Source organism: Nannobrachium achirus, assembly GCF_963921795.1.
Source record: "Nannobrachium achirus genome assembly, chromosome: 6".
Lineage (NCBI taxonomy): Eukaryota > Metazoa > Chordata > Actinopteri > Myctophiformes > Myctophidae > Nannobrachium > Nannobrachium achirus.
The window spans coordinates 57,156,418-57,228,506 of record NC_137815.1 but is presented as its reverse complement, the minus strand read 5'-3'; the positions used below and the strand labels follow the sequence as shown (position 1 = coordinate 57,228,506).

At 42.6% G+C, this 72,089-nt stretch overlaps 2 protein-coding genes across 2 annotated transcripts in view; one reads left to right on the top strand and one right to left on the bottom strand.

The window, feature by feature from the left end:
- The window catches only part of etnk2 (ethanolamine kinase 2), a gene marked incomplete at both ends in the record, with an annotated part of 19,097 nt that extends 6,503 nt beyond the window's left edge, over nt 1–12,594 (top strand). Inside the window, 7 exons of the mRNA XM_080727886.1 lie at nt 1,355–1,476; nt 2,030–2,170; nt 6,978–7,120; nt 8,381–8,464; nt 9,364–9,524; nt 11,330–11,403; nt 12,522–12,594. Coding sequence (XP_080584012.1) covers nt 1,355–1,476; nt 2,030–2,170; nt 6,978–7,120; nt 8,381–8,464; nt 9,364–9,524; nt 11,330–11,403; nt 12,522–12,594 — 798 coding nt within the window. The remainder of the gene's footprint in view (nt 1–1,354; nt 1,477–2,029; nt 2,171–6,977; nt 7,121–8,380; nt 8,465–9,363; nt 9,525–11,329; nt 11,404–12,521) is intronic.
- A 10,899-nt stretch (nt 12,595–23,493) lies between these two features.
- sox13 (SRY-box transcription factor 13) lies at nt 23,494–69,645 on the bottom strand (the record flags this gene model as incomplete). The annotated part of the gene is made up of 14 exons (XM_080727444.1): nt 69,550–69,645; nt 52,592–52,802; nt 51,769–51,871; nt 47,247–47,333; nt 45,328–45,500; nt 42,292–42,360; nt 39,305–39,416; nt 35,282–35,355; nt 33,305–33,467; nt 32,626–32,744; nt 29,703–29,808; nt 28,955–29,125; nt 25,934–26,150; nt 23,494–23,764 (listed from the first exon to the last, which is right to left on the bottom strand). Exons 2-14 carry the CDS (start codon nt 52,799–52,801, stop codon nt 23,494–23,496), a joined length of 1,875 nt encoding a protein of 624 aa, XP_080583570.1. The 5' UTR covers nt 52,802; nt 69,550–69,645.
- Between the last annotated feature and the right edge of the window lie 2,444 nt (nt 69,646–72,089).

The window sequence follows — 72,089 nt, the reverse complement described above, 5'->3', positions numbered from 1 at the left end:
GCTGCCTCAAACTTGTTACTAATAGCTATTAATTAGGGGTGTAACGATATAGACTGTAGTAACTTGTAAAGTAATTAGCAATGGTCTACTATATTGTTATGCAAAAGAAAAATAATGTACCATTTGGCGTTGTATTGCATCGTTTTACAATGCAGATAATCGGAATCGAATCGTTTTGCAATGCAAACAATCGATTGTATGGAAACTAAGTATTTGTGCCTTGTATTTAGCAATTTTAAGAGGGAAAATTAAAAAGAGGGGTTTCCATTCTATATAGCTTCTCTTGGTCTATCGATAAATGTGTGTAATCTCTGAGTTCATGTCAAGGTGCAGGTTTGTCCATATGTGTTGAAATATAATGTCCATATATTTGCTATAGTCAGAGCGTTTCAGGCAAAGATCGTGCACTTTATGAAAGAAGCATGAAATTTGGCACACAGTTAGAACATGCCATAATGAACATTTTTGGCTATAGGGCCATCGCAGATTTGTCTTGGGAAATTTGTGGGAGCCAATCAAAGTTGGGCTCTCATAGACTTTACTATACAGTAGAATGATACAAAAAATAAATATGCTTTCATGTGAGGGGTCTAACTAGGTGTTCTTTGGGATTCTGAATCCAATGCAAGCATTAGTTTTGCACGAAAAACATTCCTTTCAGAGAAACGGCCCCCACAAAACTGTGAAAGTGATGACTCATCACTAAACCATGGTTTTATGGGTGCCATTTTTACCCCAAGGAATGTTTTTCATGCAAAACAAATGCTTGCATTGGATTCAGAATCCCGATAAACACCTAGTTTGACCCCTCACATGCTACTTAAAGCATATTTATTTTTTGTATTATTTTACTGTATAGTAAAGTCTATGAGAGCCCAACTTTGATTGGCTCCCACAATTCTCCCAAGACAAATCTGCGATGCCCCTATAGCCAAAAATGTTCATTATGGCATGTTCTAACTGTGTGCCAAATTTCATGCTTCTTTCATAAAGTGCACGATTCCATCAAAATACTGCGCGAAACGCCTTGACTACTAGAGAATCACAGTGTTTACTTATTTATATCCATAATAATACTTTTTCACCTTAAAAAAGCTGAACTATTGACACGTTTCACAGAATTTTTGCTAAATAGTTACTATATCGATTTTAAATCATTGAATCGTATCGCCATGAATGAACCAATATCGTCCATGTACCGTATCGTCAACCATGTATACGTATCTTATCGCTATTAACTGTATCGTTACATCCCTACTATTAATGTATCTTTGGTTTTGCCCTCACCATGTATGGCCTTTTCTTTTGCTCTTTCTATGGACATAACGTAACTTGCGGGTATGTGTGGTCCTAGGTGTTGCACGCCAATGGTTGTGCTCCCCGCCTGTACTGCACCTTTCAGAATGGCATCTGCTACGAGTTCATGCAGGGCGACGCCCTGGGGCCGCAGGATGTCAGGGACCCCACGCTGCTCAGGTCAGAATATGATACAGTCCTGGGCTGGTGGCACAGTACAGTCATGGGGGGGTTATATAAAGAAGGGGTAAAAATCCCAAGCTATCTGAAAGCTTTTGCTTGAATGTATATACAACACATACAGTATACACACTCCTTACAGTGGAAACACCCTGTGACTCTGTTTGAAGTTTATTTAAGATCCACTTACTTGAGGATTCCTCTGACTCTTTCCAGGAAATCTGTAAGACATAATTTATTTCCCACATCTTACCTTGGAGATAAGTGTCAAGAAAGATCTTGTATCAGGGCTCCTCAGTGGACCTAACCTTAACCCTAACCCTAACCTCAGTGTGGGTATTTCTGAATGGGGATGTTTCTGAGTGGGGGTGTTTCTGAATGGAGGTCTGCCCCCGATAGGAATGGGTAGAAATGTTATATGCACAGACAATGAGACCATGGTGGTAACTTTATTTAGACACTGTTGTTAGCTGTGAATGAACCCCATAGACTGACATTGTTGTTGGGAATGAGACAACCGATTGTGTGCCTGTTCCTGTCTGTCTCTTTGCAGACTTATCGCCAGAGAGATGGCTCGGATCCATGCCATTCATGCACACAACGGCTGCATCCCCAAACCCAACCTATGGATCAAGATGCGTAAATACTTCTCCCTGGTGGCCACTGAGTTCACTGAGCAGGCCTCCAATGCCAGGTAAGATGTAGGCTTTTCACACACAAAACCTCATGAAACATGCCTGACGCAGTTTACAGGAAATTAACTATGTTGGACCATGATATCACCGTACAATGCTTTGTCAAGTGGCATTGTTGATTTGATTTCCCTTTAATTCATAATAAAAAGTTCCAGATGTTAAATTTGTATCCAAACCAATAAATTGTGAGGTTATTATAGTGTAATGAACTTAATAAGTCAGGCAAATACTTCTTATATTCTGTTTCTATTTCCCATCAGTGTCAGCTAAAATATATACTTTATACATCAAGTTAAGTCACTGTTAAATATACTTCCCAACTATATATAAATTACCTAAAGACATCTTGGTCAGATTTCATAGATAGTTAGTCTTTGTTACACCAGCTTTGTTCCTGTGAAGTAGTCTTGTACTTATTGTGGATTTATTGGATTGCTATGTCTATTTACAGACAAGCCTACTATAAAGTGAACACTGCCGTGTGTTAAATACCTCTAGAAATACTTAAATAACCTAACCTAAATAACCTTAAATATAAACAGATTCTCAAGTACAGTGTTGTGGTAAGAATAAAGCCTAGTTCAGAACAAAGATTTGCCTAGCTGAAATTGCAAATTGAATCACAATAGAACTCCCAAAACTGTGCTTTGCAAAGTTATAAACCTGGACAGCCCACATCAAGTGACACACTGATATGTACAACCTCCAGCACCTAACAGCAAAACCTTTCCTCCTATCTCTATATGTAGATATTCCAGAGTTGACTCACTCTCTTTTGCTCTCTCTGTCTCACTCTCTCTCTGTCTCACTCTCTCACACAACTTGAGATGACAGCTGTGGGTAGATTTGATACATTTACAACAATAGCTTACAGATTAACTTCACAAAATACAAACAAACTCAAACCATTTATGTACTACTGTTTAGTTAGACTTGGTCTATTCATTTACGTTGGTGAATCTTTTACATCTGGTCGGGTGGGTGAGGTTAAATGAAAGGAAAAGAAAAAACAGACAGACCCACGCATCACAACTCTGTGTGTCCCTATGTACTGTACGTATATTTGCCTAGACAGAAAGAGGAAAGGTGTGTATTGTCGAGCGAGAGAGGCCACAAGCTTTCTTTCTATTGTTTAATTGCATTAACCGTATGTTCGGGAACACACTGCATGTGAGGGAGTGCAGGATAAAGTTGACACATACGTTATAACTAAACGTTTGTATTAGCAACGTGTTTGTGTTCAAATCATTGCAACCTTTTGGAATGTATTCCGACGGAGAAGTTCTTTCCTAAAAAATAATATTGACAACTTACTCATCTACCTAAAAGTAAGACCAAATCTGCATTACTCTGAGACTGTTCATTAACGTAGGACTGATTTCATTGAGTCGTTTTATAAAGGCAGGCCCTGATATTAATTTGTTTTCTTTTATCCTTTTGTCCCAAAGTCTCTCTTGGCTAGTGCTTTGTAGGCGTTATATGACATATAATTTGAGAGGAGCCAATGGCTTTTTGTCTATCAAGGTTATCATGTCTTATATACCATACAACTATTAACATCATATAATAATTTGCCTTCAAAGATCACCACAGTATCATAAAATAAGCAAAATACTGTAGGTCCTCAAACACTGACCATTTTCTTCCTGACCTGAAATGGCTGCTAGAGACAGCAGACATCTTTATTTGGCCGGATGTTAGGTGAAGTCCAGCGTGAGCATTATATAACCATCACCACCATCAACAGCAGACCAGATTAGGGAGGCTGAGCTATGTGGCAGGCTGGCAGATGTTTGCATAGCCAGGTATATCAGGTCAACCTCCCTGGTAACACAGACAGCTAGAAGGCTGAAACTGAACACCTGTTGGACATTGGTTCTAGGGATGTGACGATAATCGATATTATCGTTTATCGTGATAAAAAACACTCACGATAATCGTATTGTGGAGATTTCATTTATTGTGATATCGTCCTCCGTCATGCACTGGGATCAATTCACCTTTTATTTGCCAAGCTGCATATCCGGTACCATTTATCCATCCATCCATCCATCTTCAACCGCTTATCCGGAATCGGGTCGCGGGGGTAACAGTTCCAACTGAGATCTCCAGATTTCCTTATCCCGAGCAACTTCCTCCACTCCCTCAGGGAGTATACCGAGGCGTTCCCAAGCCAGTTTGGAGATATAATCCCTCCATCTGGTCTTTGGTCTGCCACGGGGTCTCCTCCCAGTGGGACGTGCATCGAGGACCTTCCTAGGAAGGCGCTCGGGAGGCATCCGTACTAGATGCCCGAACCACCTAAGCTGACTCCTTTCCAAGTGTAGGAGCAGCGGTTCTACTCCAAGTCTCTCTCTATAATATTGGTAAAAGGTACGTATAATATACGTACATGATACAGTATTCTTTTCCACTCTCTATCAAATGTCTTTGCCAAAAGATTGCAGATCTACAAGCTCACAACAGGATCATGGATTTTGATTATTATGATAATATCGTAAATCGCAATTTATTTTGTCACAATAACCGTGATATGAAATGTTCATATCGTCCCATCCCTAATTGGTTCTATACACACTCGAAGAGGCCGGGGAACTGAAGACTTTAGCTAATATGATAACCGTGAATCATCCCAAAAATGCTAACCCAGTCATTGTGCACTCTCATGTTCATTCTAGTAACAGGCACTTATTAGTTCTGTTAATACTAAGTATATAGCTGTCAGAGATGGAAGACATGACAGCCAGGCAGTCAGTGAGCCGAAAGGGAAGGCAGCAGGTGAAAGAGAGTCAGCAAGGTGTAAATAACAGAGACTCTAGGGAAACGGGTGCATTGAAATCCCTTGGCGTATCCCTCCCCGTCTCCCTCTCCCTCCCTCGCCTCTGGTCAGGCTCATTCTGGATTAGTTCCATAAGCCCATTACCTGTAGGAGAGTGGCCCCTGCTCATCGGTGTGTGTGCCCTCCTACCAGTCTGATTGGTTGAGACACTCCACAAGAGACTTGACCCTTTCCCCACTGCCAGTGAGTATACTGTAGCAACCAGGGGAAGAACAGCGCCTAGAGTAGTGTAACTAGCACTGTCAGCCTCTCCACTGAGCCGCTGTTTCTCTGTGCCTCTGCTCCCCAGTGTCTCGGTCCCGCTGAGCCTGTGAGCTGTCTGTGCATGTTGGAGCTCAGTTGTTTTCACAAAATCACATGTCTTCAAGCACAATATGTGTGAACTGTACATTGGGCGGTGCTAACACAATGTAACAAAGAAGTAAAGAAGAACACACATCAGGTCACAGGTGTGGACTTTCACTGTTTTAGGGTGGCCGATAGGCCAAAAGTCAAATGCCCAGGCATTGGGCATGTCATGAAAGAAATAACAAAAACAAATGATTTTAAGTTCACAAAATAATGACTTGTACTACATTTGTAATAAATAATAATATGTAATAATAATAAATACAAGTGCTATTTATTTCATAAAATAGGCCAATGGCCTCCATGAAATCTCTGTGCTGGTACATGCTATTTCCATTTTTCATATTTATATATTTTTTTACACAAACCTCAAGCGCAAACCTCATTATGTTCTTCTTTCCTCTTGATTTTACTGTTTAAAGTCCACAGATCATATATTGCCAGCATCTGCTTTGTTTGCATTCGTTTAAGTGCTAAAATATTGACTTTGAGACCAGTTTTACTGTGCAATGTAAGTCAATGACGAGAGTTTCTAATTGAGCAAATTAGTAAAAGTTATAATAGTTACAATATCTTTCCAGTAGGTCATTGCAAGGTTATCAAAAAGCAACTCAAACCTCTACCAAAGTGACATTGTGCTTTAATGGTTAAGGAGGATTTTAATTTCATTACATAGTATGGAATAAATAAAATGAGCTGTCATTATCATAAAATAGGGTCACACTGAGGCACGTTGGCCTTGGCCTCCATAACATTACATTTTCACATATTGAAACAATGTACACTACATATTGTGTACAATACAGTATGTGTGAAAAGAAAAGTACTACATCTCGGAGGTGTGCAGTTTGTTCAGTGTCTTGCTCAAGGACACCTCGACATTAAGTGAGGAGGAGCCAGCCCAGGGATTAAACCTGGAACTTTACAGTTCAGAGAACTTGACTGTTCCAAGAAAGCCTCACCTCTGGAGCCAATACTTCCCCTATGTAGCGCAGAATGCTCGCCATGTTTTATTGGTGGGGATGGTCTTTTGGAAATATTCCCTCATAAAATGTTCTGTTGATACTCAAAACCAGAGACGGTTGTTCTCTTATAGCCCAAAACACAAGTAGTAAAACCATCCCAGCTGTTCCACTCCTGCTACAAAGAGAGCCAAAGCCTTATTTAAACACACACACACACACACACACACACACACACACACACACACACACACACACACACACACACACACACACACACACACACACAATATGCTCATAGTTGTCACAACATCCAGGAGATGAACAACTGACACATAATGGGGCGGCATAGCTCAGGGGTAGAGAAACCGTTGTTAGAGCACGAAGGGTTCCCGAAGGGTTCTCAGTTGGAATCCGGGCTCCCCCTGATTTAATGTCGAAGGGTCCTTGGGCAAGACTCTGAACCCCTAATTGCTCCCGGTGAGTAGGTTGGTGCCTTGCATGGTTTCCTCCGCCACCGGTGTATGAATGTGTGCGTGAATGGGTGAATGTAATGCACAATCTCTGTAAAGCGCTTTGGATAAAAGCGCTATATAAATGCACCATTTACCATTTACATAAGCCTATTTTTCCATCTCACGTGACGTTCCTGTCCAGGATTCAGCAGGAGGTGCCGAGCAAGGCGGTGCTGGAGCAGGAGATGGTGTGGATGAAGGAGCACTTGTCCACGCTGGGCTCCCCTGTGGTGCTCTGTCACAATGACCTGCTCTGCAAGAACATCATCCACAACAGCAAGGAGGGTAGGTACTGGTACAACTCCCCTCCCAAAAGAACATCATCCACAACAGCAAGGAGGGTAGGTACTGGTACAACTCCCCTCCCAAAAGAACATCATCCACAACAGCAAGGAGGGTAGGTACTGGTACAACTCCCCTCCCAAAAGAACATCATCCACAACAGCAAGGAGGGTAGGTACTGGTACAACTCCCCTCCCAAAAGAACATCATCCACAACAGCAAGGAGGGTAGGTACTGGTACAACTCCCCTCCCAAAAGAACATCATCCACAACAACAAGGAGGGTAGGTACTGGTACAACTCCCCTCCCAAAAGAACATCATCCACAACAGCAAGGAGGGTAGGTACTGGTACAACTCCCCTCCCAAAAGAACATCATCCACAACAGCAAGGAGGGTAGGTACTGGTACAACTCCCCTCCCAAAAGAACATCATCCACAACAGCAAGGAGGGTAGGTACTGGTACAACTCCCCTCCCAAAAGAACATCATCCACAACAGCAAGGAGGGTAGGTACTGGTACAACTCCCCTCCCAAAAGAACATCATCCACAACAGCAAGGAGGGTAGGTACTGGTACAACTCCCCTCCCAAAAGAACATCATCCACAACAGCAAGGAGGGTAGGTACTGGTACAACTCCCCTCCGTAAAAGAACATCATCCACAACATCAAGGAGGGTAGGTACTGGTACAACTCCCCTCCCAAAAGAACATCATCCACAACATCAAGGAGGGTAGGTACTGGTACAACTCCCCTCCCAAAAGAACATCATCCACAACAGCAAGGAGGGTAGGTACTGGTACAACTCCCCTCCCAAAGGGCTTGTTGGAGAAGTGTGCTCCAGCACTGGTTCCCAAGCACTGGGTCGGGAACACGTTTTTATGGGTCCCTTTGTTTTGTTTTTTAATTATTATTATTTAAAAACATTTTCAAAAAAAGAATCCCCAAAAAGCGTTTATTTTGGATGAATTCAAAAGATTCTTTCAGTAATTTCATGAAGAAATCAAAGAAAAATAGAAGAAATTCCATAAATTAGAAAACAAATTTTTAAGAAGTAGTGAAAATAGCCGATCTACAAGCGCAAAGTAAATACTGTCTAGGAACCCATGAGTATGGCAGCCGACCAAACCCATTCGCTCCAATACAGCCTGCCATGGAGGCCTCTAAATAGTTCTACTGGCTAGCTGCCTGATGGCGCAAGCATGTTCTATTACTTTATTTATCTCCCTAGGTGTCTTACTCTGTCCTCTTGCTGTCTTCCCAGGTCACGTTCGGTTCATAGACTATGAGTACTCCAGCTACAACTACCAGGCGTTTGACATTGGCAACCACTTCAACGAGTTTGCAGGTTTGTGGAGTCATTGGGGCAAGAATCAAGAAGGGTTTATTTGGCACTCACTCATTCAAGCAGTGAAATGTTGGTGTGACACGGTTCTGCCAGAATGTGCAACAACAGCAATATAATATTCACAAGAGGATAATAAGAAATAAGAATGGCACTGGACTGTAATGAAATGTAATACAATAAAATAAGAACTAAGAAAAACAAGAAATTAAAAATATGGTAAAAAAAAAATGCAATAATAAAGTTGTTGCTGCAGAGTACTACTTTGTGTGTGGGGTTAGGAGGATGAGTTATTAGGTTAAGGTAGGTGAGGTTTAGAGGTGACATGTATCATATTTCCAACAGGAGTGTACATACATTAGGGCATTCACGAATAGTGATTTTTAGTATTCGAATTATTCGACCTCAAGGTATTCGAATAGTCGAATATTCGACAGGACTGGCCAAACTGTCAAATATTAAGTAAGCAAGAGGCAAACATTGTGAAAATAGCCGATCTACATGCTCACAACGCCTCGCATTGCGAGGCGTTGAGAGCATGTAGATCTGCTATTTTCACAATATTTATCTGTGGAACCGAGTCACATTAAATGTAATACCTACAATTCCAAGTGCTTGTCAGGGTGGGGGTCCCCAGTTCAAATATGTTTATTTTGGGGGTCACGGCCTAAAAAGGTTTGAGAACCCCTGGTATAGAGCATTAATAAATTCATCCACCAGGGGCATTGATAACTCATTCTTATGACTTCCTATCTAGCCAAGCTTTATAAACTATATAGAGAAAAATACGCGAATATTCGACTTCGGTGAACAACGTCGAATAGCGACTTTGATATTCGAATATTTGGTGAATGCCCTAACATACATACGTTGTACATACATATGTTTGTGTGTTTGTCTAGGTATGAGTGAGTTAGACTACGGGCTGTTACCCAGCCGTGAGATGCAGATGGAGTGGCTGCGAGTGTACCTGCAGGCCTACAAGCTGTTCACCAAGAAGAACGATGAGGTCAGCCCCCGGGAGCTGGAGACACTCTACGTACAGGTCAACAAGTTTGCCCTGGTGAGTGATGGGGCTTACGCCATCATGAAATCTTAATAGACGCTTAATTGACATAGAAGTAGTTATATATACATTGGAACACATTATTAAAAAAATTACAAAATACATTTCTGTTCGCCTTTTAGTCTTTGTAAGTAAGAGATTCACAGGGCAGATATGACAAATAACTTATACCAGGCCTGGACATTTGTAATTTTAGGGACAAGACCACTTGGCCTTTGGTGTTGTCCATTTTTTTATTTTAGTCAATTGAAAGAATTTGTTGAATAAAGGGATAATCCACTTTCAACAGGGAAACACCTTATGGGCTTTTCTCCACATACACACCCATTGTAACTTCAAACTTCATTTTAACCATGATAGATTCATTAAAAACACCCATTATTTTTCTGGTGACTCATACTACCCTCCTAATACATGAGCAGGCCGTGTTTTTACGATAACGTTTTTCATGTATTTTTTATAATTATTTGAGGGGTCAAATTGTCACGTATTAGGAGGGTAATATGAGTCACCAGAAAAAATAATGGGTGTTTTTAATGAATCTATCATGGTTAAAATGAAGTTTGAAGTTACAATGGGTGTGTGTGGGGAGAGGCCTGGGCCTGGAGGGCCTGGTAACATTTACATCAAATATCTAAATATTGAATCAAGCAAATTAAAAACTGTTCAGGGTGTTCATAAAAGCCTAATTAGATGATAAAATTACCAAAATATTTTGAAAGTGAAATATCCCTTTAAGGGTTAGGGATGATAACCTAATCTGCAGTGAAATAGATACATGATGGTATTTACAATCTGATCCATGCTCAGCCCTGCACCAATCAAAGTCACTGGATTGATTTTAAGATGGGGACTCGGGGTAGTTAATATTTCAGAATCTCAACAAAAGACACCGGTGTCTACATGACAAGAAAGAGACACCGGTGTCTACTGTCTACATATTGACCAGTAAGAGACAGAGGAGAAGTGGTACAGTCAGCTGGGGCATTAAGGCCACTGTGACCTCAGGTCATGCCATTTCTTTGAGGTGCACAAGGCCAAACTGAGGGGCAACGGCGGCCATGGCCTCCATGAAATTCCTGCCCTGGTATATACTGTAAAGCCTATTACTGAAACATGCAAGGAAATTACATTGTACTATGGCTAAAACAGGCCATATCCTTAATAATTGTATACTTTAAAAAATAAAATTACAAAATAGCTAAAGTAGCTGATCAAGGCTACTCATCATGCATTGTGAGCTTGTAGGTCGGCTAATTTCTGTATTTTGGAAAATGTATGAACATTTTTGAGAGTTTTTGCCCTAAATGCCAAAAATAGGGATACCAGTTTCGATGTGGTAAAGAATAATGACAGAAATATCTGTTCATTTCCTCAAGCGTTTTTTATACAGATGAATGGAAACAATTCTAATATCTATGTAAAATAATTATGATATGATCGGGGCGCCCGCTAGCCTACTGGTCCAGGCGCATACCACTTAGGCATTGCCACATAGGCATGGATGCCTATATCGCTGGTTTGATTCCCGATCCGGACGACCTTTGCCGCATGTCGCTCCCCATCTCTCCCCCATTTCCTGTCAGTCTACTGTCCTATCAATAAAGCCCCAAAACAAATCTTAAAAAAAAAAAAAAAAAAATTGTGATCAGGCGATTATGTACTAATTGTGACAGGCCTAGTGAGCAGAAGTGTGTGCGCACGCAGACGCGTGGGCGCACACACGTGCACACACACACACACAATGCAGTACACGTCAGTGGTCAACGTCATGCAGTCTAATCTTTTATTGGTCTCCTCAGGCTTCCCACTTCTTCTGGGGCTTCTGGGCTCTCATCCAGGCCAAGTACTCCACCATTGACTTTGACTTCCTGGGGTAAGTTTGGCGCGCGTGTTTGCATTTCATACTGTAGGTGAACTGTGCATGGTTCTGCCTGACCCCCTCTTGGCAGAGCATTACATAAGGGATAGATAATACTGTTACCTCAAGATGATCCATCAGCAATCAGCATGGGTTAAATAGGGTGCGATGAGAGAGTGAAACTCATAGCCAACGTATCTCCCTGTGAATGTCCATCCCGACACGCACGCGCACACACACACACACACACACACACACACACACACACACACACACACACACACACACACACACACACACACACCCTCTCTCTCTCACACATTGTTAACTATTTTACTTGGTGTGTGTGTGTGTGTGTGTGTGTGTGTGTGTGTGTGTGTGTGTGTGTGTGTGTGTGTGTGTGTGTGTGTGTGTGTGTGTGTGTGTGTGTGTGTGTATGTGTGTTTGTGCTTGGTGGTGACTGACATAGGCTTTAATGCTTTTCTGTGTGGACAACTGATACTGACTGCTGCCTTCCCCCATGTAGCCCCCCTACCTGTCCGCTCCATTGTTTGACTTCCTACTGGAAATAGAAAGGCTCATTTTAATTTATTTGAGCACAATCATTATGCTTGCAACACTCTTTTCCTCCTCACCTAAATCAGTGGTTCTCAACCTGTAAGTGGGGACCCCCAGGGGCGTCCCCAAATTATTTTGGGGGGGGGGTCCCCAGATAAAACATTGTTTTCTCACTCAAAAGTGAACAAACCAACATAAAGTTTAAGTGAATAGAGGGTATCTGCACATTTCTAAAGTGACAATTTAAGGACTTTTTAATGGATCTAAAATGACAAATTATATTGGTCAAATTGTCAAATATTAGAGGCTGAAATTGTGAAAATAGACGATCTACATGCTCACAACGCCTCGCGTTGCGAGGTGTTGTGAGCGTCTAGATCTGCTATTTTCAAATAGAACCGTGTTATACAAAATGTAATGCCTCAACTCTTAGTGCTCGTCAGTGTGGGGGGGGGGGGGGGGGTCCCCAGTTAAAATATGATTATTATGGGGGTCGCGGCCTGAAAAGGTTGAGAACCACTGACCTAAATCACGGCTTCCTGTCTGTCTGTTCTCTCTCTGTCATTTCCGAACAGGTATGCTGTGCTGCGTTTTAACCAGTACTTCAAGACCAAGCCGGCGGTGATGGCCCTACAGATCCCAGAATGAAGATTAAGGGAGGAAGAGGGACTAATTAAGGAGGTCTCCCATCACCTGCAGCTGACAGCAGGAGCAGAAGCACTTTGAGCTGAGGAGCCGGGGAGGCTGGGGGGTTTGTGGGAGGGAGGGAGAGACGTTATAGTTTATATCAGTGTTTCTCAAACTTTTACTTTTCAAGGTCTCCCCTTAACTCTGACAGTGTACAAATGGAACCAAATGAACCCTTCAGGGTTCCATTTGTACACTGTCCATTTGTTACATACTTGTATGGGTCTATTCAGACCCCCCCTAAAGGAACCCACAGAGTCCCTGGAAACCACTTTGAGAAACACTGGTTTATGTGATAGGGCTTTATTACGGGGCATTTCTTTAGGGGTGCAAGAAGGACTGAACCATTTACATGGTTGATTCCTTCAGAGTCCCCTGTGACAACAAGCGCAATTACTATTCATTCCTCTTCATCTCAGTCCACCTGTTTGCCTTGCGACTTTAGCAAGGCATCAAGATTCTTCATATCGCCACAGATTGTGTGTAGGTGTGCGGCACGCCCATGTGTTTGTGTGCGTGTGCTGACCTGTATTTTATTTATTTTTCCGAAGCCACTGACTTGATCCAGTGTCGAACATTAAAATACCCTATTATGGGTGTTTCTAGTGAATGAAGGCATAGTGGCTGCAGGATAACGCCCAAGGCCCCAGCTCGCAGAACGGATGTGATCGTTGCTGGAGTCGGTACACATGACCTGGTTCTAGTGTCTTGTCAGTCCCAGCACCTAAATGGTCAAGAAAACACTGACAATGAAAGTGAACATGGGGACCAGAATATTAACACACTGACATTTTGAAGGCTAGCGTTTGCTGACGTGCGTGTACAAAATTCTACTGCTGCTCAGAGTATTTTGTGTGTGTATACCTAGTACCTCTACATATTGTCGTTGTCGGGTGGAAAACTCGTATCTCCAAGTTTCAAATTTGTATTTTTTTTTTTCGCAAAGCAAAGCCCTGCTTCATCATACAAGGCCATCGCACAAAAGTAGTGAAAACAGCTGATCTACAAGCACACAACGCCTCGCGATGCAAGGCGTTGTGTGCTTGTAGATCGGCTGTTTTCACTAGTTTAAATCATTTTTAAAATGATAAATACAAAATAAACTGTTTTGGACATACAAGGTTTCCACCCGACAACGACGATATAATTCTCACATTTTTATATCCTGCTTTTGAAGACCTCTCCCCCCATTATGTGTCCGATGCATGCAGTACAACATCAGAAGGGGGTCAGGGGGCAACATTCCCTTTTAGTTGAGTTCTTTTTTTTTTTTTTTTTTTTACAAGTGCTGAGCATTGTAGGCTTGATATAGCTCAAACAAAATGTGTGAGTCTGTGTTTGTGGATGTGTGTCTACATCTCTTAAGCCATTTTCCACCTTCTTGGCTTTTATGGTTACAGCGAGCCGCTCGGTTAAACTTTCCACCCCTCTTTCTCCCTGGCCACTTGAAAAATCACAACCCTGCAAGGCCTTTTACTATCCAACCCCCACACAATCCCGCTCTGCTCTCTCTCACCCTTCATCCTCCTCTTCCTCCCTGCACGGGCCTCACCTTGATTTCCTTCCAGGCCCATGTTTTGTGCACATCTCTCTCTCTCTCCATTCGTTGAGAACGAGGTAATGACAGACATTCCATGAGACGACACCTGGGCTTTAGCCCTGACACCTACATGGATTCATAAGCCTTTCACAGTATCCCAGAGTTGGAGCCAAGTCTTTTACATAATCACACGTTGCAAAGTTGTGTCTGGGGGTCAAACTAAGTTTGGCTTTTAGGGAATGAGTTATCATTTTGGGCTTTGTGAAATGGTTATAAGATCACTTATTACTAGGATGTAGCAAGACAGTAGCAGGCATGTGTCTGTGACATGGCCAGGACACGTGGTCTCTTTCCAACAAGTTCCCACTGAGCCCCCAGTATCACCATGTTCTCGTCAACGCTGTGACCACCTTACAGGACCTATGATTGGCTCTGTTCCCATCTATGATGTGGTACTGTAACAAACTGATGCTGAAAACAACAAGATGCACAGCCTCTGACGTGTAGGTCATGTTGATTTTAGGCAGTGGTTCTCAACCTTTTCAGGCCGCGACCCCCAAAATAATCATATTTAAACTGGGGACCCCCCACCCTGACAAGCACTACTTGGAGTTGGAGGAGTTGAGGCATTACCTTTAATTTAACACGTTTCTATTTTGAAAATAGCCGATCTACATGCTACATGCGTTGCGAGGCATTGTGAGCATGTAGATCTGCTATTTCCACAATTTCTGCCTCTAATATTTGACAATTTGGGCAATGTAACATTTTACATTTTAGATGTTTTAAAACAACCTTAAAAGTCCTTTAATTGTGCAGATACCCTCTATACACTTTAACTTTATGTTGGTTTGTTTACTGTTGAGAGAGAAAACAATGTTTCACATTAAGTTAATCATCTGGGGACCCCCCCCAAAATAATGTGACCCACAGGTTGAGAACCACTGGAATTAGGAACAGCGTGTTCAGGCCCCCTTTATTCTGCCAGCAGGGGGCGACTCTTACTGTATCCCTGACCTTTGTCCTGGGCAGTGGCTCTCAGCTTACGGACTAGTTTAATAATTCACCAGGATGCTCATCAGGCTCTCTGCAGCCAGCAGGAGACAGGACAAATCCAGAGGTGTGTGCATACTGTGCTTAGTTACCTAGTCCAGTGCAGACCTCTATTATAAAAAAATATATATATATTGTATCGCCGTTGTCGGGTGGAAACCTTGTATGTCCAAAACCGTTCGCTTTGTATTTATCGTTTTAAAAATGATCTAAACTAGTGAAAATAGCCGATCTACAAGCACACAACCCCTCGCACTGTGAGGTGTTGTGTGCTTGTAGATCAGCTATTTTCACTAGTTTTGTGCAATTGTCTTGTGTGATGAACCAGGGCTTTACCTTACGGAAAAACGTACAAATTTGATACTTGGAGATTTCTGCCCGACAGTGACGATATACTGTATACTCATTTGAAGCTACAGTATGCTGTATCCTGTTTAAAAAGGTCTGTGTGAGCCTGAATGGGAGCGATGTTTAATCCTAAGGCCTATTGTACATGTACTGTACAGATTGTACAGCACATACTTGATTCTGAATGGTTTTGAAGGCACACTTATAATGGCTGTAGGCTGTTCTATCACTCTTTGCTGCAGCAGTGCGTGTCCCAGCATCCCTAACATGGCTTTCTGATGTCACTAAGCTGCACTGATGGGGTGAAACCTGCACCTCAACAGGTGGAGGGTTTCCCTGGATGGTTATTCAGTGTGAGTCAAGGACGCCGAGCAGATGTTGAATAGGAGTGATGTTTGAAATCAGATGCCAATCTTTGGGCAAGATATAGGCCTACACGCTGAAGCACAGGTAGAGTGCACATAACCACCACTTTTTAGCAGTCTTTAGGTACTTAAAATCATTAGAACTGGAGAAACAAGCCCCTATCAGAGTCGGTACCGCGGTGAAGAGCTATTCACCGCGGTGTAGTCTTTTTGAGTCATAAAACTACAACGTTACGTCATTACTCGCGGTGAAGAGCTTTCCACCGCGAGTCCCGACACATCTCTCTGTTTTTACTTTCAGACAGATAGGCTCTTCACCCCGTTCACTGATTGGTCGATCTAGACCAGTCAGTCACGGTGAATAGGACTTCACCGTGACTGACTATGATGGCCTCCACTTATTTTCTCACTTTAGGTGGATAGCTTTACACCTAAAATGTGCGGTGAATAGCTCTTCACCCTGGACTCTGATAGAGGCTTAAGAGAACTCCTTCCTAATCAGGGAAGTTGGTTGTCAGAGCTGTACTTCCAGCTACTAAGTGTGACTGCACCTGTGCACCAGTGATGGTAGATTTGCAGGCGTACGCTGAATTAGTGAACTTGCTGCTTGAACGCACAATCGGAGGATTACGACCTGGATCAGGGGATCTTCTGCACTCCAGGTGTAGGCTATAGAATGAAGTACTAGATCACTGGTTCCCAAACAGTGGGTCGGGACCCATATGTAGGTCACAGACACATTGTTATGGGTCATGAGTATATATCCCCTAATTTCGTTTTCTACATTTTTCTTTTGAATTATTTATTTCTTTTTAGAAAGAAAAACTATCCAAAATCATCGAGTAACTCGACTTTTCAAAATAATGTAATAAATACATTAAAAAAAATCCATGTATTAGAAAACAAATGTTTAAGAAGTAGTGAAAATAGACCATCTACAAACAACGCGTTGTGAGCTTGTAGATCTGTTATTTTCACTAGTTTGGGTACCAGGGAGATGTCACGTTTTTCTTTTGGGTCCCGAGCTAAAAAGTTTGGGAACCATAGTACTAGATAGTAGAAATGTTACACTTGATCCTATGACTAGACAGTACCTCAGATCCTAGCACAGTTTATGAGGGCTGTTGATGGAGAGAGGTTTTTTTTTTATTACACCCTATAGGGTGATTCATACATAGTTGTGCAACGCAATGTGTTGAGCTTGTAGATCAGCAACCCCAGCGCACAACCAAGTACAAATCACGCTTATTATTATACATTATAGGCACTTTTCTGTACTCCCTCCCAAGAGGTTAAAGCCCAGAACCAAATGTAGAGTTTTTAGGTCAACAGAAAATGGACACATCCCTTGAAACTGAGGTTGCCTAAAGCATTGCACTCAATGTCTCGATTCTGGAAGACATTCAGCAAAGTTACTGAAAGTTTTTAATCCCTGCTTTAAAGGCAACATTTGTAAATGACCTTGCACATGCAGGACGGTGTTTTTTTATGCTCTTTGCTCCAGGCCAACCCAAGTGAATACTATTCTTTGCTGGCCATTAGTATGTTTGTATTTATAGCGTCATTTTTGAAGCCCTTTGCAACTCGGGGGTATTTATTGAGTGACTTTTGGCACTGCGTTTCTCTTAATCTTCCTTTTCGTTGTTGCTTTTCTATTCCACCGCAATACCAAAATGGCTAGCTAAAGTTTGCTTTGCAGTTCATTTGAGATTAACTGTTATTTTTTTGTGTGCGTGTGAATGTATTAACTGACATAACTTTTAATATGTACATACGGTATAACTTTTGATTTGTTTCCTCCTTTCTTATATCTATATTTACTTTTTTGTACATGCGTTGACTTGAATCTTGAAGAGAACTGTCCATTGGAGACTGTTTAAATGGGACCCATCATTTTAGAGATGAGCGTGTGTATGTATGTGTGCGTGTCTGTCTGTGTGTTTGTGCGCATGCGGACATCTGTGTTGGCTGGCGTGCAGATGAATGAAGTCATCCACTCCTGAGGGGGGGCACCATGAGAGACGCGTAGGGAGTGTAAATACTGTAAAAAAATAAATACTGTGAAATGCGACTGTACAGCCATCCTTCACGCCTGTGTAGGACTGGCAAGAAGAGTTAATAAACATTTGTCAGTAAAAATGTCCATTAAAATGTCTAAAAAAACAAGTCGACTCGTGTTTTTCTTCTTTGTGAGTCTCTGCTGGTTGAGCTCTTGAGGAAATATGCATAGTGTTAATTTAACTCTTAGTGTGCAAATGATTTTACAGTGAGTTCAATGTAGTTCCGTTAATCCAGGGGTTCTCAAACCTTTTTAGGCTGTGACCCCCAAAATAAACATATATGAACTGGGGACCCCCACCCTGACAAGCACTTGGAATTTAGCCATTACATTTAATGTGACTCAGTTCCACAGATAAATATTGTGAAAATAGTAGATCTACATGCTCACAACACCTCGCAGTGCGAGGCGTTGTGAGCATGTAGATCTGATCTGCTATTTTCACAATGTTCGCCTCTTGCTTGCTTACTTAATATTTGATAGTTTGGCCAGTATTAAAACTTGAAAAAAAAACTTCTTGAAAATCCTTAAATTGTCACTTTATAAATGTGCAGATACCCTGTATACACTTGTTAGTTGTTGGTTTGTTTACCGTTGAGTGAGACTTTTTTTTTTTACATTAAGCTAATCATCTGGGGACCCCACAAAATAATTTGGGGACCCCAAGTTTGAGAACCACTGCGTTAATCCTTCAGGTTGCAGTAGTGTTCTGTAGGTCGATTGTTTTTGGCCGGCGGTTGAGTTTGTGTGGGATCAACTGCTGTTCACACTCTTTCTCCCTGCCACCTGACCTGGCTCTGCTCTGTGGCCCTGAGAGGCGGAAGGAAGGGAGAGGAAATCCACTGCTGGGGGTGGGGGGCATCCTGACACACACACACACACACACACACACACACACACACACACACACACACCTGAACCTCCAGCTGACTCCAACATCCTGGAGACTTAAAGCAGTGGACCCCCCCCCCCCCCCAAAAAAAAAATAAATAAATAAATAAATATATATATATATATATATATATATATATTTTTTTTTTGGGGGGGTCCCCAGATGATTAACTTAACGTGCAATGTTGTTTTCGCTCTCAACAGTAAACAAACCATCATAAAGTTTAAGTGTATAGAGCATATATGCACATTTCTCAAGTGACAATTGAAGGACATTTTAATACTTCTAAAATGACAAATTAAACATTGGTCAAATTGTCAAATATTAGAGGCAGAAATAAGCATTTGGACTTTGGGTGCTAGGTTGTTTGAAATCTGCCACAACTTATACAGTTATACAGAGGACAGAATGTTGAATGTTGTCGTGGAATGTTGTCGTGGTCAATGCCAGAAATTCTAAATGTCACTGTGTATCGTTAAAAGAAAATGCCAAACTAAAACTAAAACTGTCTAAAGCATGTGAGTGTTGTTGTGTCTTACACAATCATGAAATCTTAATACGCTTCATTGACATATACAAACAGTTGTAATCAATTATTTGTGTTTTTGGCTTTGGAACATTATACAGGTGTAAATACAGATTACATTTCTGTTTGCCTTTTAGTCTTTGTAAGCAAAACACTCACAACTGTGCTTGAAGATTGGTAGCACTTAAGAGTTTTAAAACTATATTTGAACAAATGCCATAGCAAACGCAAGTGTCAGACATCAGAATTCATGTCTCGTTCACTAACTGTTATAAGACTACATGTACAATGTTTATTTTCTTAATGCAGCAGCAAGGCTTGAACCATGGCTGCTTGTTTTGTTAAAGCTAGAGACTTCAGGGAGGAATCAGTTTTTATTCATTCAGAAATATTTTCAGAAATTCTGTCAGTGTAGTCTTCTGCCCAGGGCCGTCACACCAAATTCTGGGCCCTGGGTACAAGGATTCACTTTGGGCCCCCCATGAATGTCAACAAATTGAAAAATAGCAGATGCAAGCTTGTAGATCTGCTATTTTTGAAAAGTTGTGAAACTTTTTCATGTCAAGGACCCCCCCCATCTCAAAATATTTGGTTCCAGGGACCCCCCAGAAGCAAAGTTTGAGTTACAAATGTTTGCTTAAAAAATACATATATAAAAATATTTGCACACATTTTCACGACACATTTTCAAAAATAGCAGATCTACAAGCTCGCTGTGAGCTTGTATGTCTGCTATTGTTCAATAGCTAAAGTTACTAGGGCCCCTCCACCTTGGGCCCTAGTAACTCAGTCCCACTTTCCACCCCCTTGTGACGACCCTGCTTCTGCCATCATCAAGAAACATTTGGCCCAGCAAATGCTTTCAACAGGTAACTTTGCCCAGCACACATGACGGTACTGTTGACTTCTCAGTACAATGAATCGACGGATGGAGGCTGCATTGTTCCTGGACCCTCAGTATTTGGTCACCAACTTTGTTTTATTATTCCTCTTCATAACCTTTAATTGCAGCCCCAGTCACGGGATCAACTTGAATACAGTAACCAAAATAACTCACACGCCAAATACCATTAACACAACCAATTTATTTTTCGTCCAAAACGGGGAGCGGGGGAAAAAACATGGAAAACATACAGAAAATGTACACCTTTAAATTACACAGGCTCATATAAACAAAATAAAGTCTCTATCTATATTTACATCAGCAGGTGTGACAACGGGTGACTCCTCAGCATTTCCCACTAGGGTAAGATACTATTCACCTCTGAGAACTCATCTCTATACACAAACCCTGGTATCTTTACTCCAACATTTCCCCACGTTGAAACAGGTACAGTTTAGTTGAAAAAAAAGGTGAACCGACAGTCCAAAGGGCATTTACAGCAGAGTGACATGTTTTGCTATTACAAGGACCCATATCTCCACCCTACCCAGTCATCATCTGAGCCCCATCTCTATCGCTGCATCAATCACAAAGTGCTTTCCAATTCCAACTACTGATAAAAAAACTGCCTCCTCTCCAGCATGATTGAAACGTATTGACGAACCAGTGAGGATCTCCATCATGTCGAGGAAACGAGAAGATGAAAAACATGAGGAATCGGGGCCTCAACGAGTCTTGGGAGGTCAGGGTGGAGGGGGTGTTAACACTTCAGGAGATAACAATCACACCCAGCGCTTTTCAGAGGAAGCAGCGGACACAGACGCAAGGTGCTCGACATGACCGCAGTCAAACACTCAGAGAAGCACACACAGAGGTATATATTAAAAAAACGTGGCAAGGCTGAGCGATAACCACACACACACACACACACACACACACACACACATATTAGCATGTACACAGCTCAAGTATGGATCTACCGGTAATTATGTTAGCGAGAAGTCTCAAGGTTTGTTTTCTAAAGCAGTGGTTCTCAACCTGTGGGTCGGGGGGTCCCCAAATTATTTTGGGTGGTCCCCAGATGATTAACCTAATGTGCAACGTTGTTTTCTCACTCAACAGTAAACAAACCAACATAAAGTTTAAGTGTATATAGAGGGTATCTGCACATTTCTAATGTGACAATTTAAGGACTTTTTAATACTTCTAAAATGACAAATAAAAATCGGCAATTATTAGAGGCAGAAATTGTGAAAATAGCAGATCTACATGCTCACAACGCCGCATGTAGCTCTGTTATTTTCACAATAGAACTGTGTTATACAAAATGTAATGCCTCAACTCTTCCCAATCCCCAGTAAAAATATGATTATTTTGGGGGTCGCGACCTGAAAAGGTTGAGAACCACTGTTCTAAAGCTGCAAGTGCAAGAAAAATGAATCATGACTATCGGGCTGGCTCATCGGAAAACAAGGTGGGTTTTTTTTTTTAAATCAAACCTTTTTCCTTTCTCTCTCTCGTTTTTTAATTTGCACAGAGGCATGCCGTGCTGCTTTCACCCGTCCAAGAGCTATCAGATCAAAAGACAGAAGAGGGTACAGATGAGGATAGGTAGCCTCACACTTCTGTAAAATGCACAACTGATAAGTTGTTTTGTGCTATATGGTTTGTTGTTGTTTTTTAACAGACTTAACGTAAAGAAGACAAATATCCCTTCAGGGACAATAAAAATTATTATTCAGTGTCACTGCGGATGTTGCTTTTGCTTTTGTGAATGTGTGCACGGGTTAGCTCTGCTGAATACCAACCCTGTCAGATTGAAAGTAGCTCTGCAATTTCTTAGTGGAGCCGAGGCCAGCTTGAACAGTAGGGGGCAGCACCCTCACACTGATAAACGACCAAATCTACTGTATCAGTACTGTTGCTGCTACTTTGACTGCTACAGCTGTAGATAGGCCTTTTGACAGGTGGATGCTGGGTTTGTATAGAACTAGAAAAAAAAACTGCCCTCATGTTTCATACCCATGACCTGAAACCCCCAACCTAAGGCCTGCTATGACAATGACAATTAACATTTTCCTGGACTAAGAACATCGCAAAAGGTGCTTTTCTCAGTGAAAAGAATGAGTGATGATGAGTGTCAGGGGAAGAAGGCGTTAAGGGATAAACCTACTGTGTTATCAAGTAAAACAGCTTATGTTTTGTTTAAAATTAAAATAAAAACAGCTTATGATGTCAGAGAGGGGGAACGATACAAGAGCTTGCTTGTGTGTGCTGAAGGGAGTGCTAAACTGGAGATTGTACTAATTTACAAGGGAGTGATTAGTATGTCTCTTCGAGCCACCAAATGTCTTCACTCTCATCGCGGACAAGGGCAGTTTTCCGTTGTATCGAGAGCGTTTTGCAGTCCTAATGTTTGCATTCCTCTCCGATGATGGCCTCCCTCTCCCTCCTCTGTCCTCTCTGATCTCTTGATGTCATACCTCTATCCAGGGGCGTCACACCAAATCCTGGGCCCTGGGTACAAGGATTCACTGCGGGCCCCCCATGAATGTTCTTCAAAGGGGGAGGGGGTTTGATCCATTTAGACTGGGAACGCATTATTGGGTGTTATTCATGGGTTGCATTTGTAGTCCTAAACGGCCATGTTGAGGACCAACACAGGTGTTTCTATTTGTTTGATTGGCACAGAACTAATGTCGATGCCAATCAAAACACCTGTGTTGGTCCTCAACATGGCTGGTGTAGGACTACAAATGCAACCCATGAATAGCGAAAGTTTGTGCAAGTCTTTGAATATCTCAAATCCTTCTGAGGTTTTTTGAAAAACCTATGTTTCTATGTCAGTGGTGCTCAAACTTTTCCATGTCAAGGACCCCAAAAATGATATGTATTTGGCCACAGACCCCCATCTCGAAATATTTAGTTCCAGGGACCCCCCAGAAACAACATTTGAGTTACAAATGTTCGCTTAAAAATACACATATTCAAAGATTTGCACAAATTTTCACAAAAAAATAAAAAATAAATAGCAGATCTACAAGCTCACAAGCTTGTACATCTGCTATTTTCCAAAGCTAACTAAGGCCCCTCCAACTTGGGCCCTAGTAACTCAGCCCCCCCCCGGTGACGCCCCTGCCTCTATCTCTCTTTCTCTTTCTCCTCTCTCTCTCTCTCTTTCTCTCTCTCTCTCTTCAGTCGGTCAGGAGCACCAGCTCTCCCTCGCTCCGCTCTCCTCCGTCGCTCTCCTCTCCTTCGCTGTACGGCGCTCTCTCCCTCTCCCGCTCCCTGGGCAGGGGAGTGGGCGTGGCGTGGCCCTCGGCTCGTCGCGGAGGCGGGGCTTGGGGCATGTAGTGCTCCAGCAGCGCCGGGTGGAACGGCATGGTCGCCATGGAGACCGCCGCGGCGCCGCCCGGGTACTGGCCGTCGCCGGGCGCATAGTGCATCTGCTGAGGCTCCGACTGGCTGCAAGACACAGAGAAACACAATGAATAGCTCCTCTTTGACTTACAGGAACGCCAAGAAACCTTGTATGGTTTCTGAACCAGTGTTGATTTCGTCGACTAAAACTATGACGAGTTTGTCGACTGTGTTTTTTTCACTGACGAAAAAAAAAAAAAAAAACTAAATAAAAACTAAGCTGTGATGACTACAGCTAAGACTAAATATATCGACAATTTCGTCAACAAAATAAAAACTAGACTAAAACGTCAGGGAGGGACTGTGGAGAAGAGAGTAATTTTATGTTTGGTTCTCAGGTGTTGCGTACTGAAAATAGCCGATCTACAAGCTCACAACGCATCGCGCTGCGATGCGTTGTGAGCTTGTAGATCTGCTATTTTGTTATCTGCTATTTTCAGCACACAACAAAGTGTAAAATCACTCATTAGGATGCCATCAAGGCACCGCCAAAATACATTTTAGTTAAAAAAAATCATTTTAGTTAAAACTAAATTGTGACTAAAATTAAATGACATTTTATTCAAAAGACTATGACTAAAACTAAATCAAAATTTGCTGTCAAAAACAACACTGTTCTAAACATAAACTTACAAATAAACCCCCAAGAAACATTTCAGTATTAGGTAGCGTAAATACCAAGATAAAAAAGAAAAGAAAAAAGGGCACCACCTTCTTACATTAAAGGGATAGTTCACCCCCAATATGACTTTTTTTTCCTATCGATTACCGTAATTGCTGGACTATAAGCCGCAACTTTTTGCCCATGTTTTGAACCCTGCGGCCTATACAACGAAGCGGCTAATCTATAGATTTTTTACAGCTAACGGCCACCAGGGGCGCTCTAGCAGGAAGCAGGAAGGACACCTGTGGCTTTTGGTCAAGTGCGGCCTGTATATGTACACATTTGTATTTTGTTCTAAATTTAGCTGGTGTGGCTTATATTCAGGTGCGGCTTATAGTCCAGCAATTACGGGACTCATTAACCCTTAAGTTCTGTTCAGGTCATTTTGACCCGTTTTACATTTTCATTTGAAAGAAAAAGGTAGAAGTTTATATTTTTTCCACCTGAAACTGACTGGCCTTAAAGATTCTTCTGTGATATTTCACTTTCAGCTTCATGAAATACATCTTGACTGAGGCCAACAGAAGTGTATCTAAATGTGTCAATAGAAGAGTAGGGAGACCAACTCCATCCACTGCAGTCGTGTTCTCTAGCATACCGATTTGTTAAAATAACCGTTTATTCAACCCCCAAAAAGTTATGGACAGAAACTTTAATGAGAGAGAAGGGGCTGCAGATATAGCACTCCGATGAGCCCAGAAGATGAGGAAGGTGGAGAACCAACTAAACTAGCCTGGGGCTGGGGGTGATGAGGTGGAGTGTGCTCTTCCTCAAAGAAAGAGAGAGAGAGAGAGACTGATAAACAGTGCTTGCTGCCGCATTATGTCTCCAGTTTGTTTGAGTTCTCCAGGAAAAAAAAAAAGCATTTTAGACAGTCGAGTACAGTTTGTTTACTTTGGATAGGCTGAGCACTCGGCTGTTATAGGAATGGAATTGTTGGTCTCTTGTATTGTCTGTCAGGGACACATTGTGTTGAATTATCTCTCCTAACTCCTGTGGCAGCCTTATTTACTGTGTCTCTACACGCGCACACAAAACACAGGTGTGCTCTTTTAGCGTTTGTTACCTGCAGGGGTGTCGCACCAAATTCTGGGTCCTGGGTACAAGGATTCACTCACATTTTGTGCTTTAACTATTGAAAAATATCAGACATACAAGCTCACAGCTGGTTCGCTTAAAAAATACATATATTCAAAGATTTGCACACGTTTTCACGAGTTTTCAAAAATAGCAGATCTACAGCGAGTGCCGCGCTGCGAGCTTGTATATCTGCTATTTGTTTTTGGGCTTTTTATGCCTTTATTTGATAGGATAGTAGACTGACAGGAAATGGGGAATGACATGTGGCAAAGGTCATCTGGATCGGGAATCGAACCGGCGACACCAGCAGGCATCATAGCCTAGTATGTGGTATGCGCCTTGACCACTAGGCCAGCGGGCGCCCCTATCTGCTATTTTTCAATAGCTAAAGTATACATTAATTAAGGCCCCTCCACCTTGGGCCCTAGTAACTCAGTCCCACTTTCCCCCCTTGTGACGCCCCTGGTTACCTGTGAGCGTAGGTAGCTCGCTGCTCCTGCCTGCGGTTCTTCATCATGGCCTTGTACTCGCCCACCCGGAGCCTGCGGCCCTCCACTATGCACGTCCTCTTGGGCCGCGGCTTGTACTTGTAGTCTGGGTAACGCTCCAGGTGCTGCCTGCTGAGCCGCGCCTGCTCCTCATAGTAGGGCTGCTTCTCCTGGTTGGACATGGACTTCCACCTGGAACCTGGAGACAGGGCAGGAAGAGAGAGTGGTTAGCGCTTCGCCTCACAGCTAGAAGGTCCTGGGTTCGATTCCCGCCGGGGGACGCTGTGGGTGCTAGGAGCGTGTTCCTCCTCCCGCGTCATCAGCGCCCACACCCTAGGTGGGGTTGGCGATAGGGCCTTTCTGTGTGGAGTTTGCATGTTCTCCCTGTGTCTCCTAGGGTTGATACCCTCACAAAAACATGCAGTAATCCTGATCTCAATAATGCCTCCCCCTGGCCAGCCAGGGTGCCTGATGGAGGGGAAAGGAACTGGTTGGAATAACGTGTTCCTTCCACGCGCTACGTCCATCCCAGGGAAATCCCCCCTGTTAGGTGAAAAGAAACAACTTGGACTACCCATGCATTGAAGGAAGCATGAGGTTTGTCCGTTGTCTCCCCAGGCGCGGCAGAGGGAGAGCAGAGCCCAGGATTACATAGGCAATTGGCACTGGGTGAAAATGGGTTACAAAATCGTGGGAGAGAGTTTGATTCCAGGCACCCCAGCTATTTGTCACGGTTTCCAAGAGCAAGACAAACCTTTACTGCTCCCCCACCCCCGAGCGCTCATCAGAACTATCAGAGCAGCCAGCAGGTGAAGCTATAAAAAATAAAAATAAATCCCCCATGGGATTAACCAGATCTCCCTTTTCCCTTTCCCCTCCAAAGTTTGAGCAGTACTACAAACAGCTCCTACATTTCACTTTGTGTGTATGGATCTCCATGTATGGATAGTAGAGGCATTAACCAAAAAGTCAACAAGTCGACTCATAGTCGACGTATTACACAAGTCGACTCCCACCAGGGAAAGTCGAAAGTAAAATAAAATAAAAATCCTATGATTATTAATTATTCAATGATGCTGGTTGCAGTGGAATCTATAATATTAACATCTAAACAAAACCCTTATTAATAAGGGAGAAAGGATGGCTTTCAAGGATGGCCCAAAACAGATGGCCCAAAACAGCGTGCTTGTAGATCTGCTGTTTTCACTATTTTTGTGTGACAGCCTTGTATGATTTGCGAAAGAACGTACAAATTTGGAGATACGAGATTTCCACCCGACAACGACGATATACTAGTGTTGTTGCTGCTCTTATACCACCAATGCATTATTACTGGGGTTGGTGTGGGCCAGACAGTAGCCCCCCGCGGGCCGCCTATTGGGGAATCTTGCCCTAATGGATAGCCAAAATGTATTAGCCAATTTTGGCGTAACTGACGGCACTCACTGAACACTGTTAATATGAGGAATAGGTTTTGACTGGGAGGGTGCTTGAAATCTTTGCATTGTGTCGGGTCTTGAATATAAGAGATAAAGTGTGTTTATGTGTGGGGGAGGCTCTCCACAATGGAAAGGAATGCGAGTGTTTGTTCAGAGGAAAGAGAAAGCAGGTGGGCACGACTACAAAGGGAAAGCAGGTGGGTGATCATTCCCTCCCATGGCAAAGTGTGCCAGCGGCAGTTGACCACCGGAGGCGCAAAGTGGCTACTGAAAGTTGTGTGGTGTGCTGTGAGCTTCCCCGAGTATGAAGGAGTGAGGAGTACACAGGGCAGGGGTTCTCAAACCTTTTTAAGGCCATGACCCCCACCCTGACAAGCACTTGGAATTGTAGGTATTACATTTAATGTGACTCGGTTCCACAGATAAATATTGTGAAAATAGCAGATCTACATGCTCACAAGTTGTGAGCATGTAGGCGTTGTGAGCATGTAGATCCGCTATTTTCACAATGTTCGCCTCTTGCTTACTTCATATTTGACAGTTTGGTATTAAAACAGTCTTTGTAGGGGAAGTATTCGCACATCCACTAGATTCAGGTGCAGGTGCGTAGGACTGTAAATACTGAAGAAATCATGAAAAGATATTTCATGAACAAAAACTCCCGCACTCTGCTCTTGCTCAGCTGCTCATCTTTATTTCAATTGACAGACGTTTCGGTCCCCCTGGACCTTCTTCAAGAGTGTCTCCCCTGGACCTTCTTCAAGAGTGTCTCTTGAAGAAGGTCCAGGGGGACCGAAACGTCTGTCAATTGAAATAAAGATGAGCAGCTGAGCAAGAGCAGAGTGCAGGAGTTTTTGTTCATGAAATATCTTTTCATGATTTCTTCATTAAAACAGTCTTGAAAGATCTTAAATTGTGTATTGGTTTGTTTACCATTGAGTGAGAAAAAGAATTTTACATTAACACTTATGCTGCGTTGACATGTCAGCTCGTCAATGAAAGGGTTAATACCATGACGCCGTTGATGGGTCAGCTCGTCACAATTACTGTAAATACAGTAACACTGTTATGACTTACTGTACGTCTTGGCTGTCCATTCTGCATCGGTAATGTCCGCGATTTGTTTACAACGCACGTTGGGCGTGCACGCGAAGTGAAGCTCCTCCATAGAAATCCATTGATCTTTCAATAAAGAGACTTCATTTACTCGAAAAAATACATTTTGATCCCAACGCTGGCATATTTCGAGCTAAATCTGCATTCGTGTGGTGGCCTCCATGACACTTTCATGTCAACACACTGTCATGTGACTAGATGGGGTAAACGTTGAAGAAAGTGAGGTGAAAAAAAATCGGCCTATGGAGGAAGCGGTGCGGCAGCAAGGAAAATTCATCCCTTCAAAGTAAGGGGCAGCAAAAGTGTTAAGCTAATCATCTGGGGACCCCACAAAATAATTTGGGGACCCCACTTGGGGTCCCGACCCCAAGTTTGAGAACCACTGACATAGGGGGATCTCACCCAGTATGAAGGAGTGTGGACTGTGGAGTACATAGGGGGAGCTCACCCAGTATCTTGCTGATGGAGGAGTTGTGCATGTCAGGGAATGCCTGGAGGATCCTCCTGCGTTCGTCCTTGGCCCAAACCATGAAGGCGTTCATGGGCCTCTTGATGTGCACGGAGGAGGGTGGGGCCCGGGCTTCAGCGTACCCCCCAGCACCAGGGACCGACAGGGGGCCTAGACACAGAGACAGAGGGAACACGTGAGGGGGATCCAAACATCCAAACCACCTGCATGTGTCGTGTTGGTGCTGTTCGTTATGGCAGTGGTTTTCAACCTTTTCAGGCCGCGACCCCTCAAATAATCATATTTTAACTGGGGACCCCCATCCTACGAGCACTATAGAGTTGAGACATTACATTTTGTATAACAAAGTTCTATTGTGAAAATAGCAGATCTAAATGCTCACAACGCCTCGCGTTGCAAGGCGTTGTGATTTTCACAATTTCGGCCTCTAATATTTGACAATTTGGCTAATGCTTCATTTGTCATTTTAGAGGTATTAAAAAGTCCTTAAATTGTCACTTAAGAAATGTGCAGGTAGGCTACCCTCTATACACTTAAACTTTATGTTGGTTTGTTTACTGTTGAGTGAGAAAACAATGTTGCACGTCAAGGTAATCATCTGGGTACCCCCCCAAAGTAATTTGGGGACCCCCCCTGGGGGTCCCGACCCACAGGTTGAGAACCACTGCGTTATGGCTCCACAGATGTTTTTTTATTCATTTAGAAACAGGCTATATCAGGGACCTACTCTCAGAATCACTGCTGAGGTGGTCCTCGGTGGAGCGCATGTTTTGTCCCTCCTCACAGCGCTCCGGGTGGGATATCCGCTCGCTGTGAAGCGCGTCCTTATACTCCTAAAAAGGTGGAAAGAACGTTAGACACGACAGTAAAAGGGTTACACATCTCCATTCAGAAACAATGCCGTTCAGAAGATTGACTTCCATTATTCTAAATGGAGGCGTCCCCTAAACCTAACCTAAACCCTAACCTCAGTGGTGGTATTTCTGAATGGGGATGTTTCTAAGTGGGGGTGTTTCTGAAATGAGGTCTGCCCCCCAGTAAAAGTGCACGCATACGAAATACCGAAAACAAGTGTGGTACTGTATCTAGGGAATCTGACACAGGAAAACACACAGGGAGAGGACATGTATCTGATCAAGGTACTACTGGCAGCCAGCAAAAAAGCAATTACAAGATTGTGGTATAAAGCTGACCCTCCGAGTTGTGAGCAGTGGCTGTGCATTGTGGAGGAAATATTTGTAATGGAGAGATTTACACACAAACTTAGGTTGCAAGAAGACCTATTCCTGGAGAAGTGGGAAAAATGGACTGTGTATAACACACATCAGGATGACACCATCACCGAACTTTGAAAAGGACTGAAAAGAGACATTTGAAATTAATATTGGGAACCCTGTACTTGTATGCATGTGTGAAAATTGCAAATAAAATTCTAAGTTAAAAAAAAAAAAAGGTGCAAGCATGTCTGCGCCCACATAAGACTGTCACACACACACATAAAAAAAGAAAAGAAATCATTTGAATGTGAGGGCAGTAAAAGGTGTTGGCCTGCGGCAGTAAACGCATTCCGCCAGCGCTATTTAAGGTAAAGGAGCGGCGTGCCGGCCATATCAGCTACAGTTTTAAATTCAGAGCCGTAAATGCAAAGAAAGGAAATAATGAAGCCACACAGGACGAAGAATGGTGTTTATTGTCCGAGAGAGGAGAGAGGGAAGAAAGGAGGAGGCAGGGAGGAGAGAATAGGAGCGTGTACACAGGAACAGAACAGAGAGGTTGCATGCAGAGTGTCACAACCTTTGAACATGCAAAAGCACCGCGTAATCAAACGGCGGCGTCTGGCTCCTTCACGCGTGTTCTAAACGCTGTATTGCTCCCGTGCGGCACTGATACCAAAACGGACGGAAGGAATGGATTTGTGGTCATTGGACATTATGACCAGGGGGAGAAAAATGTGGGACTGGGTTACAAGGGCCCAAGGTGGAGGGGCCTTCATTATTTAGCTATTGAAAAATAGCAGATACAAGCTCGCAGTGCGGCACTCGCACTGCAAGCTTGTGCATCTGCTATTTTTGAGAAAATGCAAATCTTTGAATATATGTATTTTTTAAGCGAATATTTGTAACTCAAATATTGATTCTGGGGGGGTCCCTGGAACGAAATATTTTGAGATGTGGGTTCCGTGGCCAAATACATATCATTTTAGGGGTCCTTCACATGAAAAGGTTTGAGCACCACTGACATATAAACATAGAAGAATAGAAGGATTTGAAATATTGCATATATATTCAAAGACTTGGATATATATTCAAAAATAGCAGATCTACAAGCTCGCAGCGCGGCACTCCGTGCCGCGCTGTGAGCTTGTATATCTGCTATTTGTCAATAGTTAAAGCACAAAAGAATGTGTTAATAATGCGTCTAAATGGGTTGAACCCCCTCCCCCTATGAAGAACATACATGGGGGGCCCCCCAGTGAATCCTTGTACCCAGGGCCCAGAATTTGGTGCGACTCCCCTGGTTATGACGTGTAAAATGTGATATTTGGAGCAGAGGCTGGATAGAGCAGTGTAAGGAGGACAGTGCGTGTACAGTATTACTGTGGACAAAGACAGAGGGGCAGGTGGCTCAGCTCAATGCCACACAGAGACCTTTGTGGCTTTGTGAGTCCACAACAGCTGTTGCTCTACAGCGTGTGGCTGGCTGCGTCTGAGGCTGGTGGCCATTAAAAAAATAATTATAATAATACACTGAAACAAAACAATTGTGGAAACACGGCATAATTGGAACGTTTAAAAGGATCCCTGGCTAATAAGACAAATATGCCTTAATACATTATAATTGTCCTCTATAAATACAATGTAAAATTAAAAACACCTTAAATATTGTATTTCTTCTAGAAATAGTTAATCTTTCACTCAAGAGGGGAAATGCCTGTCGCAAGTTCATAAATGTCATGTGTGATCTATCCCTTTGGAATTTATGGCATGCATGTGCAAAAAAACATTTTAAATATTGATTTGATGCTCATATTAACCATAGGAACTTTAGGAAGTATTGCATTTGTTTTTATTTTCACATGCATGCCATGAATTCCATAGGGATAGATCACACATGACATTTATGACATCATTTATGACATCATCAACTGACTTGGATTTCCCCTATTGATTGAAAGATTAGCTATTTCTAGAAGAAATAAAATATTTAGGGTGTTTTTAATTTTACATTGTATTTATAGAGGACAATTATAATGTATTAAGGCATATTTGTCGTATTAGCCAGGGATCACTTTAATGTTTAGTCTTTGATACATTTTTTACGTTTGCAGTAATGCAAAACAAAACTAGTCCTGAACCACAAAGCTTCCACAGTGTAGTCTGTCGGCGTGGCAGAGAATAGAACTTCCTATTGCTGGTTTCGAGTTGCTTTGAGTCGCAGGTTGTCTGTGGTAGTGCGTGTGTGTGTTCTCTGACTGAGACATTCTTTAGTCTGTTGGCCGTCATAGCAGGAACACGACTTCGTGTAATCCTAAACCTGACTCCGACCTCTGACAAGACCCCCTGCATATCTCTCCCTCCGTCTCCCTCTTGCTTTTAAAAGAAAAACTTCCTAGTGTAGAAGACCAGGCCTCAGATTGGAAATTGGCTCACCATCTTGCAACCACCGTCTCTCTCTCGCTCCCTGTCTCTCCCTCCGTTCCGGTGGGTTCTCAGGAGTTGCTGGGCGTCATGGATGGCCTGACTGACCGCATCTCCCTCTCCTAGAAACGCTGGAGAAGAGAAAAAAGGGTAGGGGTACAAATCTAAGTAAATTGATGAATAGGAACACATATCTTTGCCATCGGACTGCCAGCTACTAAACCCAAACTTTCTGAGACCAGCTGCCCACCCCGATGCCTGCCAAGTTGGTTTCTAAAACAATATTTTGACAGTGTACTAGTGCAGTGGTTCCCAAACCGTTTAGCTCAAGACCCAAAAGAGATATTAGATGTTTGCCCGGGACCCAAACTAGTGAAAATGGCAGATCTACAAGTTCACAACGTGACGCTTCGTGCCGCGCTGTGAGGTTGTAGATTGGCTATTTTCACTACTTCTTAAACATTTGATTTCTAATTTATGGAATCTCTTAGATTTGTCTTTGATTTCTTCATGATATTATGATTTTTTCTTTTTTCTTTTCTAATCATTTTTTATATATATAATATATATATTTTTTTATATTTTAAAATAATTAAAAACGAAATGTAGTACAAAATAAAAAAATTAAATGGACCCATAAAAATGTGGTTCCCCAAAAAGTCTGGGAAATGGTGGTGTGGTGGAAACTCACTCAAGGCCGAGCGCTGGGGGCTGTGCGGCAGCCCTCCGTCCCTCTGGATGTCCCTGGCTCTGTAGGTCCCCAGGGAGCCCAGCTCAAAGCTCCCAGGGCTGGGGATCTTCCCCATGTCCAGACCCTTGGGCTTGGAGGTCAGGTTTAAGGGCTGACTGGCTTCCTACAGTAAAACACAATCCCACACATGTCAGAGCGGCAGATGATCAAGGTGGGGCAAAGTGTCACAAGCATGCACGCGCACACGCACACGCACACACACACACACACACTCTCCCTCGCATGTGTAAACACACACGCATGCACGCACAATAACAAAGAGCAGGGCGTGTATGTGTTCTGACTATGCGTGGCGGATTTGGCATGTCAGAGCATATCTGTCACACCTTTGTAGTCTTTATCACTTTTGTCTTGGTATTCAGGCCTTTTCCCCTCTCTTCCTTTTGTTTATTTAAGTTGTGTTGGCTTACCTCCACTTGAGAACTAGCAGGGCAAACAGAACACGTGTGTGCACACACACACACACACACACACACACACACACACACACACACACACACACACACACACACACACACACACACACACACACACACACACACACACACACACACACACACACACACACACACACACACACACACACACACACACACACACACACACACACACACACACAAAACCATTGTAATAAGGGTGTGGTGTATGAGGTGGGGTTTTCGACTGTCCCAGTTACCAGAAAGTGTTGCTTCTCTGCTCTTTGCATAGCAGAGGGCCACAGGGCTGGATTAACCATTGGGCCGGTGGGGTCGTTGCCAGGGGCCCTTGGCTTTCAGGGGCCCTTGGGGGAACTGGGCCACGTGGTCATTGACAATTTACTCAAATTAAATGTACAGATGATCATTATGGCTTAGAATCCAAGCTGGGTAGTGTGCGTCGGGAGGGAGTGGGGATTATGATGGAGGGTCTGGGGGGGCCGAAAAAAATATCGACCAGGGGCCACAGCAGTATTACTCACTGGTCCAGTAGACCGGTGGTTCTCAACCTTTTTCACTAAATGTACTGGCTTTTTCTGCTTTTATTCATGAATATTGGGGAAGATGGATAGGGAAACAGGGAGAGACATAATGGGGAAAGACATGCAGTAAAGGTTGTCGCAAACGGGACTCAAACCCGCGATGCACTGTCAGGCTACCCTATCTACAGCCTAGGTGCCCGGACCACAAGGCCAGCGGAACCCGGGCCAAGGACCCCCAAATGAATATGCATTTGGCCACGGACCCACATCTGAAAAGATGCCAGGGACAGCAAGGCAAGATTTGTGTTTTTTTAACTGTTTGAAAACAACTTAAAAAAATAATTAATAATAATTAAGTAGCACACAACACAACAAGTTGTGAGCTTGTAAATGTATATAGTGTTGTTGAAGTGGTTAAACAGAACTTAGCAGGGGATCCGCTGGAAGCTCACAACGTGTAAGCTTGTAGATCGGCTATTTTCACTACTTCTTAAACATCTGTTTTCTAATTTATGGACTTTCTTTTATTTTATTAAAATGACTTTGAAAAAAAAAAAACTCTTGAAAGAAAATGCTTTTTGAAAATGTTTTGAAATAATAATAATTAAAAACAAAATGTAGGAAACAGAAAAACTCCATCAAAATGTGTCCGCGACCCACAAATGGGTCCCAAGTTCTCCAAACCCAATGTTTGGGAACCAGTGCCTAAAGGACCCCTGGGCATCCCCACTTTGAGAGCGTCTGCTATAGATAGACCACTGCCGATTGAAAGCAATAGCTGTACTCCAGGCAAATCATCTTGACCCCTGCGGTTGGGATTTTGCATATTTAAAGACCTCAGGAAAGGACTTTGTTTAAACCAGCTCGATATTTGGATAACTGAAACATTTCATGATAACTGAGGTTCAAACACATGCCGACTTTCAAAACAAACAAAAGACTGGAAGCGACTGGAGTACCTGACGAAAGGAACCACCGCTTCTCTTGACGGAGTTGGAGTGAGGGCTGGACATAAGCTGCATGGGATAGTCCACTGCAACATGAGAGAGAGAGAGAGACAGAGAGAGACAGAGACAGAGAGAGAGAGAGAGAGAGAGAGAGAGAGAGACATATGAAGATTTTATGTGAGAATGTTCCTGATAAAGCAACATCATTCTAGCACAATGGTTCCCAAGGGAAACCCCATAGGTCGAACTCCCGTTGGGTCGAACAGCGTCGGCAGGTTAGATACTCACCCGCGAGCGTCGGCAGGTTAGATAATCACCCGCGTCACGGTTACTGAGGTTAGGTTTAGGGTTAGGGTTAGAGTTAGGCATAGTTTTACTGAGGTTAGGATTAGGGTTTGGGTTAGAGTTTGGTGGTCGATCCAAAGGGTTTTCAACCTAATGACATGTTACCGTTCCCAAACCTTTTAGCTCAAAAGAGAAATGTGATTTCCCCGGGACTAATGACAATAGCTACAAGCTCACAGTGTGTCGCTTCGCCGCGTTGTAAGCTTGTAGTTTGTTTATTTTCACTACTTCTAATTGTATTATTATTGAATTCCATTGATTTCATTTATTTCTTTTGAAAAATGTTTTCTCCCTGAAAACAGTTTCTCCTCCCCTTTTGGGAAAATGAAATAATTACACACACACACACACACACACACACACACACACACACACACACACACACACACACACACACACACACACACACACACACACACACACACACACACACACACACACACACACACACACACACACACACACACACACACACACACACACACACACACACACACACACACAAATGTGTCCTGACCCAGTGATCTAGCACAACACGCTTACACACAACACAACTAATAGTGTCAGCCCTTCAGATTGATAGCACTCTCTTTGAAGTCACCACTCAAGTACCACTCCCACAGCCGCGCTGCTAACGCTAGGGCAGGCAAACATGCTTGTATTGTTTTACTTGGTGTGCATTCTTCTAATATTTCCTAAAGCGAAAATGCTTTCTCCTCTTGAGCCAATGGCTCACATGGCAAGGCACGTTTATTTGTATAGCACACTATAACAACAAGGCAGTTTTACATAAAACATTAAGCAAAAGAAACATTATAATAGGACACATGGAGATTCCTGTTTAACCAAAAGATCAATAAAAAAAAAGGAAAATAAAAGAAATCCTGTGTTTGTGTATTATAACATGACAATTACAGCCATAAGTACAGCCCCTAAACAAAAACGTCACGCGTGATGATGTACGTTAACTCTATTTAATAATTAGATTGTATTCGATTTTATTGATTCATGCTTGCCTTGCAGTGGAGCCAGGGAGCCCCACTGGGAAAAAAAGATTCATGAGGTCAGAATGATTGAGAGGTGCCCGAGTCAATCAACTTCAACTACTTCAACTTCAGCTACTCCCCGCGAGCCGCTGGTTCGCGTGGCTACCCCCTTCCCCCACCTCCCTGTTTGTCCTCTCTGCACAGCAGAGCCACTGTGTTGCGCTGGCCTACCTCCATTTCAGCCAAACACAAGCCGCGGCCGACATCTAATCTCCTATGAACACAAAATTGTTTCCGTAGCCACTGCCTTGTCAGTCTATGGGAGCGACGCTGTGAGAGGGAGGGCTTGTAGATCGGTTATTCTCAGCAAATGACGTCGTCGAGCGCCGAAGCATATTAAGATATGGCATTAAAGGAGTAGTTCACCCCCAAAATGACTTTTTTTCTATTGATTAGTCATGCCATGGAGACTAGAGTTCAATAATATTTTTTGGTTTTTGTCACATTCCTAAGACAAAAATTTGATTCGAGTAAATTTACCCCCATTCATTCCGGATGGTGACCCGTTTCGAAACGGGTCACCATCCGGAATGAATGGGGGTAAATGTATTGTTATCACATTTTTGTCTTAGGAATGTGACAAAAACCAAAAAATATTATTGAACTCTAGTCTCCATGGCATGACTAATCAATAGAAAAAAAGTCATTTTGGGGGTGAACTACTCCTTTAATCTCTCCCAAGTGCTACATATCTAAGCCTTCCTGACACATTCCACACAACCTGAGGTTCTGTGTCCACTTTCGTCACCAAACTCGTTTGCAAATGCACAATTTGTGCATGGCACGCACGCACGCACGCACGCACGCACGCACGCACGCACGCACACACACACACAGCGACCTCCTATTTTCACTCTACATTAGATTAGATAATTGGCACTGTGAAAAATGGGTTACAAAATCGTGGGATAAAAATTCAGAAGCATTAAAAAGTGGGTAAAATCTAGAGTGACACGGATGCGTTCCAGGTCTAAATGGGTTTTAAAACATAAACGCGAGGTTGCACAAAGCCACCTTATGGCTAGACAATGTCTGGCAGTGCTTCTACAGCCCACAAACTAGAATATATGAGGGAGTGTGTGTCTTATTTGGGAGGTTCTATCCACCAAGCTGTTCACCTGAAGCTTACATTCCTGGCTTAGAAATGGCTCTTTTCTAAAAACGAGACCTTGAGTTAAGGTACTATACTGCTAAAACCGCTCAAACATTCTGGAGAGCTGATACACTGCGGAACAAAGATGACGTACAGACAAGACAACAATGGTGGCGGGCAACAACATTTTGACAAAAGAAAGGTAGCCTTCTAAGGTTTAGGTCCTCCTATAGAACGAACTCTGTGCACTCAAATACAATAGAGGAGGAATGCAGGAGGTACATGGCAACAAACAGCAGTCTATCAAAAATAGCAACAACCCTCAAGCTTACCACCGAACCCAAAGGTGCTGTTCTTTAGGGCTACAATGGATTTAATTATGAATAAAACATAAGCAATAACTGATAATTTAACTAGAAGCAGTGCTCTTCCGAGCACAGGTCTCCAACCAGGTCAGGTAGGTTATTATTGCCTCCTGGTGGCGCTATAAGAAGCCAAGGTGAAAAGGGTGCCATGTCTTCTTCGGCCTTTCACGGCAGTTTTGGGCATTTTGTTCCAAAAATCTGTTTTGCAAATGTCGACCTACTGGTGGCCAATGTGAAAAGGGTGGCATTTGTTCCTCGGCCTAGTGGGAATGTGTGTGCAAAATTTCACAGAAATAGCAAGCTTTGTTCATGATTTGAGCCATTTTGTTCAAAACGGACCAATCCTGCAAACTTTGGAAGCCAATCCTAGCCAATCAGGATGGAATATGAAAAGGCAAAGTTATCATATTGATCACATGACTATAGAGATCATGTGTACCAATTTGCATGAAATGTGGATAAAATCTGAAGGAGTAATATCCCAAAATGATCTGAAGGAGTAATATCCCAAAATGATCTGAAGGAGTAATATCCCGGCATGTTATTATTTTCGGCAAAGAGGTTTGGTGTAGAGGGAGAGCAGACCAAGTACAGAGTGAAAGGTCAAGTTTATTAAGTATTGACGGTTCACGTGGTTAAATATCTGAAAACACAAATTGACATGAATCCAAAATACACTGAGGATCGTGCTGTCAAACAATGAAACTATATGGAATCTCTGAAAAGGTTGTGGGGGTCCCTGCTTCATCTCTCTCTCAACTAAGGGGTCCTTGGCCTGAAAACACTGAAGACCCCTGGTCTTGAATAATAAAAGAAAATGGCACAACATGACAAAATGTAGACCAAAACAAAAACTAGACCAACTAAAAAGAACCGAAGACACATGCATAAGTCTTAGCTTGATTGGTAAATTGCTCTCCTAATCTGTATGGCTAGTGCATTTTCCGTACTTGCTACTACTCTCTCTCCACTTGAAATATGGAGAGAAAGGGGTTTAAGACAGTGTTCTCTTCAATCTATCCAGAAATTCACATCCTATTTGTATAATTTTCAGTCATTTTGTTATTTTCCAGCAAGGAAAGCTATCTCTGTACTTCATGATAGCCATGAGTCTTTTCTAAGCCAGTTCAAATTCAAAACATTTTCTTATTTTATCTGCAATGATAGGGAAGTACTTGTGACTGACCTGCCTTGCAGGGGATTGGCTGGAGTGGCAGGGTCATCTGGGATTCAGAGGTCACCGGTAGGGGCTGCGTATTATGGTGGAAAGCCGGAATCATTACGTAGGGCATGTTCACCTGCTGGGACAGGGGGAAAGACATCTGTCACTCACAACACCTCCTTTACAGCAGTGGTTCTCAACCTTTTCAGGCTGCAACCCCCAAAATAATCATATTTTAACTGGGGACTCCCCCACCCTGGCGAGCACTAAGAGTTGAGGAATTACATTTTGTATAACACGGTTCTATTGTGAAAATAGCAGATCTACATGCTCAGATCGACCATTTTCACAATTTTTGCGTCTAATATTTGACAATTTGGCCAATGTTTAATTTGTCACTTTAGAGTTATTAAAAAGTCCTTCAATTGTCAGTTTAGAAATGTACAGATACCCATTATACACTTAAACTTTATGTTGCACATTAAGTTAATCATCTGGGTAACCCCCAAAATAATTTGAGGACCCCGACCCACAGGTTGAGAACTACTACTTTAGAGTACAGCACATATGTTCAACCTCATTGGTCTGAAACACAGAACTGGCCTTAAATGAGAAGCTGTAATAGAACTCAATGCATGGAATGCACGTATGAGAATTTCCTGGCTCATATACGCAAAGGAAATTAATTAGCATAATACTCTCCACAATCCACAAATGTATGTATTTTTATATGTTCGCCTTTTCATAACAAATTACTTGTGTCAACTAAAAGTATGTCGTTCACAGTATAACTCCAAAGTTGGGTTCATATTTTAGCACATCTGTCTCTGATGAATAAAGAATAATCACATTCCCAGTGATAAAATACACCATTGAAGAATGTCACAGTATCCACACAATTGGCAGCAGTGTTAAACTGTGATGTTGAAATGTCTGACTTAAAAAGTTAAGTAACATACATATTTTTATTCCTTGGCAACACTGTTCAGAAAAAAGCAGATCAAACAAAAGCCTGTCTTCAGCAGCAGCAACCTGTCTCTGATCATTTTGGTTGAGAAATGAAATAAAAGCTCTATGCTACTATTGGCCACATGTGCGCACACGTTTCTTGATGTGAATTATCACTGGCCTGGCAGCTGAATGCATTCGAGTCATCCAAACATTTAACTAGTTTCACCGGCCTCCTTACCCACAGGCATTCAGAACAACCATGTTACACTGTACACAGATGTTTTACAACAAGTCTGTCAGACGATCCAGATTAAGTATATTGTCAAAACATTTGGAGAACTGCTGCTGTGTGAGTGCAAAATGGCTGAACCAATTTTTCAGGCTGGTACCAGTGTACTGCGGAATATCAGATGACAGCACTAGAGAGTAGCAAGACAAGACAACTGTGCCTGCACTCAAGATGAGATAAGTTCAAATCAACTTTAAACACAAGGAGGGCACTTGGCGCAGAGGTAAAGTACCTGTCCAGTGTCCAGCACCGGAGTCTAGTGGTTCAAATACACAGGGGTGCATCCGCTCAGTCTATACAAACGCAATTGGCCTTGTCGTAAGCTTGATAACATAATGTCTATGAAGATTATCTTATGCTGTGGAGCTAGTGAAAGTCTACTCATCCCTCTAATTGTGCTACCCATTGCTTAAAAGTAATGTTTGTTAGGTTTAGAACATCGACTCTAAATATATATTGGAGGTATCTTTCTGAGGTTCAGTTCCCCTTGAAGCGCTTTCTGACTGAAAGGGACGCGTGACTAGAGCTAATTTTGTTGACTAAGACTAGACGTAGACTAAACGATTTCAGAAGACTAAGACTTAAAGGTTGTGTTATTCAAATGACTAGGGCTAAAACTAAATCTGAATTTCCTTTCCTTTTTTTTTGCTGAAGGTGAAAGAGAGTAGTCTCTTTCACCTGTTGTTGTTGCAGCAATGTGTAATATCAAATCAGGTTTAAGTATCAATTCAAATCACATCAGCTGATTGTGCAAAGTTTGTCTTTCATGCCATCATGCAATGACGTTTCAAGATCGATCCCTCCCATCTACTGTCATGTCCAAATACATTTCTGGGATATGTGTTTCTAACTGTCTAAAGGTTTAGTTGTACATAGGGGAAGTAACGTGTGCAATTAGCACTGCAGTGAAAGTAAGCAAGGGACAGATTACAGACATATGTCTGGGTGAGTGAATAAAGAGTTTTAGGGATAATCATATTGGAACTGCAGTAATAGACCAGCCACTGAGATGACCTGCTTCAATGACCCACCCCACACATGTGACTAAACGCAGCAACTCAATTTAGGTGGGTCATTGAAAATGTTAGCAATTTTCATAAGAAAGTAGAGAACCAGACCTACAAAATGAAATGTACAAATTAAACGAGACCATGAAAGAGTCTTGACATTTTTAAAATATCTTCACATACTGTAAAGTAACGAATATGTCCATGCTGAACTGACCTGCATATGTTGTTGCAGCAGGTTGATTTTATGCTGCTGTTGGATGAGTTGTTGTTGCTGCTTGGCTATCTGAAACACATCGATATGTTCACTGTACAGCAGGACCACAGCATTATCGTCACTGTCGGGCAGAAACCTCGTATCTCCAAGTTTCAAATGTGTATGTTTTTTCGCTAAGTAAAGCCCTGCTTCATCACACATGGCCGTCGCCCAAAACTAGTGAAAACAGCAAATCTACAAGCACACAACGCCTCGTGGTGCGAGGCGTTGTGTGCTTGTAGATTTGCTGTTTTCGCTAGTTTTGTAATTTTTTAAATGATAAATACAAAACAAACGCTTTTGGACATACAAGGTTTCCACCCGACAACGACGATATAATGGTGTTTGTAATGTGGTATTTAATGCTGTGGTCCTACGGTGAACATATCGATGCGTTTCAGATAGCCAAGCAGCAACAGCAACTCATCCAACAGCAGCATAAAAATGTAGTATGTGAAATTATCTTCACATACTGTAAAGTAGCGAATATGTCCAGGCTATAACTGACCTGTATCTGTTGTTGCAGCAGGTTGATTTTATGCTGCTGTTGGATGAGTTGTTGTTGCTGCTTGGCTATCTGAAAACACATCGATATGTTCACTTTAGGAGCACAGCATGAAATACCGCACTACAAACACCATTTCTCAGCAACCATGTCAACACACAGGCACGCACGCACTCACACAAATACCTATTTTCAACCAAAATGTGCACGTATATGCATGTTTAAACGTGGGAGAATCTGTTAAACGTAGGCAGTTGAATCTTCCTATTGCCAGTAGGCCCTTCTGTTTTCTACTACAAGCTCACTGCTACTGTCATGTTCAACTCCCCCTTGAAGTCAGAACTGCAGACTCACTCCCCATTTTACTCTAAAAACTCACCTCTTCTCCACCTCACCCCCTAGCACTCTTCTCCCCTTATAGTGCAGGACTTCTATTGACAATAAGGGGTTAACCTCAAACAAATTGCAACAGAAACTCTTTTAACTTTGTTTGTTTCATAAATATGTTAGTAACAACATAATCAAAAGTCCTAAGAAATCCCAGTGGCAGTAGTGGCTGCTGAAAGTTTGGGTCCCATTAACTTTCCTATACAGGAAGAAAATACAAAAAATAAATCTGCTTTAAGTAGCATGTCTGGGGTCAAACTAGGGTTTGTTCATGATTCTGAATCCATTGCAAGCATTGTTTTGCATGAAGAACATGAATTATGCTAAAAACCGCCCACAAAACTATGGTTTTGTGATGAGTCATCACTTTTCACAGTTTTGTGGGAGCCGTTTTTAGCCCAAGGAATGTTTTTCAAAAACAAATGCAAAACAAATGCTTGCAATGGATTCAAAATCATGAAAAATCAATAGTTTGACCCCTCACATGCTACTTAAAGCAGATTTATTTTTATTAATGGGACCCAAACTTTCAGCAGCTTTTTCAATATGTTACACCACTGGGTTTACTTTTGATATGTTGTTACGAACATATTTATGAAACAAAAAGAGTTGAAAGAGTTTCTGTTGCAATTTGTTTGAGGTTAATTCCTAAAAATCTTGCACTATTATCTCTTCTTGTCGCCTTTTTGATAGATGTTAGTTTAGTTCAACTATGCAGATTGTTATTTACTGTAGATTGTCTTGATTACACACAAATGTTAAGAATATTATTTATATAGCATGTTGTTTAGAGTCAAACAACAAGCGATCTAAATAACATTCCAAAGTGAGTCTAAAGTCTAAACTTTAGACAGTTGTTAGTTTGATTCTGCCCTGGTATCTTTAGTTTCTTTGAAGCACTAGACTGTTCTCTTTGCACTCTGAGTATGTGACAATGTATCACCTGTTGTGTGATATGCCATGTATTATGATTTCACATTTGTAAGTCACGCTGGATAAGAGCGCTAAATGGATACATTGTAATTGTATATTGATGTAAAAAATGCACCCGGAAAAGGGGAGAAAATATGCTCGTCTGCCCGGGTGTCATGTTTCCAGTGTATTTGACAAATGTCTCCTTTTAAATCCTTTGTAATAATAATTTAAAAAAAATGTTACTTGTGACCCACAAGAATGGGTCTGCGACCCACAGTTTGGTAGAGCATCAAACTCTACCCAGGTCTAATATTTGACAAGCTAGTATGAGCTGTGAATTTGTTTATCAAATCTTATATATTCTATATGCTTTTGGGGTCCATGGAATAAAACATATTTTTGGGGGTCCTTGACATGAAAAGGTTTGAGCACCGCTGACATAGCAACATACTTTTTTCAGAAAACTGTTTTAAGGCTGGTAATTCGAGAAAAGTGGACAACACTTCTCTCAAATTACCAGCCCTAAAAGCCCCCAATGACCATACATGAAAGCTAGATAGCATTTTGTAGGTTTTATATAAAGCTTTTTACTGATTAGGTCAGGGGTAGGCAATTATTTTTTCCATGGGTCCACATGAACAACAGATATTGTGGAGGGCCGGGCCAAAAGGCAGTGCTCCCCGCAAGATGTGCTCCCCACAAAATAAACACACGGCTTTACTCCCGACTTCAGTAAATAAATACTTAGCAGTCCAATTTTTGTTGAAAACCCAGCATTCGGCATCGAGACAGCGATCCAATGATCACATACGTGCTGATGTACGCATTGCGTCCATGTACGTGAATAAAAAACTTCAAAAATAAAAGCAATGCAACTTTAGTCCATACATGAGGTAAAATTAGAAAATATGTTTATTTTGTAATTTGCCATTAACCCTACATGGGCCAGTCAGAGTGAACCAAAGCGCCGCCCGCATACGGCCCCCGGGCCGTACAATGCCCAGGTCTGGATTAAGTGTCCGGTCTACCTACGTTATTTTGTCTAGATTGATATTTCTATGAATTTGATGTATTGATATTGATGTTGATGTATTGATTATTATTATTACCTTGCTTATTGTAAGTCGCTCTAGATTAAGAGCGTCTGCTAAATGCCTAAATTGTAAATTGTTAGGATTTTGAGGGCATTTTGTAGAATCGGCCTCGGGTCTTAATGGGTTGATCGGGTTCAAACAACACTGAGGAATGATATTTGACAGTGTGTACAGCAGGGGTCCTCAACGTTTTCAGGCCAAGGACCCCTTAGTTGAGAGAGAGATGAAGCAGGGACCCCCAAAACCTTTTCATAGATTCCATATAGTTTCATTGTTTGACAGCACAATCATCAGTGTATTTTGGATTCATGTCAATTTGCGTTTTCAAAAACGTAATCACTTGAACCGTCAATACGTAATAAACTTGACCTTTCACGCTGTACTTAGTCAGCTCTTTTTCCCCTTCTACACTAGAGCTCTTTGCCGAAAATAGCCGATCTACAAGCTCACTCTGCTATTTTTGGCTAAAGTTCTCAGTTTATGGACACTAGGGTTCAAGTGGTTAATATGAAAAATGGGGAAAAAGTTTCTATCACTCAGTTTTGGAGGACGCCCTGTAGTAACTCTGAGGACGCCCCCTAGGGGTCCCGGACCCCCTGTTGAAGACCCCTGGTGTGCTGTATACACTGGAGCGTGGTGTCACCTGTTCCTGCTGCTGTCGCGCCAGCTCCATCTGCTGCTGCTGCTTCTCCAGAAGCAGCGCGGCCATGTTCCTCTGCTCAGAGTGGGCTCCCAGTAGCTGCTCCCTGAGACCGCTCAGCTGGTTGATCATTAGCAGCAGCTGGAGCTCCTTCTCCGCCAGAGCCTCCGGTGTACCTGGACAGTGGTGGGGAAAGGTATACTCGGTCAAATGTTTTATCTTAAGTAAAAGTAGCAATACTGCATTGTAGAAATACTCTGCTACAAGTAAAAGTCTGGAATGTACCTTGAGTAAAAGTACAAAAGTATCAAAGGTAAAAGTACTCATTATACAGAATGATCCATTTCACACGTTTAAAACATTTTTTATAAAAATCTTGTAGATCGGTTATTTTCAAATGGCCAAAATGTATATCGTCTGGCCAAAACGTCTTAACTAGTGTTGCCCGATCCCGATCACGTGATCGGATCGGCCGCCGATATGGCCGTTTTTATAAGATCGGAGATCGGGAAAAAAATATCGAAAAAAAAATTTTTTTTTTTTTTTTTTTTCAAAAAAATATTTTCTGGGAGTACTGAAAGTTACAGGTAAGGTGAATGCGATATGAAATGTAAGCTTACCATAATCACAGTAATCCTTAATCATTTTCAATCAAGGGCTTTTGGAGAAATGAGACAGACAGAGCACTGCAGTGCAGAGGGAAGGTGATTGTGTCAGACTCTGTCCAGCTGGCAGCTGATGCCAATAAGTAGTAATTGGCCCCTTGCTAATGGATCAAAGGAAGGCAATTATGTCTCTCTGCACTGTCAACTAAGCAGACTGGTTAATTGGTTCTTAACTTATTTTGTTTCAACTTTAAAAATGGCCAATGTTTTACCAGTTTTTATATAGTTTGTTGATTATTTTTGATGCTGTAATGGTCTATTTTATTTTATTTTTTGAGGTATTAAACAGGTTTTAAAAGTCCTTAAATCGTGACTTCACTGCCAAATTTCAAAGGCCACACCAGAGGTCCGCTGCACAATGATTGAGAAACACTGCACTAGTAGGCCTATATCACTATACACTACTCATAAGCTTTGTTTTTAATTTGTTGATTCAGTGCTGCACTAAGTGATAGAATGAATAGAATTTTTTTTTCTTAATGCCTTGCCAAAAGATCGGATCGGGAAAGATCGGGATCGAATCGGAAGCAATAATATTTGATCGGTATCGGATCGGGAGCAAAAAAACCCTGATCGGGGCATCCCTAGTCTTAACTCCATTTTTTAGGTTTTCGAGTATCTGAGTGTTGGTTAAAATAATATTGAACCAATGGAAAGTAGTAAAAAGTGCTTGGGACAAAACCTCCTAACTCCAAACTTTCTGCCAAACCAGCTAACTCCACCTGATTGTGTCTCACACCTGTGTTCCCGATGGGGCTAATGTAGTTATTGTTTAGTTACAAGCTAATACTTTTGATTGGTTCGATAATTATAGAATAGACAGTCACAGTTAAACCACTTTCACATTTCACTCAAAAAATAGCTGACCAACGCGTCGTCATGTGACACGTTGTGAGCTTGTAGATTGGCCATTGTTGCTGCTTTTGTGCGACACTCTTGTATGACAAAGTAGGACATTCATTTATGAAGAAAAACATGAAAAGTTGAAATATGAGAGATACAAGGTTTCCCACCACAGCAACCATATAACGCTGCATTTAAAGCTGCAGCAGCCAACTTTTCAGAAAATGTAAAAAAAAAAGTAAATGGGTGGAACGATGGGGTTCCATTGATTTCCCTTCGAAAGGTCTGTGACAGAACATGTGACGGTCAGACGGTCCAAGGCCATGGAAGAACAGCAGCAAACAAAAGCATGAGGGAATAGAAACAAAGTTGCAGACAGAGAGGAGGAGGAGGTGGAGGTGGCTGAGAGCTGACCTTTCAGATGACCTGAGCCCGCAGCACTCTTATCCAGAAGCTTCTCCCTCCAGTCGGCGTTCAGCAGTTTCTCAATGGTGGGCATCACTGTTGACACAGCAGAACACAGCAGTTTCTTTTAGGTATTTGTACTTTAATCAATATAGGTTGCAGCCTTCAGGAAGGAGATTCGGTGTTCCAGCATACAATAAGGTCAGACTAAAAAGGTCCTTTGTCCATCAGTCGACTTTAAGGCTTAATCAGGAGTTTGGCCAGAGGTAGGCTAGGTAGTGGACATTGCTCTTGTCTATATTATCCTTATGTATGTAATAAAAAATCTCAATTGTTTGTATATATGTTGTCGCATACATGGCTGCTGTGTCGCAAAAGAAATTCAGTGTGACTAAACTGACAATAAAGTACTATATCATATCATACTTGAGTATTTACAATTTCAAAGACTTTTACTTCTACTCCACTAACATCTCAGAGGCAAATATTGTACATTTACTCCACAACAAATATATGATAACTTTAGTTACTAGTTACTTTGTAGTTTTAGTTTGTTAGTGGTATTTTCATTTTTACATTTGAAAACTTGAAATGGGACATTCTGCACAACAAGTACTTTTTCCGCCGCTGGAACACAGCAGACGCCTCACCACAACCATGCAGAAGATCAAGTGAAAATCCTCCCAAAATAAGATGCATGAACTCTAGCCCTGTGTCTCTCCCTAATGGCCCCCCGATTCAAAATGCTGTGAATAAAGTTCATAAGATAACACATCTGACACAAAGGCTACTTTCCCCGAGCCCCCACTTCTGTCTCCCTAATGGCGTGGATTGAAACAGGCGTTTTGGAGGTCCCAGAGCGGATCGAGTGGATCGATATTTGGTCTGAGAACATTCCAAGGTCAGGTGGCGAGGCACGGATGTGAGGAGCAAAGACTCTTAATCTATTTAGGCCTAGAATTATTGAATGCTTTAACTATAAAAATAGCAGATCTACGCTGATCAGATCTGCGAGCTTGTAGATCTGCTATTTTTGAAAAATCATGAAAATTTGAACATCTCTAACTCAAATATTTGCTTCGGTCCTTGACATGAAAGAGTTCTAGAACAACTAACGTAGAAACGTGTTTTTCAAAAGAAACCTTGGAAGGATTTAGAAGACACTTATAGAATCGGGTCAAAATTCTAATCTTCGCGAAAAAAAAAGAAAAACAGATCTACAAGCTTTAGATCTGCTATTTTTTAATAGTTAATGCATAAAATGTGTACCCGTTCTGAATGGGTTAAACAACAGATGTTGAGGAGAGGTCCCAGGTGAAATTCAAGGTGAATGAGGGCAAGAGTCTCAGCTGTAGCACAGAGAGCAGCCTTTTTACTCCACGTGTGAAGCATTGAGTGAAATGAGAAAATAAATGAAAGCAAGAAGAAGCCTTCTCTCCTGAGGTGCACTTAGGGGCCAAAACAACACCTCCACCCTTCCAGAGTCTGATGGACAGTCCTTTCTGTTGGTTAACTGCATTGTGCCATGTCGAACAGAGGCAGAGTGCACCACACTTGAACAAAAGCATAGATGGATTTCTGGTTTACAAATAATTACTGTGTGTGCACACATTATCAGCATTGTTTTTTATTAGGTTCTTTGACTAATAGAGTGCAATATCAGAGTTGGATCTGTCTGTTTGTCTTTAATTTGCATAGAATATAGCCTAACTAACATAATGTAAAATATAAGCTAACAATAGTTGTTATAATGTTAGTCATCAGGTCGGAGCATTGCATTCAGATCAGCTTGCAGCGCTGCGCTGATGTTGCCAGGTCTGCTCAGTATAAGCGACTTTGGTCTTGTTTTCCTCTAAAGTCTCTAGTTGCGGGTTGCTTTTGTTTGGGCTTGTTTCTGAAGTGTAGTTGCTAATTTGGCCTTGCTTTCAACATTATTTTAGAAAATAGCTAATGAAATGGAGCTCAAGTGGTGAAACCTTTGGGCTTGTTTTCATAGACCTGGTCGCTTGTTTCACCCACAGAATTTGGCAACTGGATATTTTCCTCTGCTCTCCGTGCGGAGAGAGAAAAAGCACTATTATTACTAACTTTGCTTTGGAATCGATTGGAATAGGAATTGAGACTTGAGATTGAGAATATGGTATTTAGTTAAAATGTGCAACAGGAAAATGTCTGATTATTTAGGCTTGCTTCTGGAAGTTCTGCACTGTAGCAGACTAGACAGAGGTCCATTCTACAATGGAGGATTTCCTACCAACCACAAAAAAACTGAGCAGGCTCAGTTTTTCATCGACAGCCCAGCCCTATCGACGGCAAGCGCCTCTTGCCAACAAGCCCCGATGGGTCTCCCGATGGGTCCCTGTCGGCAGCTTGTTGGCCCTATGCAATAGGGGTGATAGAAATCACCCCTATTGCATATATAGACGAGGTTGGTGGGCGCCGCTAAGGGACTAGCAACCCCGGGGGAAGGGGGTACTACAGTATGTGGGGAGTGTGAGTGCCAATGGAAACACAAATGAAAAGAGGGTAAAGAGTTGGGTAAACACCAGTAAAGGTAAGCAGATGCTATATATCAAAAAGTAACATAGGTCAAAGTAAAAAGTATTATTATAGGCTACTATACAACTCACCACATTTGAATTTGACATCTACTGTAAGCATACTATACACACATGACATGAGGCACACTGTACATCAAATTATTTCTCAGTAGAGAAATGACCAGATGCCTTTGCTTATTCCTCACTATAAATGGATTTTACGTATTTACTGTACTCCATGTCCAAGTGGTCAGCAATCATATGGCCCGATATACTGTATGCCTCATATATCTCAAAGACAAAGAGAAGCCCAGTGTTTAAGCAAAGGAACATCTGCATGCATACAAATTCTTAGACGTGTATAATTATGTACTTTATGACTCTCATATCTGCCATGAAAGAGTGCTGCTTTCTGCCACTCTGAGTTGCAGTCTTTGATGATGTTGCACAGAAGGTAGAGAGGGCAATTTTTTCTTAGTTCTTAGCTCCCCCCCCCTCCCCCTATTTAGTAATTACTAATTTGTCCTGAGGGGAGTAGACCATTGGTTCTCAACCTTTTAAGGCCGCGACCCCCAAAATAATCATATTTTAACTGCCCCCCACCTCCCCACCCACCCTGACGAGCACTAAGAGTTGAGGCATGACCTTTGTATAACACGGTTCTATTGTGAAAACAGCAGATCTACATGCTCACAACGCCTTGCGAGGCGTTGTGAGCATGTAGATTATTTTGGGGACCCCCCCAAAATAATTTGGCCCACAGGTTGAGAGCCACTGGAGTAGACAACCACATGTCTCAAACACACATCAGTGTACACCTGACAGTGAGGAGTTTCATTGGGAGAGCATGCTCATGCTTGCTCATGCCATCTACCCCTAGTTCCCCTCCGTGCTGAACAGGCACCCCGACCAACCAGTACAAGTCGTGAGAGCGGCTACATAAAGGCAATCCCCTGCCGGCTTCCTGACCATGAACACTGCCAACTCTGTGTGTGTTGGGACTTGGGAGCGCCCGGCCAAGCCGGAGGCATCGCTGCCAGGACTCAAACCTGGCCTTCTGCAGTTGTGGGCGAGTGTTTTACCTCTATACGCAACTCTGTATGCGTGCATGCAAGTGTGCATGTGTATGAGCAACAGTGAGAAAGAGAGAGTAAAAGAGACTTGGATAAATAAATACATTTGAGAGGCTGAAAGTAGAATGACGGTTAAGATTAGTGTGACGCCCCGGTTTGACCACGATTGTTCCGGTCCCGACAAATATCTCTAAAACACTAATATGTCCCGGTTAAAATGATAATAGTCGTTTTCACCGGTTGGATAGATAGTTTATCGTGTTATTGTCATGTAAACATGCTCACCTAACCAATCAGAAAACATGAACATGCTTGTATGCAACACCTATGGTGCGTAAACATGTGCGCGTGGATGAACGTGCATTAATGGCCACGCACATTGATCTAAGGGTCCCGGTTTGAGGGGCTGTATATTTGGTCACCCTAGGTAAGGGGTCCTCAACGTTTTCAGGCCAAGGACCCCTTGGTTGAGAGAGAGATGAAGCAGGGACCCCCACAACCTTTTCATAGATTCCATATAGTTTCATTGCTTGACAGCACAATCATCAGTGCATTTTGGATTCATGTAAATTTGTGTTTTCAGACATTTAACCACTTGAACCGTCAATACTTTATAAATACTTTTTTCACGCTGTACTTAGTCTGCTATTTTTCCCTTTCCCTTCAGCTCTTTGCCGAAAATAGACGATCTACAAGCTCACAACGCCTCGCAGCGCGAGGCGTTGTGAGCTTGTACATCTGTTATTTTTGGCTACAGTTCTCAGAATATGGACACTAGGGTACAAGAGGTTAATATGAAAAATATCACTCGGTTTTGGAGGACCCCCTGTCCCAGACCCCCTGTTGAAGACCCCTGCCCTAGGTAAGATAGATAGAAAGCGCGAATAAACACTCAGACAGTCTTCTTCCTGCTTGTACCTTCGATGAAGGCAGGCTGTCCTTCTGGCCGTTCGTGGGCCCTGGCCCCCTTCAGTCCCACAGGACTCTGCCTGAGAGGAAGCTCCTTGCCTGGTGAGCCCTCCTGTTAAAAGAAAGGGAGACAAAAAAAGACACAGTCACTCTCAGACAGTGGTGGACAAAGTAGTCAACCCCAGTACTTGAGTCAAAGTATACAGTAGATACTCTATATAACTCAACTACAAGTGAAAGTTGCTCAGTCAAATTTGGACTTGATTTAAAGTACCGGAGTACTTGCTTTTAAAAAAATACTTAAATGGCATGGTACCAAAAAGCAATTTGAATGAAAATGTTTAATGATACTTGGCAATTTTAATGAAAATGCTTAATGATACATGTTTATCTCATATGACTCCAGAGATAATATTCGGATTTGTGTTGAGTTTTGAGGAGTTTCTTGAGGAGTACTGGCAAAAGGTGTGTTGTGAAGAAATTGCGAAATGGGGGAAAATCTATTTACTCAGAAATGGACATGGCCTACAGTATCTGGGGAGTTTCGTTGGTTCAAGGGAATTACAGTATAGGCCAAAATGACCGATTTGAAGGATTTGGGGTGTCTTCCTTGGCTGTCTTCCTTGTGTGTCTTGGGTGTCTTCCTTGTGAACACTGTTCACACTAAATACAATCGTATGTTCTAATAGCCGCGTTGGTTTGGAGTAGAATTAATTATAATTCTACCTCCATGCCACATGACTGACTACCACTGCAACCCCATGACTGACTACCACTGCAACCCCTCGCCCCCCCATTTCTGGACCACCACATCCCATCCAAATTCTCTTACCGAAGGGGAGCGCGAGAGAGGCGGGGTCAGTTGACGGGCCTCCACTGGCTGATACCCCGACCAATCGTGTGACGGGGACGTTTTGGTCACTTCGATGCAGGTTATGACTCCGCCCCCTTCACCAGACTCCTCCCCCTGCAGTTTGACACACGCCATGCTGACATCCCCGTTGGCATGGAGATGCAGCGCTGGGGGGCTGGGCTCAACCATTCTGCACAGGGAGAGAGAGAGAGAGAGAGAGAGAGAGAGAGAGAGAGAGAGAGAGAGAGAGAGAGAGAGAGAGAAAGAGAGAGAGAGAGAGAGAGAGAGAGAGAGAGAGAGAGAGAGAGAAAGAGTAAGAGAGAGAGAAAGAGTAAGAGAGAGAGAGAGAGAGAGGAGAAGTTCAAGGCATGAACAGGCATGTGCACACATAGACATCAAAGGGGGCTTGAGCCCCTGCCCTTTGATCCGTCTGTAAAAACTGCCATCTCCAGACCATAAATGCAGTTTTTACTATGGTGAAAGAAATGCAAATGCCCTCTTTCCATGCCATACCTGAAGGCAGCATTCAATATAATTGCCTTGTCCAAACTCTCCTGAACTTGAATACAGCATCTTATGTTGAAATAATTGCCCTCTCTGTGTAGAAATCCATGCCATTACGCCACATCTCCAGTATTCACTTTTTTATGCTTAGTTCAGTCAGTGTCGCGTTGTGAGCTTGGAGGTCTGCTATTTTCGGTGCTTCCACCAAAAGGCCCTTTTGAAAATGTCAGCCCCTGCCTCTCTAACATTCTCTGCACGTCCCTGGGCATGAACGTGTATGGTGCTCTAGCTCACTTCTCACTAGTTTGGGTCCCGGGCAAACGTCTAATTTCTCTCTCGGGTCTCTGACTCTCGACCTGAAAGGTTTGGGAACCACTGCTCTAGCTGCGGTACAGTACAGGGCATCGCATGTGAGGATCCTATTTGTCAAATCCTTTTAAAAGGATGAGAGGCCAAGGTCACGGGTCACAAGCAGGCCTGTGGCCCGTCGCACTGCGGACATCTCTGCATGTAAGTGCTTAGAATGACGTGAACTCAGCACAGGCTTACAGTCTGTCATAACCTCATATGTGTGTGCGTGTGCGTGTGTGTGTGCGTGCCGTGCATTAAGTGCACGTCCGTTTGTGCGTGCACTCTTAGGTTTGCCAGAGCGAGTGAATAAACGAGGGTTACAGAGGAGGAACACAGACAATGCCTCAGAGAGAGAAAGAGAAAGAGAGAGAGAGAGAGAGAGAGAGAGAGAGAGAGAGAGTGAAGGTTGAGTGAGGGTGAGGTTGAAACACGGTGAACTTGAACAAATCAACTTTTGCGCGTGTGTGTGTGTGTGTGTGTGTGTGTGTGTGTGTGTGTGTGTGTGTGTGTGTGTGTGTGTGTGTGTGTGTGTGTGTGTGTGTGTGTGCGTGTGTGTGTGTGTGTGTGTGTTTGCGCACGCGTGTGCATGTGTGTGTGTTCGTTCCAAGCTCCGCTTGCAGAAGGAAAGAAAAACACGGCAGACAGCAGAACAAAACAAACAGAACACACAAGGGCAGAAAGTGCACATATATATAAAGAGGGAGAAAAAAGCCATTGTTAGAGGCGGGGAACAAAGGAAGCCAGGACAATGGGGGAGAGGCTGACAAAAGCCGCGGGCCGCAGGAAACAGCCCGGATAACAATGCCAGCGGAATGTGCCGACCAACTCGGGAACATGGGGAAAAAAAATATGCGGAACGCCACCATTCTGCAGAGCGCATAATAATTAGAGCCCCCCCACCCTCCCTCCCCAACACATACACACACACACACTACATCCCACCAACCTCACCCCTCCCTGCCCGCATTCTGTGTTTCAATACAAAGCCACCTGCCTGCCAGGGTCCAAGGCTCTAAATGTGTGTGTGTGCGTGCATGCGTGCGTGCGTGTGCATTGGTGCTTTTCCAACTATAAAACCAGAAAATCCATTTCATAAAGCTTATAGTAACTGAACAGCGCGGCACTGCATTTCACCTACACAGTATGACTCAGGAGGGAAACAACAGGGCTGAAACATTTTACAGCACCTGTTTGACTACTGTTGACTTCGAACGGAAACTTCGAAGTCTGAAAAGTTCTCAGTCCTGTTCTCAGAGACGTACAGCTGAGAGGATGGAGAGCTGTTGTAGTCCACAGTGCACTACCAGTCACTGTCAGCGTCTGCCAGAGGTAGAGGTTGACTGTCAAACAGTGGGGGCCGGGGGGGGGGGGGGCTGGCAGCAGTAATAGCAACATGCGATCCCACTGGAGTTTATTCCTGGGGCTCAACATCCACGCAGACTGGATTATAAGGCTGCCACAGGTGGCTTTCACACGCCTCTCTGGGGATACAGCTTTTGTGTGAGAGCGTGTGAGTGTGTGTGTGTGTGTGTGTGTGTGTGTGTGTGTGTGTGTGTGTGTGTGTGTGTGTGTGTGTGTGTGTGTGTGTGTGTGTGTGAGTGTGAGTGTGTGTGTGTGTGTGTGTGTGTGTGAGTGTGAGTGTCAGTGTGTGTATGTGTGAGTCACCCGATGCAGAAGCATGCCTTGAATCTCTGTGACCCACAGAGCTGTTGACAGCATGGAATGCATCAGGTATGTGCGTTTATGCATCTGCGTGTTCATGTTTTAACAGCAAGGGCTGACTTTGGTCAGAATAATAATACACACAATAATATCCTACAGTGTAGCAATCAAAAACCATTGGATTGCTACACCATTATCAGTTCAATCTTGATATCTTCCTTAAACGCAAAAGCACTACAGATGACAGCATCTATGCAGAACATGTCTATGTGTTGTGCACGGAGCTTGAAAGGAATGATTTGAACACCTCCAACAGACCCCAAGCCAGCTGTTGACAGATACAACAATTGAGCTGCCATGCCAAGTTCCACCATACCCAACCTGACCACCACATACACCTGCTCCATTATGTTGGGACTGACATCTCCATTTCATTCAGAGAGGTGAACCTGTTTAGAATCTTATATTTCCAAGTAAAGTCCTCAAAAACCGGTAAATGGGCCCAACCGAGGGGAGAGGAGTGAGGGAGCATGGAAGCGGATGGAGGGAACATGTCTATGCACACTGATAAAGATCTCCTCCTTTCCTTTGAGCACCGACAACAGTGAAACCTTACACTTCCCACGACACAAGAAACACTTCACACAAAAGCTTCAGTTACCTAACAAGTTGTAACGCGTAAAAACCCAACATTTCACCCCCAGGGGGATTGGCAATGCAAATCCCCTTCTGTTGTTCTTCTTTTCTTTCTTTTCTTCCTCACTCTCTCTCTCTGTCTATCTCTCCTTTCTTATAACCCTCCCGACAGGAGCAGTTTGTTGGGTTTTACGTCGTCTTTGTCGTTTTCCAAATATCGCCCGGGGGAGAATAGCAGAGAGAGCATATAAAAGACAGACAGCGAGAGAGAGAGAGAGAGAGAGAGAGAGAGAGAGAGAGAGAGAGAGAGAGAGAGAGAGAGAGAGCGAGAGACAAAAAGAGAGGGAAGGGTGGGGGTGTCAGGAGCTGCTCTGTGCCAGTTTTCAGAGTGGCAGGATAAAGTGGTCGACATTTTAAAGAGATTCATCTTTGCAAGAAAATAAATAACAAATAAAAATGTTCTCATCATAAACCAGAAGATCAACAGCTGTAATGACATGGTCAGAGACGGAATTAGCACGGATTCAACCCACATGCAGTGATACATGTTAATACAGAAAATGGACAACAAATCTGAAAAGTATCTTTGTGTCTTTTAACCTCTTCGTCTTCATCAACTCGCGCCCCTGACTCTATTTCAATACACCTTTCATTGATTTAATCATTTGGTTTGCTTAGTGGCAAAGGAAGTAGATATTAAGTTTCAATCCTGCCGTGCAGACAAGTAAAGACAAGTGCAGCCCCATGTATAAACAAATGTTTAGGGAAGTGTTTCACAGTTAGCAGTATTTGCTTAGTGATGTTTGACAATGTGCATCATGATTCATGTACAAACGGGTATCTGATGGTGCACAGGATTGGCCCGAGCTGATGACATTCGTGCCAGAATTGCACCATTTGAATTTACCGTCAATGCAAAACTGTTTGCGATCTCTAAAAAGACAATTTGCATTAACTCAAAAAGGGATATTTCATTCCAAAAAATCTTTTAATCGTCTAATTAGGATTTTGGGAGCACCTGGGACAGTTTTTAAGTTGCTTGATTCAGTATTTTGATATTGGATATTCATTTTCACTCCAATTTAACCATGAAAAACACGGCCCTCTCACGCATTAGGAGGGCAGTATGAGTCACCAGAACCAAGGCTGGGTGTTTTCGATGAATATATCATGGTTAAAATGGTGTTTGAAGTTTTGTATAGAAAGGGGGTGTGTCTGATAAAACGAATATCAAATATCTAAATACTGAATCAAGCAATTTAAAAACTGTCCCGGGCACTCACAACAGCCTGATTATACGATAACATGACCAAAAGCCATTCAAAGGGAATCTTAAATACATACAACATACATGGGCAACTGGCGGCCAGGGGGCCTCACCTTCACTTAACGCGGCCCTCAGGTTAATTGCGAACTATGAACTATGAAAACCGGCACATCTTGTCCGCGTATCTCTGTCTATCTGTAGGTCACACCTGACACTGTGGTTCCCCTGACACTTCACTGTGACATCACAGGTAAAAGTCCATATATGGGTGTCCCCAGAATCCCTTTTATGCCCATGAAGATCCCTGATGTCAATACTGATATAGGCCTATTATTGATTTCAGCTGTTACAATTCCAAACATGATGCACTTTACTTACAGTCTATATTAGTAGCTTAGTGACTATAGTATTGCAATGTTATTGTCTAAAGAGTTAACATAAGTATAACTAAATGCATTTGAAATTAAATTTGCATTTGAAAAAAATAAAGAAAAAGGATTCTAATTAAAAAATAGCAAAAAATGATTCAGCATTCCAATTCAAAAATAGCAAAAATAGATGATCTACAAGCTCAAAACGCATCGCAGTTTTGAGCTTGAGCTTGTAGATCGGCTATTTTTGCTTTTTTGGGACTAAGTAAGCATTCATTTACAAAAAAAGTTAAAATACAGAGATAAGATAAGAGGTTTTCTGATATACGTATGCAATGTGGTCCTCTGGAGTGAGTGGGTAAATATCGTGGCCCTCTCAAATCATTAAAGTTGCCCACCCCTGACATGCAAGATAAAATACATGGAATCAAAGGTGATTCGCATTACCAATTCATTTATTTACCCCGAACAGCGAACACCCTAAAAAAGACATTAACGCTTGGACAGTATGACATCCACCCCCAGGGTTGACTGAAGGAGCCCCTCAGGGCTCTGTGAACTGACCTGAGAGTAGTGCCACCGTCCGCCATGCAGGTCCACTGCTGCTCCCTCAGCAGGTCTTATTCTACACCACGTCAGGACCAACTCGCTCTCTCCTGAAGTCTGTCTTCTCTACTGTCTGTTATATTAACCCCCACCCTCCCAATAGCACCACCTACATCATCACCCGCCCCCCCCCCAGCTCTCTCAAGAGGCTGAGACAAAGGGCCTCTTCAAACCCCACCAAATGAGGGCCTCATTTGCATAATTAGCATGTTGCTGCAGGTGACCCTCACTCGCCAGCACCAATAACGATTTGAGCAGCGCCGCTCTCGCCCCAACAGGTGTGATGGTGACACGATAACGCCATCCAGCACGACTGCCCGCCCCGCTGTCTGCCTCGCACCTTGGAACAAAGTCAGCTTTTATACCTGAGTAGGATTTCCTGACACCTGCCTCACACAATGGCATAGGAAAATACAGATGTGCCGTTTCAACTCTTCAGCATGCACTGCTCTTTTCCTGAAAATGTCCTGCAAATGCTTTTTTTCTCCACCAGTTTCTTTCCCTGTTTCGCTTTTCTAATTTTTAAGGAGTACAGAGCTTATTTTGCAAAAATAGCTGATCTACAATCTAAATTTTCTGCAAATCCCCTGAAAATCTACTCTCTTGCCAATGGCAGGACGTGTGAAGTTTTGAAATGGCACATCTGTACATAGTGTGTATACTATTTACACATGGTAAAATGCAGTGGTGATTCAACTCTGAAGGTGAAAAGATTTAACTGTGTTTTTACACTTTCAGGGGTAAATTAACAGACCAGATTTTACAGTGTGGGGAGGTGAGTGGCAAAATTATTGTGAGCTTAACCCATTTAGGCCTGAGATTATTGAATGCTTTAACCAGTGAAAAATAGCAGATATACAAGCTCACAGTTGTAGATCTGCTATTTTTGAAAAAGTATTGAAAATAGGAGCAAATCTTTGACTTGTATGTATTTTTAAAGCGAACGTTTGTAACTCAAATTTTGCTTCTGGGGGGTCCCTGGAACTAAATATTTTGTGATGGGGGTCCGTGGCCAAATACATATAATTTTGGGGGTCCTTCACATGAAAAGGTTTGAGAACCACTGACATAGTAGTCTCTCAAGAACAGACTAACTGAGCTCCATTTAAGTGAAAAGGACCTTTTCTTTGACGATGGCTGGCCAGATTGCTGACATAGAAACATAGGGTTTTTCCTAAAACCTTAGAAGGATTCACAAGACACTTATAGAATCGGGTCAAAATTGAAACTTTCACGATTTTTCAAAAATAGCAGATCTACAAGCTCGCAGCGCGGCACTCAGTGCCGCGCTGTGAGCTTGTATATCTGCTATTTTTCAATAGTTAAAGCATAAAATAATGATACACAATAATGTGTACCCGTTCTAGTTAAAATGATGTTTAGCCGCGACAGCACAGCTAGTATAGAGCCAATTGGTCAGTATGTGCAAGTGCAAGCCAAGGGCTGGTCACAGCGTATCACAGATTATGTAGGCCTACCTGTTCAATTTGCTTTTTCAAAGCATTTCTTCTCCTTTCACAACAATTTACAAGAGTCCCTCTGCCTCTCCACTCAGAACGCAGCGGATTAAAGCAAGCAACAAGCTCACAGGAAAACATCTTCTATTCTTCAGCTGCAATCACACAGCATAACCACAGTCAGTCAGTCAGTCAGTCAGTCAGTCAGTCCAACATGATTACACAGATGATGACTATGGATTATGTGCTTGTTGTTTCTCTTTAGGTACTGTACTTCCGTTTGAGAAGGGGTACATTTAGAGTTTAGACGGAAATACAATAAATTCGTAATACGTAATATTCTCTCCCCCCAGTGGGCTGTTCACAAGAGGTGCATGACACATCAATGCGATGTCAGCAGTACACCCATGATGTACTCAGTCAGGTCACGTAGACCTTCAATCCTTTCCATGGAAGGCATTATGTAGACACTGACTGTGCTTTTACATAAAAATGAACTCGGCGCAGACTATGGTCTGTCATAACCTTGTGTGTGTGCGTGTGTGCGTGTGCGTGCGAGTGCCCACGTTTGTTGGCCTGGGTCTCTTTCATAAGATATTGTATAGGAACAATTGATAAGAAACTATCATGCATGCACAGATGTGCACAGAAACGCACAAAGGTTTCTTGCATTGCTGACTGGGCCTCATTACTAGAGAATATGCTCTGAGGGACTGAAGCACAAAAGCTTCAGTCTCTTCCTCTCTCCTTCCCTTCCTCTGTTCTCTTGGCCTTTTGATGTCAAGGGTGCACCGAACGAAAGAGGTACAAGATGGACCAAAACTCATCAGGAATACACATGCTGTTTTCACAGGTTTTTTTTCTTGTTTTCTGAGAATAATGCATGCATGTGTGTGTGTTTGTCTGCAAGTCCTAAAAAGCATGCAGGGATCTACAAGTTGTTCTGTTCACCGCACAAAGAGCAGTGTTGGGAACTCCTGTGCTGCGATGGAGTGATTAAGACAACACAAAGGCCTTTTCCTTACGGTGATACCCAACAGAGGCGCTCCCTCTGCACGTGTCCAATACAAGAACGTTCGCCCCCAAAACAGCCTCGCCCCGGGTCAAATCCGACGACCTCAGGGTGGTCGCCACCAGGTATTCCTAAACTTAACCTCAGTAAAACTATGCCTAACCTTAAACTTATTCCTATACCTTGGGGCGCCCGGTGGCCTACTGGTCTAAGCGCATACCATATAGGCATTGATGCCTGGCGGCGTCTCCGGTTCGATTCCCGATCCGGACGACCTTTGCCGCATGTCTCTCCCCATCTCTCCCCCTGTTTCCTGTCAGTCTACTGTACTATCCAATAAAAGCATAAAAGCCAAAAAACAAATCTTAAAAAAAAACAAAAACGTATTCCTATACCTTAACTTCAGTAAAACTATGCCTAACCTTAAACTTATTCCTATACCTATAAGTAAAACTGCTGCAACTAACGATTATTGTTAAGGGGAGACTTTGAAATGTAAATGTTTGAGAAACTCTGTTCTAGTCAGTTCATGTTCTTGATTCATAATCCTGCACGCAGGTAGACTGGTTTAGATATATCGACTAGATCAGGGGTAGGCAACCTTTATTCTCAAAGCAGAACAAGTACACCAGTAAGCCAGCATTCGCTGGTGGTGAAAGCAAATGTATCCAAGCATTAATAATATATTATTTATTTTCCTTCAATAATTTGTTTCTTATTTTTATCTGGTGTATAGGCAACACTTTTTTCCAATAAGAGAAAGTAAGAATAACTATGACTTCTGCAATAATAAAGTATTATTTTATTAATTATCTTTTACATATTTGCCTAAGCAACTGGGAGCCATGGGAGGACCATAGTCTTGGCTTTAATATGTTTAAAAATAGTAGCCTACGGGAAGAGAGCTGGCTCATAGTAGCAGTAAGCTACATTTAATATCTGAAAAAGATCTGCGATTCGTTGCCGATAAAAATCGATAATCAAATTAGTTGGCAAAGATTTAAGTCATCGATTTTTATCGATTCGTTGTTGCAGCCTTCCAGCCTTAGCGAGTTGTCCACAAAGAAAAAACGGGGCGAGTGTGTTTTGGGGCGAGAGTCCCAGTTACCCAAATACTTACGCAAATCGGTAAACATTATCTCTGGAGTCATGTGATCAAGATGCATCAGTAAGTTCCATTTGTCTATGATTGCCTTCCACATTTTGGGGGCGCTAGGAAGGGACACGAACCCGCGAGCGAGTTTATGTTCTGTAGGGTGGAAACGGGATAACCACGCCCGAACCCATTTTTGAAGCTTGTGATGGGCTGAACCGGAGGTAGGGAGCACTCCATTGTGGTCAACGAACGACCATCATTTCGACCAGAGGGTTAGCAACTCACTCCACGGAGGTTAGGGTTAGGGTAAGGGTTAGAGTTGGGTGTCGAAAAGATGACATGTAGAAACAGCAAAGCGCTCCCACCTAAACCTAACACTAACCTCAGTAAAATGAACGCAGGTGAATGCTAACCTGGTGAAATGCTAACCTGCCGACGCTGGTGAATTAGCATCCTCCGTCATCTCCACCGAAAAAGAATGCTCTATCCCGTTTCCACCCTAGTAAAATTAGCAACCCGCGACGCACTGCCAGGCCACTTATGAGCCAAGGTGCCTGGATCACTGGACCAAATACATATCAATGTGGGTGTCCTTGACATGAAAAGGGCTGAGAACCACTGTTTTAAGCTGTCCATCTTTATTCAGGACCTAATTTAGACATGTGAATGCAATCTCTAGAACAGAAGACTAGTAGTACTCCAGGTCTCCAGGACCAGAGATGACCATAACAGCTATGAGAATTAAAATATTTGACACACACACACACACACGCACACACACTGTATCATCTGTACTTCTGTCCAAGCCTTACTTTCTATTCTTTATGTTTCTCTCTCTCTCTCTCTCTCTCTCTCTCTCCATTTCTCTCTCTCTCTCTCTCCCCATCTCTCTCTCTCTCTCTCAGATGTTCTCCCTCCCTTCAGTGGGCTTTCTAAATAAGATGTATAAATAGGCTGATGACACAACTGCTCCCTTCACAAAGAGAGAAAAGAGAGGAGAACAGGACGCTGGCTTTAGTAGCGGGCCCTTTCTTCTCCTGCTTTTCAGAAACGCAGGTTAAAAAGCAGCCTCTTTCTTTTCAGGCCTCTCTCACCATCCGTCTCTCTCCCTCCCTCTCTCTCTCTCTCCCTCTCTCTCTGAAACAGGTCGCGCATTGTGGCGGCTAGCGAAAGGCTACTGTGGCATTTATCAGAGAGCAGGGGAGAAGGAGGAGGGGAGCCTAGGACAAAACACATAGCCCAATAAAGAGATAGAACAAGGGAGGGGGAAGAAAGGATGTGTATGAAGACCACTTTTTTCTCCCTTCAGAAAGCCCCCCCCCCCCATCCCCTGTCCTTCGGGCGAGCTCAGACAAAGGGGGGCCAGACTTGCACAATGTGCTCTCTGCTTCAGCCCGGCACACTTTAGATCCTCGCCCCATTCACAGCTCCTGCTTGAGAGTGCACACGTGTTCACACAATATTGTGTGTGTGTGTGTGTGTGTGTGTGTGTGTGTGTGTGTGTGTGTGTGTGTGTGTGTGTGTGTGTGTGTGTGTGTGTGTGTGTGTGTGTGTGTGTGTGTGTTTGGCAGGGGTCTGTTTGCTGAGGGTCTTATAGACTGAGGGGGGGCCAGGGCTCCAAGGCGTTGCTATGGAAACGCATTTGAGCAGTAAGGAGCACAACAGGTGATTCTAAAGAAGGCCTGCTCGTCTCAGCATTGACAGAGTGTGTGTGTGTGTGTGTGTGTGTGTGTGTGTGTGTGTGTGTGTGTGTGTGTGTGTGTGTGTGTGTGTGTGTGGCCAAGGTTGCCTGTGTTACAAAGAACCCTGCTAAATATCTTCATCAGTTCCAATGAACAGGTTTTATGACTAAATAGTTGGGCTGCCCACCATAGTGACAACATCCTCATGGCCTGTGTCTATAGACCTGCTCCATCTGGGTGCCAACCAAAAACCTCTAAACAAGACATCTCACAGTGCTCTGATGACATCTTAGCCTTGGGGCATGTCAAGAACTTCATTCGAAAACAATCAACTGAAGCATCCCAACTTCTACCCCACCAGGATCCCAGAAGGGATGTGTGCACTAGCTAGTCAACTAGTCTATTGGTTTTCATCCAGTGGTCCATGGACCATCATTGGTCCTTGAGGGGCTTCCAGGTGGTCCCCAGCTAAATGATGGAGAGTTGGTAAGCAAATTGACCCTTATAGATCTTTAACTAAGTATTGTTAAACATCTACATTGCTTAATTCAGAAGAATGTGGAAACATTCTTAATATGATCAATGTTTGCCTGTTATCTCTACTATTTGTACCACATCAAGACAGCATGGAATTGTAGACAAAATCTTATCCAACAACAACAAATTATTCGTAGGTTTTGGGTCTGAGAGGTCCGTGGCTCAAATGCCCAATAAATAATGGACCTTGATGTGAAAAGTGTTGAATACCATTGAACTAGTCTGCTGACCCTACTAAACATTTGACTAATTTATTATTTAGCATAATTGTAAAACACGCCTCACGGGTAGGCCTACATTTGGAGGGAAAATACTATCTTCCCAAGATAAATAGTAAATACAACCAACATGCACGGATAATGGAGATGCTGGTGCACACGTCTATTCAGTCAAGTTAGTCATGGGTTTCCATTGTGGAATTGTGGAATAACCATGAGCCTAATCTAGGCATCACAAAATGCCCTACTTTTCTGTGGCATTTAAAATAAGATGAAGCATTTCCAAATGGCTCTTATATTCTTTAATAGTATGGCTAATGCATGGCAATAATAAAAACTACAGCTACGCGTGGCGGCAACAATGCCGTTGTCAGGGTCTTGACCTCTTCTCGTTTGATTTTGGCAACCATTTGTACCAAAGAGAACCTTTCTCTCTCCTTCTTCCACATGGCTCTTAAATGCTTTGCCCTTATAGATCAAATTTGCTCAAATTGGGCTGTTTTCTGACTGTTCTCTTAGTCATTTAATTGGTTACATCATTTGAATGTCAAATTGCTGGAGTGGAACCCAGTGATGTCTTACATCTTACCTAAAACCTCTCTCTGCTAACTTGAGTGGTAACCACATGCACATGCCGAACATTCTGCAAAGATCTACAAGCTCACAACGAGTCACGAACTTGCGAGTTTGCAGATCGGCTATTTTCAGCGAAGAGATTTGTTGTAGAGGGAAAAGAGGAGGAATATTATTATTTGTGATTTATTTTAGGTTGTTAATGTTAACTGAAAAATAAAAACATTCCTTTTCTATATGCGTGTCATTTCCACCTGGCTCTCAATAAAAGTCAATCAAATACATACAAATGCGAACAATCACTATCCCCACCAACAACACCACTCACCCATTTGGAAAGAAAGTGTGCGAATAAGGAAGGCACCGATACATATAGTAGTTACAAAAAATATGACAATTTTAGATATGCAACAACAGGATTGCATGTTCGTCATGCTGATTCTGTAAGTCGATTCATTGAATGTCATCGTATCAAACAACCACTTCTTATTTCTACCGACCAATGCATGATGCAGTTAGGCAGTAGCCTATTAAGACAAGTCTGTAAATATATTGCAAGTCAACATGACATGGATAACTATTTAGATACTGTATAGAAGACTACAGTATGCGACACATCACAAGTTACAGGGGTGAGGATTCATCTGCAATCATATCAGACCTCGGCTAAAAAAAATGAACAGAGGTCTTTGTGTGAATACAGTACATACAGTACAGTAGTACAGAGGTGCAGCCAGAGGCTGTCCAACAGCACATCAAACCGTGGCGTAATTACTGGATAGCAAATAAGAGGAAGTAAAGCCAATGGGTTTGCAACTGACAAATCTCGTGTCCCCATCAGCGGTCATCCAATACAACGTAGGGATGGGACGATATGAACATTTCATATCACGATTATTGTGACCAAAGAAATCGTGATTAACGATATTATCGCGATAATCAAAACATCCACTATCGGGCGGATCATTTGCCAAAAAATAGCAGATCTACAAGCTCTTGTAGATCGGCTATTTTTTGGCAAAGACATTTGATAGAGAGTGAAAAAAAGACTGTATCAAGTACGTATATTATAAGTACCTTTTACCAATAATAGAGGGTTTAAGTGGTACCGGATATGCAGCTCTGCAAATAAAAGGTGAATTGATCCCGGTGCATGACGGAGGACGACACCACAATGTTTTTTATCACGATAAACGATAATATATCGCTTATCGTCCCATCCCTAATACAACGCCACTCATCGATTTATATCCCTGATTTATGGCTATGCCACTGCCATCATGTAGATCAAATTGAGTTATTTAATAAAAAGTTAAAGACTTTGGAACGTATTACTTTCAACGTAGTCACCTGAAGGAGGAAAGTGTGTGAAATCCTTCCCAGCGATTATCTCATTTAGCATCTCCGGCTGATTTCCAATATGTGGGAGAGGCACATAGATGAGAGAAGTGCACAGCATGCATTCTAGTTTTTTTTCCTCGTGGTTTAATTTACATTAGGCCTCATTATTTAAATAGAGGTGTTGCAGATAGGAGTGTATAGTGATGGAGAGATAACTCGAACCATCAGGCAAGGCATGATAGTAGTAGCACAGTCTTTTCAGGAAATAATCACACATGATATCATTATTATCTTTAACAAGCCAAAAAAAATGACATTTCCAATTACTTCTTCCCTCTGGAGGTGTCCTCAACTATGTTGAGCCCTCTATTCCTCCATAGCAACAGTAGTCACAAGGAATATAGTTAAAAAGTTATGTAAAGTCATTCTAAAGTTCAGTTCAGTGTGTGTGTGTGTGTGTGTGTGTGTGTGTGTGTGTGTGCGTGCGTGCGTGCGTGCGTGCGTGTGCCTAATTTTCTTTGCTTCAAAGTTTGATTTATTTAATCCTGATACAGTATATCGTCGTTGTCGGGTGGAAACCTTGTATGTCCAAACGTGTTTGTTTTGTATTTATCATTTAAATGATAAATGAACTAAACTAGTGAAAACAGCCGATCTACAAGCACAAAACGCCTCGCAATGCGAGGCGTTGTGTGCTTTTAGATCTGCTGTTTTCACTAGTTTTTTGTGCGACGGCCTTCTATGATGAAGCAGGGCTTTACTTGGCGAAGAAACGTACAAATTTGAAACCTGGAGATACAAGGTTTCTGCCCGACGGTGACGATATGAATCAATAAATGAAAAAGAAATGATGATGACATGCCCAATCGTCTCTAATGGCTTCATTTGTAAGATCTCAACAGTTAGTTTTCTCTTCCCTCCACTATTAAGTTAAATATTGTTCCCAAAGTTGTAAAAAGCAAACAACCGGCTTTTACAAAGTGGACACATAATGCTTCTACTGTCGCTTTAGATTTCACAGATTTTCAAAAGAAATGCAAATCATGCCACAGGACCGCTGCGGCATAAACAAATGGTCTCTCTGGTCATTTGCAAGTGACTGACCACACATGCGTGTACGTTTGCTAGCGTGAGCACGCACACACACACACACACACAGACGCGCGCGCGCGCGCGCGCACACACACACACGCGGCTCTAATAAGGGAAGTCTTGTGATGAAGAATTGAGTTAAAGGGTACCAATGAAAACAGTGCCGTGTTGTTTGCTCGGCAAAAAAAGTATGTAAATTAACCAGGAAACTAGTATGTTTTTATTTGTGCGAACAGAGTTGATCTATCAATAGAGCGGTTGTGAATTCTCTCGATCTGTAGGAAATAAACAAATTCACCGGACAGAGCATGGCAACAGGCCGATAAATGCCTTGGAATAAGTCGAACAAACAAAAAACATCTGTCTTTCTGCCTCTCTGTCTGAGTCCCATTAGACATTCATATCTTCCACGCTTGGTTATAAATTATAACATATCTTATTTAAAGTAAAGCAAAACTGTCAAAAGCGTCATCATAGTGTGTGTGGAGTAAAATCTGAAATGGTAAACTAAAAATGTATGTACAGCACATCTGGTCAATTTGCATATTAATCCTTTATTCACCAAAATCATTATTCATTAGCCTGTACATAATCTTGGATTATTATTATTATGATGCACCGAGCACATTTGAAATGCTATATACACAGATTACACACCGCATAATGTATATAGTATACACAATTACCATGTCTAAAATGGTAATGCATCTCTGAACATATACTTTACTATTCTGTAGGTGCTTTGTAACGATTTTGTTTTTTTCATCCCATAAGATGTCACCTGAACGTTGGACATTTAATTATTTATTTAGCTTTTCTGAATTGAGTCTTTGTGTATTATTATTATTAATGTGAAAATAGCAGATTTGATGCATTGCAAGCTTGCAGATCAGCTGCTTTCAGTGCGCGACATTGTCATACAATGGATTATAATAACCAATAGCCATATCGTCACTGTCGGGCAGAAACCTCGTATCTCCAAGTTTCAAATTAGTAAATTTTTTCGCAAAGCAAAGCCCTGCTTCATCACACAAGGCCGTCGCACAAAAGTAGTGAAAACAGCAGATCTACAAGCACACAATGCCTCGCGGTGCGAGGCGTTGTGTGCTTGTAGATCGGCTGTTTTCACTAGTTTAAATCATTTTTAAAATGATAAATACAAAACGAACGGTTTTGGACATACAAGGTTTCCACCCGACAACGACGATATCCTGGACCTGCAACTGTCTGCTGTAATGAATAAAATTACCATGGTGGATCATTAATGTTTTATCTTATCTCCCGAACCGCTTCTGAGACGCACAGAAGAATTAGCGACGTATTCTCTGTGATGAGAAGAACCCGCGTGGGAATGGACACGAGACTTAGACAGTTAAATTCCACTGTCTGAGCTATTTTACGCAAACAATAGAACACGCAGACAACTCATTCTCCTCAACAAAAGATTCACCTTTAACTGTATTTAATGAAACACACCTTGGTCCTGTATGAGCTTGTATTCTGCCACGGCGCGCCATCTCATTGTGCGCTTGCACGCCTGCTTTGCTCACACACACACACACACACACACACACACACACACACACACACACACACACACACACACACACACACACACACACACACACACACACACACACACACACACACACACACACACACACACACACACACACACACACACACACACACACACACACACACACACACACACACACACACACACACACACACACACAAATTATAGAAAGGTCCATACTTGTGTGCTCCACAAAAGGCCCAGAACCCACTCAGTATTGTCATAAGTGAGGCAGTGCAGTGTTCAGAGACACTTCAGTTATTTCTTGTTCAGACTGATTCACAGGCCTTGATAAATAGGCTGATACAGCAGAGCACACAGATGGGGATCGGTGCTCTGTACGTATCCCTGGATGCAAATTCATACCTGTAGCATTGTACAGATTGTAAAGGCTGGCTCGGATAAAACCAGAATAGCGGAGAAGGTGTTGAGAGACCCTGAAACTGTGATTTGGTCTCAGCTTCCTCTATGACCAAACCATTACATTGAAAAGAAATAATAGAAAAGTTGTGCCTCTATGTTTAAATTATATTAGGTTAGGGTTAAAATACCAGACTATTGTTCTAGCTCCGGGAACTTTTATGTCACCTGAATAAACGTGTTTTTAGTTAACCTTTTTTGTTCACCTAAAGTAAACCCGATTTGTTTCTGTAACACCAAAACCCCAAAAGTCCATTGAGTTCAATGGACCTTTTCTGACAGACAGGATTGTTCATGCTTCACTTGACATCACAATATCTAATATATTTATATTGCAATTTCCCAGAATTGCACCTTTCTAGTTTTCATTTAGCATCAGATGCTATTCAGAGATATACGCAGCGCTGCTATAGATTTAGTACATTTCACATGGAAGAGTACATGTCAAAGTGATCAATCAACCCAACCAATTACACCTCTGAATGAATTAACATGCAAGAGGTGGCCAAGCTCTGGGTAAGCAGAGCTCTTACCTTAAAGTGTGCGAAGATGCTTACAGGACAGTGTACTTGACTTTGCCCTCTGCGTTCTGTGTCTACTCTAGATGTAGTCTTTCTCCTGTGGCCTCTTTCTGCTTGTGTCTCTCAGAGGACGGCCCTTCGGCGGTATTAGACCTCCACTTTTGTCACCCCCGCCCACAAGTAAAGATAGCGTACGTGCGTGCTTGTGTGCATGCGTGCGTGCTTGTGTGCATGCAGGTCTACATTTGCGTGAACAAAACATTTCCAATGTATAACAGTCATTTTTCTTCCACTACGTAACAGGTGAAACACTGTGTCAAAAGTGCCACGAAGACAAGTTATGAGAAGATGGCACAATTGATAGCAATTGAGGGTTCTCAATTACAGACAACTACGTTACAGATGATTTCAAAAGGATCAGTGCAAACTTATGGCGAAAACAAACGATCACAGCTTTATTGATCCCTGAGGGAGATGTTCATTGGTTACTGCAGCCAGGAATAGGAAGATGATAGGACTACAACAGAAGAAAGGTTTAGCTGCACAATATTAAGTACACAAGGCCTAAGCAAAACTAATTTAGACAAACCCATTGAAATCTCAACTTTCAAAAACAGAAGATACAACTACTTTGCATCTCTTTCTCACCTTGCATCTTCCAACACATTTGACAATCACATCTTTATCTGTAATTCTTCTTCTATCTTATCAATAAGAAGTCTCACTGGTAAAGGACAAGATATCAAGTGTGTCCAAACACACCTGAGACAGCATACTTTATCAGGACTTCTCCCTTGCTCATTAAAGATTATAGAAGCACTCGGTAGTTGACAGCATTTTATTTACCGAGTGCTGAATAAACTCTCAGGGAATTTGTCTCTGTGACACAGCGGCAGAGATACGCTATTAACAACTTGTAGAGTGTCACTCACTGTGTGTGTGTGTGTGTGTGCGTGCTGATGCAACAAAGTACAGGGACAACAGGATCTCCCACACAGTGCAAAGAGATGGTGCAACGCACAACACAAAGTAGGCCACGCAAAACATATGACCCATACATTCTTGTGAAGTTTTCAACAACTAGGACTACGTTTACTTCACACAATAGGAGACACAGCCTTGGTTGCTGATGTTGAAGTATTGTTAGTGAGCAACAATCGAATGATGCTATGTCAAAAAGAAAAACAAGCAGACACACTGAAAGAAACAAGAGAAAGTAACACAGAGTTGTATGGACAAGGTAAGTGCTATAAGACTGTGCCAACTGCCAAGACAATAAAAGCAAGGCTGCCAATAGCTGTGTTGTCAGTGACCAAACTATGTTTTCCTCAAGTACTTTTTTCCAGTTAATTTAAGAGTCCTCGTTTTGGCTTCACGGCAGACACCAAAGAATAATGTCATGTTTTAAGGATGGCAGATTCTCCCTATCATATTGTGTGATTACACACACCTATACATAAGGAGAGCCTGAGGAACATTATCGTCACTGTCAGGCAGAAACCTTGTATCTTCAAGTTTCACATTTGTATGTTTTTCGCGAAGTAAAGCCCTGCTTCTTCATAAGAGGCTGTCGCACGAAAGTAGTGAAAACAGCCGATCTACAAGCACACGCGGTGCGAGGCGTTGTGTGCTTGTAGATCGGCTGTTTTCACTAGTTTAAATACTTTTTTTAATGGAAAATGCAAAACGAACGGTTTTGGACATACAAGGTTTTCACCCGACAACGACGATATGTAAACATGTGCACTGCACACATGTGCACACATGCACGTGCACACACACACGCACACACAATTCTCCATTGTGGTTTGTGTCTGTCTGTGGAGTCTCAGTTCAATAGGATACTGAGAACAATGTCCAGAGCCATATAGGAGGTCAGGGGGAGAGAAGAAAAGCTTTGTCCTGCCCTGCTGCCCTTATGGACATGTCTGATGTATAGGAAACTGTGCACAACACACACACACACACACACACACACACACACACACACACACACACACACACACACACACACACACACACACACACACACACACACACACACACACACACACACACACACACACACACACACACACACACACACACACACACACACACACACACACACACACACACACACACCTGCCAATAAATCCTGACACAGCTGTCAATACACGTGCACACGCGTACAAATTAGAAAGCAAAGGGGTAAAACGTAAAAGACTGATAACACTCACACAAAGCACCAAGTCTCACTGAGGTATGACGGCAACAGAACAATGTGGCATTTCAACTGTCACCACAGCTCCCGGTGCACCTGAACAAGAAAGCAGGACAGAATGACAGAAAGAAGGAGTGAGAGAACGGAAAGAGAGACAGAGACAAAGGGGAGAGAGAGAGAGAGAGGGAGGAAGAGAGAGAGAACCCAGGTCACCTCTCCCCCTCGACGAACCCATTCACCTAGAAAAACAAAGCTCCAGAGAAGATAGAGAGAAAGAGATGGGGGGGTGAGGGGGCTGAGAGGTTAAAACGTCAAGCCACTCCTTGAGAGTTATATACACACATAGCGT